The sequence below is a fragment of the Sipha flava genome, unplaced genomic scaffold (assembly GCF_003268045.1).
Source record: "Sipha flava isolate LNK unplaced genomic scaffold, YSA_version1 87_pilon_pilon, whole genome shotgun sequence".
NCBI classification, from domain to species: Eukaryota; Metazoa; Arthropoda; class Insecta; order Hemiptera; family Aphididae; genus Sipha; species Sipha flava.
The window spans coordinates 1,432,409-1,504,497 of NW_020273629.1; the positions used below are offsets into that span (position 1 = coordinate 1,432,409).

Consider the following 72,089-nt stretch of genomic DNA (forward strand, 5'->3'; position numbering starts at 1 on the left):
CCATAAAATATTACTATCAATCGGTTGTTTTATATTTATTAAAGATTTAAAACTGTAATAGACTATTTAAAAATCAAAACTGTACCATCATGTTAAATTATTGTGAATTAACATCGTTTATTATAATTAAGTATATATATTATATTTTATTCAACGCAGGTTTAGGGTTTCATCAAGTTTTTAGTTTCGTACACCTACTTATGTACATTTTCAAATCCGATGATCATTATACGCTTAACTTCGTGGTCATGTTATATTTTGCGAGTAAAAAAAAAAAAAAAAAACCATAGACAATATTATATTTCAAGATTTCCGAACAAGATGGTTTATACATAGGTATATCGTAAATTTGTTGAGATTAAATGTATATTATAGTGTGCTAAAACCAGAATATTTTGAAACACCAAAAAATTCAATTTTTATAGTTGATTAACGTGCTGGACCAGAAATACCAGTTTGAGTAATCAAAACTGTATACAGGTATAGATTCGTATAATAATACGTTACTTATAATTAGTTTTAAATTACTCCTACAGCCAATATACTATATATATATATGTATATAATCATACTGTACAAGTAACCGTATTATTATGATTGTGTTACACGAAAGTAATATCAATTATAAAAAGTTATCTTTGAACTTGACGCTCCATGTCCATGAACGTCAAACGGTCAATGTAAACGTTAGCGCTTTCGTTAAAAATTGTCTAACGAAGTACAGTTTTTCGAAAAACAAAACGATCGGGGGGAATAATAATTTTGAAGAAAAAACCTACACATTATTTAATAATACGATAACGAACGAGGCGATCACATAGCTTTAGTACACTAAGAACAAATTACACAGCGAGCTTACACGAATTCCGGACGCGTAGCAGGTGTTGGTTTTCACTTGGAACGCAGTCACGAAAACAGCGACTGAAAGATAAAACGTTCGGGAAACATCGACGTGTTTAGTAGGCACTATAGATGTAATATGTGCGTGCAATAACGTATACAAGGGGAAGAGTGAGGTGGTGTCGACAAATTTTGTTTGTTTCATTTCCCCCCCGTGATTTTATTACTAAATATTAATAGAAAAAATAAAAATAATCGATGTTAAGTTTTTTTTTACTTATTTATTGAATTATATTTGCATACATTACAATGGTTTACAAAAATATCAGATTCCCATTAACTTTCGTCTCGACCACCAGTACCCCGACACCAATCCGTTTTTACGGAACGAAAAAAAAAAAAAAAGAAAAAAATCGACTACTAACGGACTACCGACGTACCCACCGCACGCGAAAATCGAAAACCGTGTACATCCCGTTGGTAGATCGATATTTTTACAACTCGTCTTGCGAATTATTTCGAATTGAAACGGTTAGTCGCATCGCTTATGCGTCGTTTCCGTGCAACCCGCGTGCCAACATGCACGTTGTCCAGGTGGTTTTTTCCTTCTTCGCTTCTCCCCTCCCCCCGTCCCACCGATGTTCGAAAACCATGTCCGAGCCACTGTGCACGTACCTGCAATGGTCGTGTCAATAATATTGTTTGCGCCGAGTGCGAGTCGCGTCCGGCCGACCGATTGCCGTATTCGGAGTCGTGTACGAGTTGTGCGCGGACGACGGTAAGTGTATAGAAACTTCGCGCGCGGCAGCCCAAAGCGCCGTTTCCGTAGGCACGTAAATCGTGTCGATCAAAAGGATCGGAATGAAAAAAAAAAAAAAAAAAAGGAAAAATTTAAAGGAAAAAACAAACGGGTTCCGAGACCAAAGCCGTTCGATTCGGTCGACGGATTTGTTAGTCGCGTCCGCGCGCAGAAAACTCGTCGGTGTTTTTTTTCTTTATCCGCTCGGTCGCCGCTGTCCGACCGACCGAATCTTAATTCGTCCGCGTTTTGACTACTATGATTTTTTTTTATTTCATTTTTTTTTTTTTTTTATCTCCGTTTTCTTTTTCCGAACGCACGCGCGCGCCAACGGGTAGATCGTAATGCCACCGTAAACGGTATCGGATTACGGCCGGCGTTTTCGCTGCACGTGTATCGTTCTCGTCGAATGTCCGAAAGCGTATTTCGATCGCGCCGATAACCACCGACGGTACGACGCCCGGCTACCGAAAAATGTCAACTCGACGCCGGCGGCACAACGTTATACATGTGCAACTGCAATAAATTAGAAACGCATTTCAAACGCATGTGCATGCACGCACCGTACTGTGGTTAGGTACCACTACTTGGCCGGTTGACGGATTCACTACTTGACGCGTGCAAATGGTCCGCGTTACTTTCCGGTGTTTTAATGTCGTATCGGTAATTTTTGGAATTAGATCGCTTTCAACGATACGTTCCGTTTACCGGAGTTATTATTGTGCGTCTATTAAGTCATTCGAGATCGGTTTTTGCCATTACTGTTGTCGGTACCTGGTAAAATACTTTCTCCTGGAAACACGACGGAACCTCAATGAATATTCGATTACTATCGCATCGTCAACGATATTACAAAGATTACAATATTATTACTATAATATTTCAACGCATTATATTATAGGATTCTTTGGGAACGATAAACACCGTTAAGAAAATATCATCTAAAGCTTACGATTTTCACGGACAATCTATATTCATCGTATGCACCTCTGTAGGTCAGGTTTATCCTGCAGGTTACGTGTGTATATTAAGTGGACATTAGGGACACACGGCTCGTTCACGAAAGCTCGATTGCGAAAACGGTTTATTTGCATTTTTCTGTCGTTATGAAATCGTTTTTCTCGGTCTGTATTCAAATTTTAACGGCACTCGCGGATTACCCGCGCAGAGCAGCTGCTCGTGGTTTAGATACGCTTTGCCAATGGATCCGAAATATCTGAAATCCTCGGTCGTCCACTGCGGTTAAAAAGCGTTTTACACGATGATGGTACGCGGCGACCATGTGTACTTCTAACGGCCGTCGACAATGGATGGCATATGGTCAACGGTTTAAGCAACAAAACCAACGGGCTACAAAAATTACTTGCTTCGTTCATTTTTATAGTCCCGTTAAAGATGGATCTTATTCAGGGGCATAATTTTTTTTTTTTTTGGGGGGGGGGCAGACTATGGCAAGTTCCCTACTCTAAGAAATTTTATAAAGTCGGCTATACTTTGTCCGATGATCAAATGCTAAAATCGGTAAATAGTAAATTTTTATTTACTATTTTGTACTCAGAAATCATATAATATTCTCTTTTAAATACACGTTCACGGTAAAACCGTTAAAATCATTCCTATTCACTCCAAACTACGGTACATTATATTTGAGATACAATTTTATGTTTTTATAAATAAGTTCTGTAAAGTATTATACAAATGATAAAATTATAAGTATTTATTTTATTAGATTTATATTATTATTCCATTAAACCTATTGATAGGTAACTTATAGCCACTCTTTCTCCTAGTAGATATCTGTAGATATCTCTTTTTTTCATTCCTATCCACTTTGGGTTATCTCATTCCCGATTCAAATCTTATCCTTAGCTCTTGTTCTACCCATGTCATCAACTCCATCATTAATTTTATCATTTCTGCTGGCTTCTTAAGTTGATTTGTATGTTTTTTATAAATTTGAATCTTTTCATCACATGATTGTATTGCTATGATGTCCCCAACAATAGAAAATTAAAAAAAAAAAGAAAAAAAGTAACTTATAGCCTATAGAATAAGTAAATAAATTAATGTTTTGTTATCTTTAATGTTATTATTTAAATGGGTAAATAGAAAGTTTCATGTTCTTTGTTTATCATCATGGCATTATTATTCATTACTAATCCTTACATGTTTTGTCCCGAAAAAATATTTTATTGATAGTATATCGTCTAAAAAATATTTAATTTTTAAATATATAGGTAACCATAATTTTTTAAATATTATGAAGTCGTTAAATTTATTCAGTTGCCCCATTCTTTCAAAAATTGAAATCAGATCAGGGGATCTTATTGATTTTTTGCAAGTGAAAAATTTTAAATTTAACCATAGCCGCACTCCGCACAACCATTTTATTACGTTTGCGACAGTTCACTGAGAGACCGTGGTTCGAACAAAAAAAAAAAAATCGTATGAACAACAATCGAAACTGCATAATACGTATTATAATTTTATCTATTCTGCGACAAATACTATTGATTAGTCTTATTATAAGGCAAGGTTTATAGATACTAATATAGGTTGTCTCAAATACGTGTAAACAAAATATTCCCCTCGAACCATTCTTTATCTACTGACATCGTCTGACGTACAAATTCCACGGCAGTGCGTTGCTACTCCATGGTTTCGTATTCTATTATTCTTATTTCTTACACTAATATTAAACTAATAACTAGGTACTAGTTAATCATCTTGTAATTGGAGTATGTTTGAATATTTAACGACACTACTACCTAAATAATGGATTTAATAGTTATTAATTGTTATGACTTTTGAATGATTGGGCTATTTTTTTTTCTTATAAACAAATCAAATTAACTTTTTTTGATCATATAAAATTCTGTGACTGACTCACTATTTATTGTGTTTCTCATTTAATTACATAATGTTCACTTTTTAACTAAAACATAATTTCTAACTTTTTGAAAGTTGAATTGTAATTATATTTTTTATTTAAAACATAATTACAATTTAACTAAAAATTCAACTTAAAATTCAATAACTATTAATTTTTTATTTAAAACTCAAATACTTCAAGACAATATATTTTTAAACTATTTTTGTATCTCATACGATTAAGCAATCATACTAAAAGATTACAATCTAAATATTAGGCGATAATGATAATTGATCTGTTCATTAATTATATTTTTATAACACCAACAACCAAAAATAATAGATTTACAATGTCGAAAAAAAAATTCATTGTTGATCATTTTTTTTTTTTACATTTTAACACAATTCGTGAAATTTATATAGTTTAACGCTATTAAAATGAAATGTATATTTTTATTGCAAGTTATTTTTTTTTAAATTTAATTAATATGTAATATAATATATTTACAAATATACTAACATTACATTTAAATTGTACTTTACATTATATTATATCATATTATAGTATAAAACAATAAATTGTGACATATATTTGATACATAAACGTAAAAATATTTAATTACTCTCTCGGCTCCACTAGCATTATGTAAACAAGTGGCTACAACGCAGGTCAGGCCTCCTTTGGATTTATTATATTCAGAACTCATGCCTAAATAATTTATTGCATACATGTATGATTAATAAATAAAAAAGCCTATTCAAAAGTATTAATCACCGAATAACGCGTTATGTTATTAACTTAATACGTATTAATTTAAACGATGAACCGTTTGTTATGCATTGACACATGTACAGTAAGAAATATTTTTGTGTATCAGACGACGTCATTGCGTAATATTTCCTCACTCCCAATTTTCCATAATTCCTACAAGGGGTAATCTTAATTATTTATAAACCTTGACTATAGGGTGTATTCATTGATTGATAAATGTTACGAAATCGTACGATATTCACTTATTGAAAATCTACACAGAAATTCAATTGAAAAACACCTAGAGATGTAGTAAATAAGCAATGTGACAAACGGACCACTGCAGATGGCTCACACAGGAATTACACACATGTATATACGTGAATGTCCTGCACACGTGTCCTACGCGGCCGTAACGCACGCTTGAGTGTACGAAATACGTGTGTGAGAGTTAATTAACCCGTTCGTGTAATGTTTATACGGTTTCAATCGATTTGCGTGGCTTACGCGTACCACCGTCTTAGCGTCCATTGCTCCGGTCGAACTGTTTTCGCAATATTTCACCTTCCCCCCCCCCCTCTCGACCCAGTTCACAAATTCCTCGTCCTGTTTTTCGCAGTGTCGATCCGGGACCCGTGAAAAAAACCAAACACATTTCGTTCGGACGGAACGTAATCGAATTATAATCTATGTATGTAATCCGGATACCACTCACTCGTTGACTGATCAGCGTACAGTCTAAACTATTCATTTCAAGTTTCGAGGGAATGCACTAATTACTTAGTAGGTACAAGGGCACTAAGAAAATATTTTTCGAAAATCGAAACAGTATCAGGCTCCGAGCTGAATGTATAATTTTTTTCGCTCTTCGCATATCTAGGAAACGTTTTATTCTCTTTAATATGTTGATTTTGATAAATATATTTTAAGGTATAAATGTAAATAAATGTAGTATAGACATATAAAAACCTGTACACTTTTTTCAATCGAAAATATTATTTCACATCTAAATAGTAATCGGTTTACACTGAAATAGTAAAACATTTCTCGGGCGAGGCCGGATAATTTAACTAGTAATTCATAATATTGAATGTGTGCGTGCAACGCAGCTATGATCTATCAGTGCTCCTTAGTAAAAGTAACGTCGGTAATTCGCTTTACTCTCACGTATCACGAGAAATATTAATCATCATTAAAACGCAGTGTTAAATAATGTTGAAATCAATGAATGAGAAGAGACACGCGTAGCATTTCGCCAACGGTCCGCGGGGTGAAGGTGAAGAATGGATTATCGATATCATCAAAATATTGATACGGGATGTATAATTTGATATTTTTCATCGAATATTAATGTCCATATTTTGATAATAAATGTTCAAAATATAAGAACATTTTCAATTGTAAACTTTATTGTTGAATTATTATCTATAATTATAGCCAGTATTAAAATAATATAATGGTCGAAATCAACAACCGACCCCTAATAAACAAAACCGTTCAACGAAATTCGGTAAACAATGTAAACATGAAACGAAAATAGATGGGTAATAAAAGGTACCTACTTAATGGTCGACCAATGACCAATATATATTTTAACTAGCACATATTTTCTGCTTATTTAATTTTTCGAAGCAGTTATTCATTGCTATCAGTTGTGAAGTTTTCGTAAACTGATCTGCATTAAATATCTATTATTTATAATTTTATTAATAACCTTCGAAGTACTCAAGATATTTTAAAAAAATTAGATGCAAACATAGGCGCAACTAGAGTTCAATTTCTGGGTGGACTAAATTTTAATGATCCAGCGACCCGCGGGGGGCTTCGTCTCCACACCACCAATATTGATTGTCAACACTAACATTTATATTTATATTAATTAGAAATCCTTAAGACCTTACCTATAGTCGTAAATAGTTAATTTCGAAGTAAAATGTTCTTACTTAGTTACTTACTACTTACAGACTAGCTACCTAAATAAACACGAATAAGAAGGATATACATATATAATCAATAAAATATACAGTTCATAGCTATAAAATGATTATTATAAAGCCTAAAATATTAACAAATTTTTTTATTTTTTTCAGCAAATTTATTTACAATTTCATTTTCGACTAATTTTTTGGTTACATCTCTCTCTATATTTAAAATAGATAAATTTGTAAATCGATCTTGGGTCATGGAAGATTTAAGCCAATGTTTTATTCGTCTCATTGGAGAAAATGACCTTTCACAGGTGGCTGAACTTATAGGAATAGATAAAGTCACTTGTAAAAGTTTAGAAAAGTATGGAAATATTTGTTTTTCGACTTCTTTGACATCATTTATATTAAAATCTTTTTTTTTTACTATTAAAAGGATAAATGCCACTCTAATTTCTGCTTTTAAACTACTCTTTGAAATATGTAATAATTTCAATAATTATAATTATTATAATTAACTAATTAGTTATCATTAAACTCTTATACAATTAAAATGTATTTATATACATTTTACCAAATTACTTTATAGTGATCAATAAATTTCATTGAATCAATTGTATCTAATTTACAAAATGAACTACAACCAAACTGGCCATAGCCAAGCTTTCATGAAACCATATATTTAAGATTGAAAATAACACTGTCCATAATAACAAAATATGTCGAAATTTTCCAATCATTTTCTACATAATTTGCTAATGACGAATATGAATAATACAGTCATGAAGGCTAGTTGACTCTCTTCTGCGATGCTTTGATCCTATATTTTTTATATATTATTTAGGTTAAACAACATAAAACAAATTATCAAAATCACAAAATATATACACTAGTTAATGGAGTTGGTAACCATATGTCATTTTCTTCAGCAAATATTTTTATTTGTTCCTGTATTTTCTTCATATTCATCTTCAGATATTAGAGTTTAAAATGTTTTAATTTTTAGAAAAACCAAGAGTTGATGTTTTATTCTGTAGTGAAACTGAATGGGCTACGGACAAAACTGGGTGGGCAAAGCCCACCCAAGCCTCCCCCTCCCTAGTTGTGCCTATAGATGCAAGTAACAAGACGATGTAATATATAATTTCAAAATATAAAAGGGACGATTACTTCAAATATAAAGTCGCATGTTCGGAAGTGACACATAGATATTTTTAAAAATATTGAAAGAGAAGCTACAAGAGTTGGAATTTGTAAGTACATAATATTAAAACATTAAATGCTGTTTTATATTCAAATAAATATGATGTTCGAATAAATATATACAATCTTCATTATTTTCTGAAACATGGTTCTTAAGACATTTTAAATTAAATCGATATTTTTTCATTTCGGTCTACCCCTAAGAGAAAGCAATAAGATTGATTTACCCTTCCCAAAACCCACCTCTTGCACGGCCGGGGGACCTGAAATACACAATCGGTACGGCTTCCAGTACGGATTAATATTTCTCCGACACACCGAACGCGGACACGCAACACACACGAACAAAATTCTCGAGGACGAATTGGATCGCGAAAAAACGATGCCCACCTGGCCGCTGATTCGGATGCTTATGCACTCGAATCCGCCAATGTTGGTCATAAGCCGGCCGTAACCTCGACTCGATCCGACTGCAATACGACCGCCGCCGTTCGCATTAAAACGTAAACGGTACACCGTAACAATATTATACGGTCGGACCGGCTAGATGCGTTTCATTTCTTATTATTATTGTTATTATTTTTTTCCCTTTCCGTCCCTGTTATTATTGTCGCGCGCGCGCGTTGTGCACTTTGGCGCGCGGACGGTCGAACCGCCGCGTATTTAAATTTAAAATCGCGTTACTCGCACACGCCCGTCCGCAGACCGCGACGACCTGAAAAACAACACCTTCGGAACGAGTTCCGTCGAAAACCGTTGACCGTTGGCGAGTTCACTTGCGGTCTTCGGGACTGTGTTTTTTTCGTACCCCCTTCTCCGGCTGCACACGCGTCGAACGGTTAAAAATCACACACACACACACACACACACACACTTGCAGTGTACTTCACGTGCAGGAATGCGCACGACTGACTTATTTCCATCACTGTTCGCTGGGCATTGCGGGCGCGCGTGTGCTTATATATACTTGTAGAGCGGATAAGGACGAGGAAATATTTCGATTTCGAAATGCTCGAGAGCCTAATCCGAGTGCACGCGCGACGTACCTGTGTATCCAACAGCGTGCGCAACACAGCATGCATATCCAGGGCCGTAGCAAGGGGGAGGGGAGCCTACGCCCGGGAACGATTCCCGGGAGGGCGCAGAAAAAAATGAAAAAATTTCAATTTAATTTTTACTTACAAGTAAAAATAATATTATATATTTGTACATTTACCCGTATAATCAATAAATATTATTACGCTGTGTCTACTGAATCTACTTATAATTATTATGTTTATTTATATTTTAATAAATTATTGATTTAAACATAATCAACAAACGCTTACGTAATTATAAGGAAAATATATTGTTTATATTGCGTTTATGGTAAAATATTCAGTTTTTTGCGAGTTTTTTTATATAGATGAAAAAATACTTAAGACCGCGTTTTGAAGTTTCGCCCCGAGCGCAATATTCGGTCGCTACGGCCCTGCGCGTATCGTACTATATTCGTGTGAGTGTGTGCGAGGGTGAGAAGGAGAGCAAACAAATCCGTTCGGTTGTCATACGCGTGCACGTGCCCGTTCAAAGTCCGAGGACTCGGGTCGAGCGAATAAATATTGCCGTAATGTTATTGTCCGAGCAGAACATTGTTTTCGTCGATTATCTACTAATATAACTAATTACGCCGCGCCTACGTGGTCGTTGAACATTATTTTACGTGGACGAGCTCGCGTATTCGGAATATTTCGTATTTCGTATTACGGAATAATTACAACGATATCGTCGCACATGCACGACGAGATTCTCTCATCTTTGCCCACACACATTACACTACACAGCCGTTACACACACGTACACTCGTATACGTATAAATATTACGTTTTTACATGCTCTCTGCGCGGCTACAAGGTTTTTTTTTATCGTTCTGTACAAATATATGATTTCGCGTTAGTCGTTTGCGTGCGTGCGTGCGTGCGTGCGTATTACGTGAACCTTGTGCGTACACTTTCGATAATACGCGTATTATATTCTGCCCACGTCCGTTAAAAATACACTGTCGATTAACATAATCAATTATTTATTCAAACAAAATTAAAATCTGGCAAGTCGGTGTTATTTACGCGGAATCCGGTAAATTATATTGCGGAGGAAGGACGCCGCGCGCGAGAATTAAAACCGTAAACGAATACGTAAATAATAAACGCTCCCCGCGTGTGTGTGTGACGGCGGCCAATCGATGTCGTGTGTTATAATATAATATTATACGCACGTGCGAATCTTTCGAGTTATTAAACTATAATAACGAGACACCGTGAACGCGAACTAAGTGACTTACCGATGGAATTTTTTTTGTCTTATTTTTTCTTTCCCCCTTGTGAACGAACCTGTGACGAAATAATGTTTATTATTAAAATGTCAGGCTGAGATTTTTTTTCAATATTAAGCCATGCATATACTTGTGTATGTATGTGTGTGTGTGATTATATCCGTACGAAACAACTAAAACCACAATGCACTGTGTTAAAGTTTAAACAAAATGTACTCGTTTGTTTATACAAACAGATGACTATTTTTGTTGTAAATACGAGTAAAACAACATTTTATAATACATCGAAACTCGAGTAAATATTGACGTAAGCAATAGGAATTTTAAATATTTTAAACTTAATAATATCTTATTGTATCTCGTTGTAGAGCTTTTTCTTGACTTGTCTCGTATTGATCTGCTTCTTCTTGAGTTCCGTCTGGTTTATTTCCATAATTTTATTTTCAGCTTCATCGACCATATCAACCGAATATTCAGGCTAACTGTTATCATTAGAACGCATTTTACGATTTTTTTTTAAAATATTAATCACTACTTTAAACTATTCGTAAAATGTAGTTGGCTAAATGTCATTATCCTAAAGATTAGTACAATATTGTAACATAATTGTATTTATAGGTAACGATTATAATTGCATAAAACGTATTTTATGTTATCAACATTGTAAAAGGTGATGAGCGATAAAAGTAGGAACCCAGTTTATATAGTGTATGGTTTATCCCTCGCTGAACACAAATTTCATTAAAAACGCTTCTGCAAACATTTATAAATTTAATATTATATTATTACTCAAACGAACAATATCGTTTATGCGACTGAATGTTATAACGGTCGATATATTAAATGCAAATAAAAAATGATAACCCGAACAATATGCATTATTATACTAAACATATTTTAAACTCCGCTCGAACATTAGGAATAACTATGAAAATTTCGTAAACGCGTACATAATGTAAACATGGCATTATTTTCATCCTCCTTTATGGGTCTCCCTCTTGCCGATTTTCTACAGTTGAACGAAATAATGAGTATATACGATTTAATATAAAATCGTAATATTATGAGCAACTTTAATTAAGTTAATCGTTACAAGACATTTAGTTGTTATTACTTTTTATGAAAAATTATAATTACATTGTCATTAAATTTTAGATAAACATAAATACAAAGTTCAAAATATTCTAAAATAATATGATTGTACTTGTAAAAATATAACTCATTAGAGATAAAATGTTTAATTTAAAAAAGATAAAAAAAAAGACGAATTCCTGATTAAATAAAAAGCGAAATTTCATAAATTGCTTTAAAGTTTGACTGAAACTTTTTAACTAGTTTATGTTGAGTTTTGTAATTTAACGAAACGAAGTTGTTTAACCGATAACTGTAGACTTTTTTGGTAGATTTAGAGTTTTTTGTTCACCTACTTCTTGTCCGGTTATCAACGTAAAACAAAGACCCGATTAAAGTCGTTAACTAGTGTTATGAGTTCTCTACGTTAATTATGATTTACATGAAGATTAAGCTTTTAATATATTAAATCAAACCGAATTCTTAAAAACACGCCCATGCTTGTCAACTAGACCATTGACGAAGAGAAACGATGCATTGCTGCGTTGACGAAATAGCGCGCCTCTCTTTCTCCCGTCGTGTTTCGTTGAAGTGTAAGATCGAAAACTCCAAGAAAAAAATAAACCAGAAACGATTAAATATAGATTTTGTATTTTCTTCAAGGATAGTTAGTACTATATTTCATGTCTTGAATCCCACGGGAATGCTTTTAGTAAAAGAAAAAAAATTGTCAAATAAAGTCATTATGTTTCTAAATTAAAAATGCAAAGGAGTAATCTTTGTTTCTTGTTTAACATTAATAGAACTTAAGCCTTCACAACACGAGAAAGTATTGAATTTGTTGGGGTAAAAAACATAATTTTATATTTTTATATGGAAATTAAGTATTAATTTAGAATAACAAAATATAAAATAATTTGAATAATATTTTAAGATAATTAATTTATAAAAAACGTAAACTATAATATTAAACAATTGTACGTCATAAAAATGTAATTTAAAATATAACATTTAAAATATTCAAATTAAATTATAAATCTAAGTCAATGCAAATTCGTCTCTTTAATAAGTCGTGCCATGAATAATTTCTTTAGAGGGCTACTTTTTGACAAAATGTGTTTGCATAAAACTGTGGAAAAAAGAGACGACTCCGAGTCAAGGGATTACAGAGATTTTATTTTGTTTTTTTTTTTTTCATCAACCTAATGCGATTCAATTTTTTAATTTGATAAAATAAACCACACTCATGCACAATCCATGTATATTATCCTTACACGACTTATAGTGTTACTTATTCGCATTCAATATATATATACACTGTTCAACTTCACAGCTATAATGCGTCCTCATCTCCCGTTGTTTTATTCCTGTAAATTAATTAATTTTTGTCCATTTACCAAATCCTTCTAATACCACGTTCAAATAGCTCTTTCGTGCTGTAATATTTTAATCCTATCAATTCGTCCGTTGGTAGTTCATATTACTTATCCCGCCGAGTAATCCTACTATACTACGGTCGTACCAGAACCCTTTTTTGTGAAAGCGCGAAAGACGTATCAAAAAGTCGACACATCGAGAGAATATACATCCGAGAGCGAATGATTGATTAACATTTCGTTCGCTCTTTTTCGTACAGACGCATGCGTGCGTGTCTGACATCTATCGTGTTTCACGTGGTTGTGTCGATTGTTAGTAATGTGTTAAAGTAAATTTAGAGGCCGTTGTACGTTACATATATATAAGCTTGTTTAGAATTATTATTTTCGTCGGGTAAACATTTCGTAGAGAATATTAAAAAAAAAAAAAAACACACGTAAACATTGTATTATAAACGTAAAATGTTTTCAATCCAAACTCGATTTTCGACTTAAAAAGTACCTATTCATGATTTTGGTTAAACAGACGCTTTTTATTTTTTTCAATGTTATTTTAAACTATTTATCTAACCTTTTACGTGGCCTTTGCTTATATGACGGTTAAAATATTCTTCCTCTCGTGTTTTCGAAACAATAAACACGGTGAAATTATTTTATCGACTTGCAAATACAAAATGAACTTAGTCTAACTTGCATACACAAAGACTAAAAAATGTTCGTAATACACCGTAATGTTCTTAACTGGTTAAGAGTTTGGATTGTGTGCAGATTTTACATTCATACTGTTAACAGTTTTGGATTGCATTGATTTTACTTCAATCGGTAGTCACTACGCATTTACATTTTCAATACACGTATAACGCATTTCACGAATTTAAATGAATATACCGTAAATGCATACGGAGTTAAAATATGATCTCGCGGCTCAAACCGTATGGCAAAACGAAACTATCAATTAAGTCCGTTTCCCCAACGTTCCAAGATGGATGTAGTTCAATATTGTTCGTTGATATTTATCTGATAACTTAAAATCGCAATAAATTGTCGACATTTATATCTAAAAATGGATTCTTAATAAAGCATGCACTTTATTTGTTAGAATACCGCTTCCGCGTGGTGTGTTAAAAAATACTATTGGGAGCGCTTGATCGCTCGCTGTACGGCAGCGATAACATATAATTGTTAAAAATATAGCAATTTTTTGTAGGAAAATAAAAAACTGAATTTTAAGCTTTAAAACCTCTAAAATTTCTAAAATACGGTTAAATTGTTACGATCGTACGTCAAATGGTATCTATGCTTTTGCAGCGTGACCCGCTTATCGACCAATCGCCTCTGAATTACAATTATGAGCTTTCAATTGAAACGTTTAACGGCATAAACGCTATCTCACCGTTTGACACCTGCAGCGGTTCGTGTAATAGCTACGTATTTACGTTTCCGGTTATACACTATACTGAAAAGGAAATCCGTCGACTGCGCACAGATAATATTCGTAAACGGTTGTGAAATTCGACTCGGCCGCTGCCGTCAGCGCTATTATCGAAAACTTCACGAGGTTCGAATATTTCAATGTCAAGCTCTGTAAATAATGAATTGTGCACAAACAAAGCGCACCTAAATTCAACGTGGGATCCACGGTGTTTAAATATGTATACGTCTTAACCCTAGATTATCAAGTTACGACAAAGTAGTAGCGCGCTGCACTGTAGTAAACTCGTAATATTTTATTTTACATCTATTTCGTTTTGTTTTACAAAACATAGAATGTATGTATAAAAAGCATCGAGGATTGGGATTTATACGTCTTTAATATATGTATACATATAAAGTAATTATAGTTCTCTTTCTTCAAAAACTTAAGTTCAATGCATCTTATTGTACGAGCTTTATAACATTTTTTCTGAATAAAATAACAACAACAACAAATAAATATAATATTTGAACATCTGCCCATCAGAAACGCATATTTTGTAGCTGAAGACATTTGGGAATAAAATCCGCTTGGCTCCCTTCCACATTGCTAACAATCCACCCGGAAGTTTTCCGCTGTATAGTGGTGATATCATTCATTTCACCCAGTCCCTTTGACGAGATTGGAATTCTATAGACGTGTATAGTTAATATGCGTCAACATTTCATATGATAAATCACATATTAAAATCGCTTTGTACATAAATCGCACTTTTAACTGTTCAAATATACTGAAGTTTTACTTAAAACTACAGAAAAAACCGTTTTTCTACAGTTCTAATAACTTCCCCCGTCTCCCACAATTCGTTCGCTTGTTTAACTAACTTGACGATTCACTTGATTCATCACATACGTACTATGTTATTGCCATTGTATTGATAACTTGTGATTTAATTAATATAACTGAGTTGTATCCTCACCTTCACGTTTAATTAATTTTATTTTCAAACACTAGAGAAGGGAATTAAACTACATTCAAACTAGAGAAGGGAATTAAACTACATTCAAACAAAATTATGTAAGATGAATGTAGGAGAATATTTCATTAGATAAAATTTTGTTTTAAACAAGTTGCGTAGATCATATGTTTACATATGAGTGTATTCATATTAAGCTTTTTAGTTTTTTTTTTTTTTTATACGAATTCTAGCATTTTATTTAAATGAATTATAGGACTTGAGGAACGTACATAAAATTGTAATGCATTATAAACTTTATATAAATAGTGAACAAGCGGGAAAAGCAGCATTTATTGGATTTGGTTATTTTGTATATGGAATAAGCTGTAAAATCATTTACTATGTAAAGTTCATAAGCAAAACCTTATTAAATGCAATTAATAGTTCATAAGATTCATCGAGTGTCTCACTCTTGAAAATAACATAGTTTTTAGAAATGTTATTACGTTCTTATCTATTTCTTATTCGTTGTTTTGTCATATTTCCAACACTTTTATTTCAGATTCATTGATATATTCATACATAGTCATTTTCATGACTTAAATGTCGTTAATAATATAGTTTGTGCTTTTTTTACACAAATGAAATGCCTATAAAGTGTATGACATCGTCTTGTAACGATTAATATAGTATTAATAATACTAATTTTACTAGTTTACCACTATTTTTCGTACAATTATATAATAAATAATTTAAACATCACAGTGTCACAAATTGTAGATGTAAAATGATGGAAGTTTGTGTTTTCGATTAAAACATATTAATATAATGAAGGAGTTCAATTTCAAAATACATAACTTTGTTTCATTTTATTTAAATGCGTTTCACAACGTGTATTTCAAATCGGGTTCTTGAATGTTGTAATAGGAAAACAATCGATACCTAACCAAAAACATTGATGTACTCGAGAGGCAAGATTAATTTCGTCTTAAGGACTTTGATTGAGTGCTAATGGATTCAGTTCTCTCTGCTATAATTAGGTACGAAATTCTTATCACTTCTATTAAAAAACCATATCAAACCGTGTTACGTAAATCGTTCACTTAACTGTACGAAAATCACGAACTTTATCGTTATCAATACCTAATTGTATGAATATTAACAACTAAACACGTGACCGATAAACATAACTTTGGACGTGTTTGTTGATCTAGCTCAGTGGTCACCAATTAATATTTTTGAAGGGCCACATTAGGAATCTGAAAATTTTTCGCGGGCCATTAAAATTCTAAGTACATATTTTCGACATATAATAGGACAATAGGTATTATTTTAAAAATAGATGTAATAAGAACATTATTTATTTTATTTATTATTTGCTATTTTTTATAAACATTAAGAACATAATTAATATTAAAAATATTATAAACATAGAATGTTGTCGTAATATGTGTTTTTATTTTTTGTCTGCGGGCCGGATAAAATTTGTTCGCGGGCCATATACGGGCTAGATTCTAGCCTGTCGACGTTCTGCATTAGAACCAATGGAAACGTACTCGTTTGTTCAATTACAGCGATAGCAGCGTTATTACAACGCAGTATTCTCCTTAGCAATTATGGTAATGTACAAGCGTTATCTGACCGTTTTCTCCGTCAAATATGTCCGCAGTAAGCGAAATACGTGTGTATTATTCGTATAGAATCGATCGGATTAACAGACCATAGGTGTACGATACGTTTTATTCAATTGCATTTCGTCTCGACCGTCGCCCGGGGTGGGGATGTGTAAAAAATAAAAATTAAAATCCAAGTCGGCGACAAAAACGTTTCCTGATCCTTCTACCTCCGTGCGCTACCGATAGCCATATAGTTCGCTTCCCGTTTCTACGACGAACGAAACCCCCCGGGACGTGCGGACAATGCGATGCTGCGCTTTTCGCGCATCTATTTTTACGTCGCGACCGTGGACGGATCGTTCGGGCGATACGCGTACACCGATATCGGTCAGCGTTGCGGCTAAGAATAGAAAGACAGAAAACGTTTTCGAATAATTTACGAGCACCGTCAAAGGCCGTTTCGGTGTGGTCCGAAATCCGTCCGTGCGTTTTGTCCACGGGCCGTTCGCGCGCACGTTCGAAAATAGACAGAAGGTTAGGCGGAAGTCCGCGGAAGGCACTCGCACGATCTCCACGCGGATCACACACGCGCTCGATAATATTATTGCACGTACTACGTCGCAGCGTACGTCCGCGAAAGTGTGTGTCTCTGCAAATAGGGTTCGATCATCGATCGTCGTCCGAGAGCAACGGGTGGGCACCGCGGGCTCGGGCGAGCGAATAAAACGCGTGTTGATGTGACCGACGAGCGTGATCGGAATGTCTCGAAACAGGTTACGTACGAAAGCCGGCGCGTCACATTATGTAAACTAACGCGCGTGTGTGTTCCATTAGAAAACATTTACCGTAGTTTATAGTTTTGTTTTCCTCGTCTTAAAAATAAACGAAACGTTTCGCGTCGTTCGGTGGCCGCGGCGATATACGCGTGGCGCCGACCGTCGGTGGCGAGTTGTTGATATGAGATTTTTCGGTTGTTCGTCCTGCCGTTCGTTTGTGTTACCGATTCGCTTTTCCGGTCGAAGTTGCCGTTGTACACTCGATTCTCGTACGTCGCACCGAGAAAACTATGCGATTCCACGACGGGATGCACTCGAATCACACGGCGTTCGTTTGGAACATTGTTGTGCAAGATTGTTTTCGATTCGCCTCCCCCGGCCACATAACGTCCGGAAATCGAAAACGAACGCGACGACGTTTTGCGCCGTTCCGTTTTCCCAGCAGTCACTGTGTACACCTCTTACGGGTTCCCTTCGGGCAGTTATTACGTTATCGATTCGGTAAGTCGACAAGCCCTTTGTACGGGGCTTAGAGCGCACAGTACGACGAAATTCGACGCGTTAATAAAGCGCGTCCTACAGCGTTCGTCGCGTGAGCCGAGTCCGCGGTTAATCGCTCGAGCACGTTTAACCTTCGCTCGTCGTTTGCGTGCGAAATTTTATGCAAATCCGACGGAGTGCGCGAGCGAACACGTAGCGCACGAGCGTATCTTTCCCACGTACTTTTCCGGTGTATTATTATTATTATTTTTTTATTTACAGAAGATTTAACGTGTATTCGTTTAGCGTACGTACGCACACGCGTATCCGATGCAGCTGTTCTGTTCCTCCTCCAAAGCGCCAAAGTATTACAGGCGCGCGCGCACGCGTCACCATGACAACGGTATCGTATTAAATACTCCAAGGCCTTGTATTTTTTTCGTAAACCAGTCAAATTAATATTATTTATGTGCCCGCCGTTTTATCTAACCGGATCTAGTTTCCGTGGCTACGAGTTCGGTAAAATTACACTTAACATATTCATTACGGCACAACGCGAGAAAGCCCCAAAAGAGTGTCACGTGTCAGTAGTGCACGCTGCGGCGCGCAAACGGGCCAACAAAATCCGCATCCCTCGAGGATTCGGCGCACAGATCGTGCCGTTAACATAATAATAATACACGCGTTCCTCCAGCGGTCGATCGTAATTTTTCGCCCGTTCGTAAACCGTAATACAATACGCTCCCTGCGGCCGTGCTGCCCTGTTGACGGTAACCCATCGGGTTCGTATCGAGATTACAGGAAATACCTACGCGAAAACGCGCTCATTACCCGAAAACAATCCTAATCCGTTTCAATCCCAAATGGTTGTTCGGGAATCGGTAAAATGTCGTATGATTATCAATTATGTACACACACACGTTCGCATACTAAAAGTATAAATCCTTTTTACCGGTGCACTCAAATCAATATTAGCAATCGCGGCCAGCAAACACGTTTTAACGATTTTATAATATATTTATACGGCAAGTTCCGCCCTACGTGCATTACATATGACGTATATATATGTACACTTGTTTATATTTATACCTATGTACACTTGGTGCACGTTTGCATTGTCGTTCAAACTGTTTACCGGCGACGGATAGACTCGGTCGTTACTTTTCCAATCTGAAAGTTTTCTACGGTGATTCATTAATAAAAGTAGTCGTCTACCGTTGCTCCGATGTTTTTTTCTTTTCGCGAAGCAACCAACTTCCTTAAAAAGCGAAAGTGGTGTGGAGTCTAATTAGTTTTATTTTCCCCGTCGTTCGCGGGTTCGGAAATCTCAATGAAATATCGTATACACGGTAATAAATCGGAATTATAAAGAGCAGATGGGTAATAAAGATTTTTGGGCATATCTTCTGTATGGTGTGTACTCGGACGACGTGCCAAAGTTTCCGTAACCATAGTTACCAGGGGCAGCTTCTTGAATTTAAACAGGGGTAGGGTTGGGGCAATAATGTCAAAAACGATAATTAAAATTTAAAAAAAAAGACAAATATTTACACTACAAATTCAAAGCGTAAAAGTATACTATAATGTACATAAATGTTAATCCATCAACCCTTTTATTAACAGCAGTTTTGATACAACTGCTTCCATCTTTAATACCCTCTCTGTAAACTCGTGTTCTTCATTAGTCCACTGATTTCACTCATAAATTCTGTTTAATATCTCTTCATTTTTACTATAATTATCTCTATACTCTCTATAATCTTCGCACTGTCGCTGTCTACAAGTATATTGTATCATTATTTCTTTTGTATTTCTGTAATTGTTGAGCTCAATTGTTTTAAGCAAAAGACGAAAAAATTAAATAAACATGTGTACATAAATGCCGAAAACAATGGGCCATGTGTTTTCCGTAAATATAGAAATTAATAATTATCACACGAATATTTTTTTCTTCTGAATATTAATTAGCAAATTGTTTTCGGAAAACTTCAGTTCTAGGGTGAGTGGCATGGCCCTAATTCCCCTCCCCCGATCAACGTCCCCAGCGGACAGGTTCGCGCGATGAAGGTCGGTAACAACGCGCAGTAGTGCACTGTATGGTTTTCGAAAAACTGTTGAAACTGGACCGTAAATAATTAATTTCACGTATATTATTGTGACAGTTTGCGCGGACAATGACGTCTGCTCGTGCCGCTGTTGGAACGCCCCGACAAAGTTAAACACTAACGAATTCAACCAACCCTCGTGACCTTCCTTTTGAAGAAAATCAATATAGGCCGTGGAATTATTTTCGTACGCACGCACCTATATGCGTGTATTACTGGTCTCCGTGATCATATATATATATATACACGTAATAATATAAATACTGGGCTGTATCTACTACCGACGTCATAATCATGAGCTCCTTACGTTTTCCACGCGGAAACGTTTGTCCGATCATTAGACGCACGTAGGTGTGTATGTATTGTGTGCACAATAATACGGAAATACACCTTTAGGCAGTCGTAGTAGTAGTAGTCTTCGGTAACTCGTGCCGGGTAAATCGAGTTTGCGTGATAACGCGTTTACGTCACCAACGCCGCCCGTGCCCGTCTCGAGGAGGTATTATTGCGTACGTATTCTTCTCTCTCTCTCTCTCTCTCTCTCTCAAGAGAGAGAGAGAGAGATATTTCGTATTCTATAACGTACACGGCAATTTCACGAGCGAAAAGTTCATACGTCCCGCGAGACGTTTTGTATGTAAATAATAAAACGAGGTCGCGGTCCGTTTCGTTTCCGTCGACGAGTGACGTTTTCCGAGCGATCCGACCGCGTCCGGGCACTCTGAAATGATGTCTCTCGAAGGGTCGAATAGAAAAACTAAAACACCCTACGCAATGTATAACCGTAGCGGGGACGATGGCTGGCAATAACGATGACAAATTTGCCATCGAGTCTGTACCAATTTAAATATTCGCGAATAGTAAACCGTCCGTTATCTATAACAGCTATACGTATAAGCAAGCCTATATGCGTACGGCGAAAACACGAAATCTGATTTACGAACAATATCCGACTAGTAGACTTGAACGAGCCACGGGATATCCTTCGAAACGAGCGGAAATAGCGCGATCATACCTTCAATCCAAAACGTACGGAAATGTTTCTTAACCGACCAGTCATTAATTGCGGCAACTACAACATTCTGCACTATCTCACCGGCGTAGTAGTTATGTATACCGTACTCTGTAATATTGTTTTATGGTAAACATTACTCGAACGCGTACACCCGAAACCCACGTGATCCGTTGCGCACCATAATTGTGTTTGTTCGACGACTTCGTCTAATTAAGTATTCCACACTCGACATCATCGAAGGTAATGCCTATGACGATGATAATCACACAGGTGGTGTCCGTATAAATAATTTCGTTACCATGCGTGACCATTAATGGTTACTATACATCCAGGATTCATGTCCGTTTCTCAGCCACACAATGTATATTTCATGAGTGTTTCTCGTTTTCGGTAACACACACGCATACACCGACTATGCATGGACAATACATATTACGCTCTATTAAGTTCGAACATCTAAAACTTGGTGAAATTATATGTTTATGCACTTAGAATCAACAAAGTTTGGTTTTACGCTAACTCATCAGCAACTCGTTCGTATACGTTATATAGGTACTATACAATTTCGTCGGTGTATATAATCGTATATATATATATATATATATATATATATATATATAAAATATACATCTATTATGTACAGATCGAATTCTGTTGGCATTTTAGAGCGAATAGTACAAGTGCGATTATTCGTTCGCCACGAATATATTTAACCGTTCGAGTGCGTATGTAAATGTATACACCGAAATCAATAAACTAACACACGCACGCTCACACTCACGCTCACGTATGTACGATAATTATTACTACAAGGCTGCTGTTCGATGAAATATCCCATTTGATTAGATTTATATAAATATATTATTAAGTTGTTTTTAATTATTAAATGAACGAAATATTAAAAACTCAATAATTAAGTCGACTGTACATGTATTATGCACTAGCAAAAAAACATTAAAATTTCCCGTAGGCCAATTGACAGAAATGTATGTACAGAAGAGTTTTGTCAGCACCGGTATAAATTATTGCAAAATAAAAACGAAAATAATATGAACAGTAATAGGTGGGTGGGTGATTATCATGCGGCGGGTCGTCGTTTTCGGTCGGATAAAAGCCACAGGTAAGAAAGATATTTTATTTCTATAAGACCCGAACTGTAGAAATATATAGAAATATATACAATTTCCCGAGTCGTCTTATGTATATCATATTCTAAATAAAAACTGCACTCGTTAGCGGCAGCTGTGCTATTGTGTCTACTCGCACAAGCGTGAATCGTCTACGGTGGCGGCGAAAAGAGAATCTGAGGTAGTTGCATACACCGAGATCTCGGTAAACGACTTGCTATTTTCATCCTGGAACTGTGCCGTCCTGGCTATAGCCGCTACACCACAAACGCGCCCGGGATCGAATTTGTGTCGAAAGGCTCCCATTTTTAAAAATTAATAAATTCTCATAATAATCAATGTAACTGATATTTTTTTATAGTTTTAATTATTAACGACCTCAAGTATTCTGAAAAAATCGTTATATACTTATTGACTCCCCATACCTGAACAAGAAAAAAATAATATACTAAGTGAGTGCGGAGTTAGGAAACTAATAGCTATTAGTACTATAGTATACGAATTGAGTCTGAGGATTATTTTGAGTAAAATATAATATCAATCATCCAGAGTTATTGATGTGGGCCTCTTTTACATATTCATTGGCGAGGACCCCCAATAGTTATGAATCCTTTCATTTGAAAATCAACGCTATGTTTCATTCAGCTCGTTCAAATATTTACCAAATTATAAAAATGATGTTAAATGTACAATGCGTAAGATTTATAAAACTTAGAAGTGATCATATTATTTACACAAGAAATTATATAAAAGAAATAGAAAAAGAAATCGGAGATTAAATTCAGCTGTTGCAATCAAACACAATAACTGGATTTGAATATACACAATGCTTACATACATACATTTTTACCGATATAAAAAATGTCATTTTATCACTACCTATAGTTATTGAATTATACACAAATTATTTATATTATATTATACCCCTACATTATTAGATTATAAAATATTAAAATTGAATAAACATTTATAACCATACCTGTAGAATTTGTTACAGACAGTCCGAAATTTCTAAAAATGTTTTTTTTTTTAATTTGACGAGACTTAGTACTAAAACTTTGACTCAATTAGATTATTATTAATATTATATTATTAGTGTTATTATTAGGGGACTCAATGGGTTATAAAATGTTTTATTAGGGCTCAATTCGTATGCAGCCAAAAAAATTACTATTATAAAAAAAAATCAATTGTACAAATCGTATATCATTGAAAAATATATAAAGTTGTATATTAAAGGTAAGGTATTATTCATATAATATTTTAGTATTATAAATAATTAAGCTAACTATGTTAACTTTATTGTTTGTACATTTTAAATTAGGCACCATTAAAAATTATAACATTTTGCGCTATTTATATACACTTTTTTGTCATTCTATGAGATGACATTATTGAAGGTTTTTCTCTAGAAATTCATCCGGGACCCTTTAAGTACCAGGCTGACACCGCCCTCGATTAACGATGGAGCCAGAAGTAAAACACAAAACTTATAGAACATAACGTACCAATATCTTACGTATTTTCGCTGTGATTTATATTTATAAAGACTCGTGTGTCTAACATCTTCATTCTCAGAGTACGTATATATATATATATATATATATAATCTCACATAGAAGTCTAAAAATTGTTTCGTAAAAAAGTTCTAATTTCTCCCCCAGGACTCTATACGTCACGTCATCCTGGTTCACGTGATTGATTCTCTAACAGACGTTGTTAAAAAAAAAAAACATCCGGAAATGCACTTGGAGAATTCAATTTATCGTAAGAAATCTTTGTTTGGCATTTGTTCAAAATTTCTTAATTACTCTAACGCCTTATATGAAACTTTAAATCCAATCACTATGGTATAATAGTATATTTATATTTGAATTGCTCAAGTCGTTTCTAGTTTTGATATAAATTAATCGTTTGTTTAAAGTTGAATGCACTAATACAGTATACACACGTGTAAGCATGTCTACAGTTCAGTGTGTAGTCTTTTATACGAAAATAGCAGTGTTATTACACAAAAGAAAATAAAGGGAGAGAGAGAGAGAGAGAAATAACTTCTTAGTTTTATATAATCTAGTTAAATCAGAGTGATTGAATCATATTTTAAAGATTAAAACATAAAGTCATAACGAACTTTGAATTTAAATAATATAACTTTACAATGAATAACTATGATTGAGAACGATTAATAACACAATGGCTATCCGAGAAAATACATCAAAAACTATTTTTAATTAAATGCTATTTAAACAATCACTTAAAATAGTTTATGTTGCGCTTAATTAAAACAACCAAGATTATGAAAATAAAACTGGGAATATAAAATATCAAAAACATCCAACAATTAGATTAGTTTGGTATATTTTCATCATTAATAAAAGTTCTCAAATATCTTTTAAAAGTTTGTGACGCTTCTGAGTACACTAAGTGGAATACTTTGAAAGCTTCCGCCGAAAGTTTGAGTTTTCAAGCATTAGAAATAGTATTTAACTTGTCAAAAACTACTATTGTAGTGAGACTTTAGATATATTACTACTTTAGGGTTTTGTAAAATTAAAATTCAGCAATAGCAATTTCGAAGCAGGCAGCAGACTTCTCGCGTGAAGAATATAGATCATATTAAACCTAATTTCTAAATTGAACGAACCAAGACAAGTAAATTAATTATGCGTTAAACTAAGGAATGCACTTCCAGGTGGAGGATTAGAGGCTTAATAATTCTCACCCACTTATAGTGTATGTATTGGTTCACAGTGTATGCATTAGAAAAAAATGTTATCTCGAAAACGAAAAATTGAAGAAAAAAAAATGTTAATTATATAGGTTTTCTTTGCAATTACGTTGCTTTAATTTTTTAGACAAATATGGGAGTAAAAGAGATACAAGTGTTTGGAAATTGTGTGTAAGGTAGAACGACTTCCAGCCGCTCCGAAAAAATGATCTACTGTACTCGCTAAACGGAATTTAAACGATTGTTCAATACATCTGTCTCGCGTATTATTCATGACCGGCGTGTTGTGTATCGTCTTAAAATATAAATTAAAAATCCGTTGAGGGTTGGTGCCAGTTCACATCATATTTTATTGATTTTGACGAATTCCATGCCGTCCGCTGGGACGTTGTTGGAGGGTTTGATGGCAAATCCAAAAGGTTGCTAAAAACAGAAAGGGGGAAAAATCATTGAAAAAATAAAATGCGTGTGTCTGTATAAAAAACCATAAACTGTGCTGCCATTAAAAAGGTTCTCTAGAGGCATCTCTGAATACAAACACACGAGCGTAGTACGACGCACAAAAAGGGAGCATTACTTATGAATTAATCAGGCGGTAAACCCAAGGTCCCCCTAGTGCATTATTATTCTTATATACCGTTGCGGGGCTTGTGTGCGAATGCTCGTGAACGTGCGTGTGTGGTCGCGTATCTGAGTAAAAATAATGGGGGTAGGTTTGTACGTACGTTTATTTTAGGTGTTTTTCGAAATCCTTCCGAAGAGAATCTACCTATCCAATTATTATTAGGTTTCATATACTGTTTTATGCACCGCAGTTTAAAGGTTAGGTTACATCGTCCACTGGCAGCACTATTATTTCCAAGTAATTATTACCACGAGGGGAGGATGGATAAACGAAAAGTTTCGGTTCAAGGAAGAAGTGAACGTTGTATATGGACTTCGCATGGTCGAACCCGATTGCTCGTTATCGCACGAGCTGCATTTTAACAGCCAATGACACTTATTCTTTTACGTAAACAAATTTTAAGGCCGACGTTCACGTATACAATGTATAGACTTTACGACGACTATACGCGATAATATTATCTCCCGTAACTGCGTATACCAATATAAGAGTGGAGTATAATATAATACAATTCAAGTGTCTGTTAACAGTGCTCGCTATTCGAGTTTAGCAGCGTGCCAGTCTAAAAATGATTACTTTATTTATTGCACGTCGTCTTCGAGCGATTTTATTTTACGTACTCGAGTCGGAGAGGTATGTACAATGTCATTCGTTTTAAACGTTTACTGCGTTAACAAACACGAAATGCACCGTAGAAGGTATATAATATAGAAGCACTCTCTTAATGGGACAACGAAATTAATTTACATCCCAACAATTTTCAACAATCCAGTCTGTTTCAGATACAGGGTGGAAATGTATGAAATTCCACTGTGTACCGACGTAAATTTACGTTTACTCTTGGTAACTTTAATTAAACGTTACGCCAAGGGTTTGATGTTTTCTTTTTTCATCGATGTTCTAGTTTCGAAACGATATCTAGCTTTTAAAGTTTTTAATAAGTGTTATATAATAAATTGTAGTTCAATAATTGTGTTTCAAAGTTTTGATTTATCGCGAATTTGCTCTATTCTACAGTAGCCTCCTAAGAAACACGACCAGATGCATTTCAATAACTTTCTAACTAATTAAATTATATGCATATTTCAATATTCTTATAGCAGTCTTATAAAACAACTTAACTGGAAATCTATGTAGATAATAGAATCGGTCGTTTGTTGTTATCAAATCAGTGTTAAGACCCGTTAAGTTGTAAATACGTGTATTTTCTACTAATTTAAAATTATTATCTGTAGGTACGCTGTTGTTGTAATTTTCTCTGACTATGAAACAAGCTCACGTACCGATGATCGCAAATGTAATAATAACTTTTTATCACGGTAAAATTGGCTTTTAATTAAAATAATTATTTTATTGTTTTAATATATTACTTATTTTTTTTGTGACATTTAACAGAATAATAACGTATTTATATGAATATAAATATATCTATACGTATGTATAGCATATATGTACATAAAAAAATTAAGAATATTCAATAGAAAAATGTATTACATTTGTTAAATACTCCAATTACTCCTTTTATATACTTGAGTACATATATGAGTATTATATTTAATTTTTTATAATCAGAAGTGTGTGGTATGAATTTTATACAGATATATTAAAATTCTGTATACTACATACATTTATTTCAAATTATTAATTATTATTTACGGGTTATTTGTTATATTATGCGAGTATATTACAAGGATTCGATTTCAATTACATATCTACAAAAATATAACTGTGTTTTAAACGAATCAGTTATTTTCTCGTTATTCGTTAAACCATATATATATACTTGTTATACGAATGAATTAATAAATATATGTTCACAACACGTGTTTAGTAAATAGTATAATATACTTTCTACTAACATATTATGTTACTAAAATATCTATAAATATTTGTTTGAATTAATTGAAATTCGTTATTTTATATTTCGTTAAAAATTATTTATTTTATTTTTTATTAAAATACAATTCATCTTTATTACAAATTCACAAATGAAAATACTATGTAATATAATAAAATAGGAATCATTAAAATAATTATATTACACACAATTTAACTTTTTTGCATACATATAATTATATAAGTATGTATATTACTAGTATATGGGACTTATTTTTTTATTTTTAAAACTCTATTTATTGTTGCTCTCAAATGTTACTTAAAATAAATACACTTATTTTATCAATACAAAAACTTAATGGATTTCGTAACAAATTTAAATTATTTTTAATTTCATTTTCCATCGGAAATAATATGCAAATAGTCAGCGAACGAGCAAGTTGTCATAATTCGATCGCATAGAAATTCAATGAGCTGTACAAGTAAACGAATAAATATATTTTAATTATGCAAGTTGAATTTTCGTGGGGCTAAAACAATTAAACACTATAATGGACGGTCTTAACGTGAATACGGCCTACACGGTGCACCGGTCTGCGACCGCACAACACCGCTTTTGGTTACATAATGTTATTATTTAATATGAAACAGCGCCACGGACGCACATAATGAAATGTAACCAGGCGCTTAGTATAGGCATTTTTCGTACATTTCAGAATATTATACAGCTGTAAAAGTATCATCGAAACGTCTCGGATGAATCATCCATGAATCGTATCTATATTATAACAGCAATGTTTTATAGTAAATAAACAATAATAATCAGTTATAAATAAAAATAAATAATAATAAGGATGATCATAATATTTTAATAAACACTCGCAAGTGCATCGGTAGCAAGTCGAAAAAAATTGAACGAGTGTTAACACCAATTTAAAATAAAAGGTTCACTACACAGTAGGATTTTAATCGAATTTTTTGTTTATTAACCCGATTGTAATTAGAAGAAACTTACAAATTAAGTTACAATAGACAATTCCAAAAATGTTTAGTTAGAACTGGTTTTCCACGAATTTTCTTTTCCTATTCTAAATTAATTTAAATACTTGGATATAAACGATGACGAAAGAAATTTGGCAACGAAAGCAACACGACGAATGTAAACGACAATCGACTACTGAACTCTGAAATCAAAACATTTGTATTTATCACGCCAATATACCATGACGGTCAAATAATATTATTTACCGAGAAATTAGTGATGAAATGATAAACATGAACTCAATTACACTTATTTTTTTCCCCAAAATCTATTTCTATTTTTAGCGTTTAAATAGTTTTGTTAACCCTGTAATGATGCCGCGGACAGCGACGAACCTTGCGACAACGTAGATAAGATAAGAATTATTTTTAGTTTTAATTCTATAAAAAAATACTTTGTAGGAAATAACCATAAAAAGTAGAAAATTTGGTCGAAAAGCAATTGGTCAAAAATAATCAGAAAAGCAGGAAATAAATATTTTTTAAAAAATCGCTGTAAAAAGGCAAAAAAAGCACTTTCAAATTTCATAATTGAACGTATTTTAACATGACATACACTTCCATAGCACTCTGCTACATTTTAAGTCAATCCATGAAAATAAGCAAATGCTTTAAGACCCGAGCCCTGGTTATCACTATTATCAATTTTTCAGTTAAATTATATTATAGTTTAATTAAAATAATTTCTCTGGTGTTATTCCGTTATTTATTTTATGTTTACAGTGTTAAAATATGACGGAAAATATCGACAGTGAAATTTTAATTTCATTAGTACACATGAGTACACAGTACTATAGGACAAAATTTTAGATATTTACAAAGATAGAAACGCTACCAAAAATGCATAGGACGAGGTGTGCAGTGATTTAAATAAGGAGCATGAAGAGATGGAGAACAAAAAAAAAAACAAGAATTTGGTGGGTTTTTATTATATTTTTTTATTAATATAATTAATATAATATAGTATTATTTATTTATCTTAATATATATTTAATAATTTCAAAATTATTATAAAAAAAATATCTTTTATTGGTCGACTGCATAACTTCTATTTTAGACATTTGCCATGGAATAGCTATAACAATGAACATAATAACATTTGTTCAAAAATATTGACCGATTATGTTTTTAACACTATTGCTCTTAGGCCACCTCGTACGGAGACTTCTCTTGTTAAATCGTCTAGTCCGATTATTGTTGTAATATCCTCAGCCATAACCCATTTCTGTCACGGTCAAAGTTATGAAAAACAACACAAGCTTTTATAATGTCGACAGCAAAAATATGGTCTACGTTAATAGGTCGATGGAAAATACACCATTTTTTACTGAGAACACCAAAAGCACACTCAATGTAACGACGCACTTTGCTTAATCGATAACTAAATATATTCTTCATCAGTGTTAGGTGTGTTCTCCCATTTGGTCGTAACAAATGTTCATGTAGTCTGAACGCTTCGTCTCCAATAAAAGAATACAGTATTTTAGGGATTTCCATACCTGAAAGACATTTCTCATCTGGTAGTTGAAGTGTGTTTGATTCAAATCATTTCCATAAACTTAAAATTAAAGTATCCCATTCTTTGCCAAAGCTCCCGACATTGACATACGTAAACTGGTATTTGGAGTCTGCGGCTGTCATTAATACTACCGAATAATATTCCTTGTAATTATAATACATCGAGCCACATTTCGCTGGACAATTTATACGATTAGGTTGGCCATGGACTACACCCAAGCAATGTGGAAAATTTGCATATTTTTCATCAAATCAGAAGTAATAGATTCCCAATTTTCCTTTGAAAATGCAGGTATACATTTTTTTAACCAGATGCTTTGAAATACTTCTTTTACTATTTTTCCTACTGTAGTGATGCCAATTCTGAATAAATAACGTAGATCAGTAAATATGCTCCTACATGGTAACCACACGTGTGTTATATTCATTTTGGTGACTGAATGTGACGAAGTAAAAGTGAAAATGAAAAACCTTCACCTGTAAAAAATTGTTCGATATGCAAGGAACGCTTCACGATAAAATATCGTACGATATTTTGTAGTACGGTAAAAATCGACGAGTAAGCCCTACTCAGTGCTTGGAAGGAACGCGTTCAAAGGAATTCATTCTTTTGATTTCGTTCCATTTTTAGGAACTTATCGGGAACGTAGTTCTTTTTTTATGTTTAGGAATGTATTGAAATTTCGTTCACTTTTTAGAGGAACATAAACGATTTCTTTCGTTCCTTTATTTTTAAATAAAAGTAACTAAATCATTTTTAGAATTATAAAAAGAAAAAAATGTTTAAAACATAAGAAATTTAGCAAACATAAAGAGCTAAAAATAAACATTTTTTTTTTATAGGAAATTATTGATAATGTTTTAAAAATATCCATTCTGTTCAGGCCCGTAGCCACGGGGGGGCAAAGGGGGCGTTGCCTTCCCTACACCTGATTGCTGCCCCCCCCCCCCCAACAAAAGTTAATAATGTCATGAAATTTAGTAGTTAGCATGAATGTAGATAGTAGGTTCTTACTATCTACAGCCGTGGTAGTTAAATATAATATAATTTATTGCTTGATAATAATTTCATCGGCAGTAGAAGCACTGTTTAATATAAGAAATTATTTTTAGCAATATTGTATAGCATTTGCACTGGAAAATACGATGGCATCTGATTATGTCTGACGACAACACCGAACAATAAATATAACATATCGAACCAACCGATAACATTCACAATTTCATTAGATCCTAAAATTCTAAATTTGGATATATTATTAATGGATTCAACAAGCAAAAAGATAGAAAATTACAACTGTTTTAGTTTAAAAAAAACTGGTAAATTCAAAAAATAATATAAAAATATTCAAAATGTAATTATGTTCACTTTATTCTAATTCTTATTATTTTAATTTAAAGTACCTATTATAAAAATTACAGTATTAATAAATTAAAAATAGCATTAATATTGATTTTTTTCTAATGCCTCCCTACAATTTTGTTTGCCCCACCTGAAGATTCGGCCTGGCTACGGGCCTGATTCTGTTGCAGCGGCCTTATCGGTGAGATATAGGTTAATGGTTGGAAAAACCGTTTGACAATACGAATTTCGTTTTGAAGAACGAACAAATGTTCCTTGTTTATGAACGAGGAAAAGAACTTTCCAAGCACTGGCCCTACTCTAACAGTCTATGCGTAGGCGCAACTAGGGGGCGTAATAGGGTTTTTGATAACCAATGAATGAAAATGAAAATTGAAACGTCGGTTAGTGCTCGTCTGCGTCTCCTAATCACTTCAGTAGACGTGGAGAGAAATTTTTCCAAGTTTAAATATTTATAAACAGATAATCGTCATTAATTTACTTTTGATAACATCAAATACGCTCTAATCACACAATGCAATGATTTTGATTTTTGAATAATTTGTAAGCTTTGATAAATTTATAAAACAAATATTTATCATTTTTTTGTTTCATATTTTAAGGACATTTGTAAGTTTTGATAAATTTATATAGAATGTTATAGTAAAATAGAATTAAATATTTAAAAAAACTATATTTTCATTAGTTTAAAACAAATATTTGTAATTATTTAATTCATCTTCTAGGTACATTTTTTTGTCATTTTTTTTTTTTATGTCATACTTGCATATTTTTATAGGTAATTTTTTAATGTTTTTAAGGTCATCAACTTCCGAGCCCTGGTGATTACAGTGAAACACTTGTTTTCAGCAATTTCAGCACCCCCAACTTCGATGGAAAACGTAGTCGTACGAGATTCCGCCGGGCAGCGCTGCCGTAATGAAAACGATGGTAATATTAACGCGGCGGCGGCGGCGGCGGCCGAGGCGCTGGTCGTGGCGACGTTCGGTGTCGCGCGTCGGGCGAGCGGGGAAGGGGTCCGTCGGTGGCGGAGACTGCCGAGGCCGGTGTCAGAGCCCGTCGGCCGCCGCCGTCAGTACGCCACGCTCGCTCGCACGCACCGGTTCGGCGTCACCGTCCCGCACGTACCTCTCCCGCCCGCGCATCTACTGTTCGTGTACCGCGCGTGCGCGTGCGTGTTCCCTACGAGTACGGTCGAACGTGCCGCCGCCCGCGTCCCGTGTTCGCGCGCCAGTCAGTCGTTCGCAGTCTCGCCGTCGTGCACGACATGCGATCATCGTCGTCACGTTCACCGCAGCCGACCGAGGGCAGCAGCACAATCGTTGTCGACCACCACCACCACCACCACCACCACCACCACCGCCGCCATCATCGCCACCAGCAGCAGCGCACCGCGACCACTGCACTACCGGTGAAGTGTTTGTTGTTGTTTTCATCGCTCGCCCGAGACTCGCGTTCAGTGTGTGATCGCGCGCGTTGACCGACGGTGGTCTTGTACTCTCTCCGGTGTCTCGTCGTACATTGCGTCCTCGTGCGAATGTGAACGCGATACCATTTTCATTAACAATAATATATCGTTACGATATTTTACAATACACTTGTACTGTGTTGACCGAAACGAACTTAATATTATTATTATTATTTTTTTTTTCGACCCGAGTTATCGCGCGCGCACTCAGTGAAAAATAATTAAAAAACATTTTTTTATTTTTTTTTTTTTTTTTTTTTAGTTCTGTTTTTCTTTACCCCGACGATGTTTCGACGGTAACTTTTTTTATTTTTTGTTCATCCCGAATAAAAATAATAAATTTTTTTTTCCTCGAGACTTGTGTCGACTGAAATTTTTTTCCGTCCGACTACTCGTGCGGCACGTGGTGATCACCGAAAACGCCGCGCGAACCAGTCCGACTATAAATATTTTATAGTCGTACATTTTTTTTTTTTCGTCGTCCGATAAAATTAAAATTTAACAATCATGGTGCCTAAGCAAGAGAATCTCGGCCAAGCCGACTCGTCGGATATCAAGTCTGAATCGCCGCAATTCGGTTCACAGATGGTCGACGAAAACTCGACGACGCCGTACACGGACGCAACACAGGTGTGTGCCAATTTATTTTACGGTTTTAATATTTTTTTCCACAATTTTTTAAAAAAGTGATCAACAAAAATAGATTTTGTGAGTGTGATGTGTTTCTCGGCGGCGGGGCTTAATTTGTTTTAAAGGTGTTAAATTATATATTTTTACTGTCGAAATAACATAAAGTTCAAATTTTTAATTTTTTTTTTTTTGCCTAATTTTCTCCAAATTGAATTATTTACAGATTAAAAAACATTTTTAATCTTCAAATTTCACGAGTCTTCTCGCATAAAAAAAAATTCCTCTATGATTTGACCCAATTATTTCGTTTTTGTTTAACTTTGAAATTCACACAATCGTTATCTGCGAATCGTGTTATCTAAAAATACTGTTCCCCCGATGCTTAAATTTTTTTTTTTTTAATAAATAAAAAATCATATTTTTACCTGCAATATTTTTATTTATTAATGCGTAACTACAAATGAATAAATTCACAAACTTCTTCTATATTCATTTTTGTTTTATAATAATTCTCTATTAAATGTAAAACTACCTACTTATCTATATTTTTTAATGTTAGTGTGTAATTCATAAATAATTTAATAATATTTATATAAAAGGTAGATCATATTTCAATATTTTCAGTTTGGAATGATTCTTTGGAATTTCGGTACTAACACACATAATTAAAAAAAAACCATAAATAATAATACTTCTAAATTTTAAAAGTGAACATAAATGCATACTTAAATTTTAAAAATATTTTAATCTAATAATATTTATTTCGATGTGTAAACATTAACCCGGAAGTTACTTCTTGAATGTGATCTATAATCTTTTCCGTGAGTGTTAGAAATTTGTAGCTAGACCCAAGGTCTTTATCGTACATAGCAGTATAGTACCCAACCCCTTTGCCTGGCATAAAAAAAATTTAGAGATAGAAAAGTTTCATTTTAAAATCTAATAATAAATATCAAGTGGATTTATTTAAATAGTTAATAAAACTTATATTTTTTTTAAATTTTTAATTTTTATTTTGTTATTTTATCATTCTGAAGCACATTTAACTCGAAATGGTTGACGCAAAATCGCGCAAAAAACCAATTAAAAATAATTTTACTATTCTAATAAAGTATAAATGTTAAAATATACATAAATAAAATTTATTATTTCCGGCCAATAGTATTTATAATTTATTTGGCAAAACACCGCTCGAGGTTAAGGATAAAATCGTGTTTTTATTTTTCTGTTATTAATTTTCGGTATCGAGTACGTTGATCACGTACATCAGTGGTACTGAGCGAGTATGTTTGTACCAGTAGTCGAATTGCTTACGATATCGTGAAATTTATTTTTCATTCTCGCTGGAAGATCAAAATAACGTATCTTTTTGAAATTTCAGTCGGGCGTCGTCGTGCCCTTCCTCGACCGCGACGCTTTAAAAACTTCTATTGCCTCTTAAAATTCGTCTATATACATTTATCGCGTGATTTCTCCGATTTTCGGAGAACCAAACCGTGTGCAATCGGTACTATTTATATTCTTATCGTTCGTACGTTTCAATATTTCAAATAATACATTTGAAACGTTCGACCAATTTTGTTTTCTTCGGTTCAGTTTATGCGTTTAGAATCTTAACACCATAATCGGTTTTTATCGATCGCTTCTAATATTAATTCGATCTAGTTGTTCGGAGCGCGCTTAGAGAGTGTAATCTTTTTCCGATGATTCGATTGTTTTTCTTTCCGACTTTCCCGTCCGCGTGAAGACGACGGATGAGACGATCCGTCGTTAATATTTCAGAGTGCTGCGGTGACGGAATGGTGGGGGGGGATGTCGCGACGCGCGTACCGATAGACAGGTGGTTGCCCCATCCGAAGGTTGCTGCGTGCGTGTGTGTGCGCGTACGCAATGAGTCATTCGCCTTTTCCGCGTGCCCGCCCGCGTTCGCTCGATGGTCGGAGGGGTGGGTGGGGGGAAAACGCGCGAGAGGTTGTCGCCGACGTATTGGCGGGCGGACTTGCGCGTGTGTACGAGCCTCGTTAATGACCTTGAGTTACACAACGCCACCGCCACCCCGCCGTCGACCCCAGCACCGTGCGCGCGACGCCTTGACAGTGAAAGTAACCGCCGCCGCCGCCGCCGCCCAGGTACTATAATTACTACTACTACTACTACGACTACTACTACACGTACACTCACACGCACACACTCGTATGTTGCATTGGCAATATTATTATTATTACTGTATTGCCACCTTATGAATCGCGTACGAATACATCGTATGGTGTATTTATAGCGTTTCTTTTTTGTTTTAACATTGTTTTAATTTTTTATTTTATGTTCTTTCTCCAATATCACGCGTTTTGCCAACGAATATTATTATTATTATTGCCGATTGACGTGCGCACATTTGTTACTATATACCTATTACGTATATAATGTATATGATTATTTAATGTTGTTGAAAAAAATTACTCCGCACCAAAAACCGTGCGTCGTATTACTATTGTTTTACTTTCTTAGCCGCGGCGTGTTTGAGTAAAATGATGTACGACCCATATGTGTTTTACTTATCACGTGCGTTTTCTGTTTTGTTTTTTCCGTAGACGAAAAAGAACAATCCGAATCACATTAAACGGCCGATGAACGCGTTCATGGTATGGTCGCAGATGGAGAGACGCAAGATATGCAAAAAGTACCCGGACATGCACAACGCGGAGATCTCGAAAAGATTGGGCGCGCTCTGGAAGCTGCTGAACCTGACCGAGCGCAAACCGTTCGTGGACGAGGCGGAACGGCTCAGGGTGTACCACATGAAGCAGTACCCGAACTACAAGTACAGGCCGCGCAAGAGGACGCCCAAGAACGGCGGATCGGCCATCACCAAGGCCACGTCCGCGGCCGCGAACCAGTCCAAGCTGCGCAAGAACGTCAGCAAGAAGTACGGCGGCACCGGGGCCGGGGCCGGTCGACTCGCGTCCACGCTCACTTCCGGCACGGTGCACGTGGTCGAGAACATCGGCGGCAGGGCCAGCGTGGTGTCCTCGTCGACGTCTTCGCCTCGCTCCCCGTCGCTGTCCGTCGTGTCTTCGACGTCGTCGTCGTGCTCGGCTTCGTCGTCGTCCGCCACCGCTTCGGACTCGAAATCTTTCGTCCGCCGCAACGGCATCATACAGGTGAACCGACTGAGCCCGGTGAACACGGACCGACTCAAATACCACTTCACCATCGACTCGACCAAGGGCGGCGCCGGTGCCGCGGCGACAAAGGGCGTCGTCACTGCCGCCGCGGACGTGCGCATGATGCCCGCGTCCGTTCACGCCAAGGTGCCGACCAGCCCGACGTGCGACTTGCCCAACTCGCCGGAGAGCGCGACTTTCTACGACGAGTCGTCCGCGTGCTTCGACGTCAAGCCGCTGAAATTCAAACTGCTGAACTCGCTGAACTCGTCGGCCACGATCACGGTACTGCCGCCCGGCGCCGGTCTCTGCCCCGTGCCCGCCGACCACCTGATGGACGACGAAGACGACGACGACTGCGACGGCCGCGGCGCCGGCATGTTGCTCAGCCCCGGGTCGGCCGTGTCGCTCATGTCCGACCACCAGATGGACCAGCAGCTGGACCAGCATTCCTCGTCCACCGTCGACCTGATCGCGCGCAGCCTCATGAAAGACGACCATCTGCTGGTCAAGGCCGAGCCGCTCTCGTCCGGCGCGTCCCCGTCGTACTTCGTGAAACGCGAGCCCATGGACTGCTGCGAGTCGTCCGAGACGGCCGCGCTCGGCGGCCGCGAAGGTGCCGACCCGTCGACCCTGCTGGACGACATCGACCACTTGGTCAACCTGATCGAGATCGACCAGTTGAAGATGATGGACATCGAATCGCTGTCCACCGATCTGGACAACGTGAACATTCGGCAGAGCTCGCACCTCGAGTTCTCGTGCCCGTCCGACATGACCGACATACTGTCCAACATGGGCGTGGCCGCCGACTGGGGCGAAGACGGTCCGCTCAGCCGGTTCAACAACAATTAAGCGAAGCGAGCCGACAGCAGCAGCCGCACCGAGAAGAGAAGTTTTTACGAGGACATTGCAGCCGCCGCTTCCGCTGGAAACATCTTCTCCAGCGCCGCCCCACGTCGTGTCGTCCTTCGCCTGCGTCGTCTCCATATATATACACGCATACACATAAACACATACACACTCACAAACATTATGAAAAAGCAGGTACTCTGTGATTGGTTATTATTATTATTATTATTATTATTATTATTAATATTATTATAACTATTATTATTATTATTATTATTATTAATAATTATATTATTATCATTATTATTATTATTACTATTATTATTTTCTTTTTTCTAAAAGTTAATTTATTTATATACATATTACGTTTTCTTTTTCTTTCGCCGTAGTCCACAAGTAAATATATCGCGTACAAAAAATAATTTTTAATAAACTTCATTTATAATAAAAAAAAAATCGCGTTTGTGGAGTAATATAAATCACCACTCGGTTAGTTTTCACGTCCGTTTGGTATGCGTCTTGTACTACCACTACACTACTACTGTGACTGCCACTTTAATATGACCACTGTTACAAATGTGGACAGTGAAAATTTATTCTTTTTTTTTCTGTGTAAAAATCTAACGTGTTTGTATATATACATATATATATATATATATATATATATATGCAGTATAAAAACATATTGCCTTTTAAAAAATTCGCTTTTATAAACATTGAAAATTCAACAAAATTTAGCGATTTCTCGATGTTTATTATTTTCAAGTCGTATTCATGCAAGTACATATTACTTGAATTGCTTTCTGAATTCGAATCGCAATTATTAACAACGTTTACGAAACATTGTTTCGTAGTAACATCTGTCGTTGAAATTTTAATAATATTCACTTTGCAATTTCTTTGAACGCTGTTTTTTATTTTTACTCTCGAGTGTGAACATTTTTTAAGCATTTTATATATATTCATCATTATCACATTGTACCATAATAATAATTATACTGTTGCTGAAGTGTTATTAAGTATAGGCTGCTTCCATTTAAATTCATTGTGAAAAAAGGCAAGAAAAAAAAATTGATAATCTATATGTACATACAATGTATATATATATATTGAAAATCATGTGTCCGAATTAGAAAGAGAAATTTTTTTTAATGTCTTATTTTTTTTATGCTTTGGCTAGATACTTACACATAATAAGCGTAATTAAATTTATCTGTATTTTATTAAAGTGCATAGAAAAAAAAAATACTAGTAAGTTCAATTTTACCTAATATGATAATAACAAATCGTGTACAAAAAGAAAATACCATGTACATAAACGAAAAAAAAGTTAGGGCGCGCGGATACGGTGGTGTTTGTATCATTTTTACCATATGAATCCCCCAAGTCATTTTGTACTGTATAAAAACCACCATGATTATATATGATCTCAAAGAAAAAAAAAATTATTTTTTTTTTTTTATATAACTTCCGCAACTTTCTGAATGTTATTAATACACAATATGTCTTGTTCGATAAAGCATTTATATAGATTGTTTTATAATAATGACTTGGTTTTTTTTTCCTAATATTAGCCCTTAAATGATATCCAAGTGCAAAGATTATAGTCATGTTTATTCATTTTTTTATTATTACAAGTGTAAAATACATATATACTTATACAAAGATATATATTATACATATTCTGTGTATATTTATATGTATTAAGATAATTAAGAAATTAATAAAAAAAAATTAAAAAAAAAAAACAGAAAAAAATACAAGGTCTTTATATATTATTCGCTTTATAATTATTATATTGTTTTCTATATTATATGTAATAGCGTTACAACTATATGATTAAATATCCCCCCCTGTACTTTCATACCGCTATTTTATATACTTATTATTAGTTGGTTTATTATATATTATTATTATTATTATTATGTACATATTAATGTACCATAAAGTGTTGTATATAGATTTACTCATTTTACATTATTATAGGTAGACTTACGTACTGTACCTATTGTTTGAAGTAAATCAGTATAATGATGTTAAGAAGTTAAATCCTTTTTTTATTTGTGCATCGCGTTTAAGTAATAAATACATTATACATATATAAATATTTATATATATATATATATATTGAAAAAAATAAAACATTCGCGTGTATGTACAAAACGATAAAATATTACATTATATAAAAGTGTAATCTTTTTTTTATATCTTAAAATTATATTTATATAATTGTTAATGGATTGTTTTTTTTCTCTCTTTACTTTCCTATTTATATTATTATTATTACCACTGTTTCTATTGTTCCGTTGGATGTTCATTTCTCGTACAACCGGCGACGCAACCAGATGTGCTGCGAACCGTCCGCGATGGTCAATTGGTCGATGACCACCGCGCATGGGTTGTATAGATAATATTCGGTCTGATCTCGCGACGGAGTAGACGAGGAAAATAATTGTTTTACCAGAAAAGCATTGTACAATAAAAAATGTTAACATCAGCAGTGTGGTGAAATAAAAAAAAACGACCGAACGCGGTAACGATGTGACAACTATTTAGGCGTTGAGTCATCATACGTAAGTAAACGTTTTAAAAAAAAAAAAAAAAATTCTAGCCGCATTGTTTTACAATCGTAATGATATTGGTAAAGAACATCTCATCGCGGTGGCATCGGTGCATAGGTCGCGCGACCGATCGCACCGTTTTGACGCGGAACACGTGAGTTCGAATAATTGTATTTAATCGTCGGTGAAACGCCTCAAACATCGCTATTCGTTCATCGCTGACGAGAATAGGTTTAAACGTCAATGGACGCGGAATTGGTAGAAAAAATAAACGTCATTCGATTAAGTGTTACACGTAGGAGACTACATAGTTCCCAAAACGTTCTTCGTAGACAAGACGTTTATTTTCATTTTCTTTTCGAAACTACGTTGTTCGTTGACGCGCCTAATCCTGGGCGCCAAATCGAAACATTCTTTTTTTTTCTATTGCACGTAATGCGTAGTTTTACGGTACCGCGTGCAACACACACGGTAATTAGACGTTTACGCGTTGCACTCCCTTCTAAAAATATTTATTTATCGGATCTACGAACGAATAGATTACGCGTGGCGCGCACCCTTTTTTTTTACCGTCGACCACGTCAGCGCGTACAATTGAATTTGTCATTGCGGTGTTGCGGGGTCGTCTCCTTGTTGCGGCAGATCACACGGAGCACACTCGCATTCCGCGTGTATTCTTTGATCGTGCCAAAAAAAAACGAAGATCAAAAATAAATATTTCAAAATGATAACGCGCATGGAATGGCGTGTGCGTATATTAAACGCGCGATCGGTTTATTCGCAGCGCGCGTCGTTTTCTCGACAATATTTTTTTTCTCTCGTAATTACGCCCGAGCGTAGCGAGTATGTTGCGACCGATCGTTTGACGGGGTCCAAGATGATCCGCGACAGGAACCGACCGGGACTGCAGGACGAACGATGCATTTAATTCGTCGGCCGAGTGAAATCGCCGTGACGGGTTTTCCTCCTTCCACCGTGTGATGTTCAACGCGAATAGTAAATACTATACGAGGCGCGGCCGCGCGTTACGGTACAGCAAAGTCGTAGGGCAGGATCCGTGCATCATACCCTGTCCACCGGCTCTCGTCCTGTTACAGCCGATTTGAATCGCGAAAATGCGTTTACTACCACATAACATCGGTACACTTTCATAACAATAGCTTGGAGTGCGGGGTAGCCGAGTCGTGGAGCTGGCGCCCGTCCGTCCGTTACGAAGAAAGAAAAAAATCGTTCGCGCCGTAAAAAAAAAAAAAAAACTGAAAATTTGTCCGTAATCTTCGCGCAACACGTGCAAGGCGTGTACACGACGGTATAATCGTTTTTCGCGTGCTGTGACGACGATCGCGCACGCTATACTTGAATATTTTCACGGCCTTCCTGCGCTCCTTTCGGTCTCTGACCCTTTCGCCGCGACCGGCGGTAACACGCGACGCGTGATCGTTTTCGATACGTATTAACGACACATCGGACCAATTGTTGTTGCGCAGTTGCGCTTGGGCTTGTACGCGAGAACGAGCGAAAACCGAACGCGTTCCTCCGTAACGTTGTGCCGTTATTATTATCAATTATTCTTTTTCGCCCGTTCCAAAGACGACCGGGCGCAGCAGCTGCGCTGGACGCATAAATGTTTTTACACTACGCACCTCTTGTGCTGCGCCCTAAACTCTGCAGCGTGTTGATGCGCGCAGCGTTTAGTGCCGGGCCCCGACGAACATCGGACTCCGTGCCCTTAGCAGATCGATTTCACTTATCGTCACTCCCTTCCTCTGTCCCTCGAAACCGTGTCTAAACCGCCTATTTGTTTTTTATTCGAATACGAATTTTTTTTCCCTCTATTCCAGCAATGAATACCGATAGCTAAATATCGACTCCGCGGGGCTGTATTATATAATATACTGTTGCACACCTCCGGGAAAACGTAAACACTGCTATCCGTCGATTACGAAGCGTACGATGAAATGGTTTTCCGTTGAAATTGCCCCTGAGTGCAATGGAATCATCGCTCAACTTACAATGCGCCTCGTCCCTCAAGCGAAGTATACTTTTACGCTCCTATCCAATCATATATATATATATATACATTTTACGGGTAATGTTAACATATGGATAATGTCGACGTTATCCGGCTAAAGTCAACATTAGCCAACTGTTATTATTACCCGCCGTGAATATTGTTAAATGTTAACATTAACCGGATAATATGATATTAGCCAAGAACTTATTGATATGAATTTATTTTTTGTTTTTAATAATCTAACCTATTAATGATACAATGTTGAATTTTTATTTTATATTATAAATTATTTCTTAAAATATTATTTTATGTACCTATAGAATTAAAATGCTAATGTTTTAACCTTTATTATTTATTACATGGCATGCTTCCGTGACATTTTGAATTGCTCAAAATGCTAGACGATTTGCATTTTTACATCGATACATCGATATATTGTTCACCTTATCGGTAAGATAACCGACTGACTCGGTTACTAGTCAATATAAGATATTATACACTGGAAGTCCGACGCTTTGTTATTGTTTAGAAAGCTAATAAAAACTCTATAGTCTATTTAATATATAATTTTTAACATTGTCCAATATTGACCGATTAAGGTTAACATTATCCGGATAATGTTAATTTTTCCTGCTTATAAACGAAAAGTTACACATTGGCCATAACAGATGGCTAATGTTGACATTATTCAAATGTTAACATTACCCGTAACATATATATATATATATATATATATATGTAGAGTCTCTTGCGTTCTGATATATTCGTAATACGAGTATAGTACGCGTATCGAGTGACTATTTAATTGGTATTCTAAATTTTTCTTTTTCGATTATTATCTCTTTGTGAAATGCAGGATTACGTTTTGTTGTGAATCACCGACGCTAGTATAATACGCTATAGCGCGTGACGAAAGAGGCGACCGTCCATCGGTTTTTTGAACTGGTGGTGGGTGGGTAATGATTTCGTTTCATAATTATGGAATGTGAAAAAAATATATATACTTCAATATCGATATAAGCGGAAGCCAGTGTCCACCAGCCAGTTACTAGCTGATAATAACAAGCCAACAAATACGAGCTGTAACACATACGGTGTTTATCAGTGTGTCCTCGTGTGTTGTTGGTTATTAGGTAATAGATTTGTTACTACTAAATTTTAGGCGCATCGTTGTAATTTTTATACACAGTTATCGTATTCAGTAGAGTGTGCCGTAGGTGAGTGGTCGGGTATCGAAAAATATATTTGCCTTTGAAAACATCCGAGTTCGGCCCAGCCGTTAGCGTGTTACATTTATAATATGCTCTGATATCGTTTCAACTGTGCATCGCAATCGTTACCGAGTAATGTCCGTCCTAACGAGACGCCGCATTACCACCGAGTGTTGACGATTTATTAATTATAGGTGATCGTCCCTTATCTGAAATGGAGTCGGTGTAGAAGCGTTCCGGAACCGTCGACGTATTGATACGCCGAATTACGATTATCGAGTTAACAATAAATAAATTGCGTCGTGGCAATTTGTCGAGAAGTTTATTTGTTTTCGCACTGCTGAGAATCGTCTGTAAACACTATAAAATGCGATAATATTGTACCATGTACATTTCCGAGCGTCTGGAAAGTTAGGAAACCCGCTCCGTTTGAGAGTTATAGTCAGAGGCGGCGATTGCCTCGAGAGGCAAATGTTTCGGTGCGGAATTATTCCGATCGAAGTGAAACAAATATCAATAAATCATCTTGTTTTCATCTCGCTGGGTATCGTGTACGAATCATATTTAAGCAAATCCCTATGATTTACAAACGTGCGGAGGATAGTCGTTTGTCTTGTTTCGAGATTTGTTTGTTAAGTTTAAAATACAGGTATTTATACTTTTCGATGGATAACAATTTGACGTACCACCCCGAATTCCATCTCTGTCCAACGTGTTTTCATGACGTGAAGCGCGATAGCGATTGCAATTTTCAGATTAGAATCTCGGTGTAGAGGAGCGCTTATAAATAATCTTGTCCCGGTGAAAAGTATACATATGTTCTCGTCGGCACTACATACGAAATAACACAATTTCATTGGCACATTTTACAATACTTTATTGTTACCTATATTTTGATGACAAAGTAACTGAATTATATTTTAAACAAAATTTTTAATTATTTAAATAAACTATTTAGTTAATTTATTAAAATAAACTAATACACTTTAGTTGAACTAATAACTTAAATATTTTATTAGTTCATATTTAATCGTTCCTGTGCTTGACAACAGAAATAAAGTAAATCCTTTTTATAGGCTTTATTTTTAGCTACTTTAACCCAAATTTACGTCAGTAAAAAAAATTTTTTTTATTGATTTTATGTAAAAAATTGTATTCCTGCTATAAACGATTTATTTTTACATAGTTTTTACTGTATTTCTGCTGTTAAGCTCAAGATGTTAAATGTCAACTAATAAAATATTTAAGTCATTGGTTCCGTTGAAGTGTTTTATTTAATTCTAATTACTTATACATCACATTTTAATTAATTTGACGAAATAGTTTATTTTAAATAATTTTAAATTTTGTATAAAGTATGATTTGATAATAAACATTTTGTTCTTAGAATATCGGCGGCAGTAAAACACGATAAAATGTTCCATAGACCAATGAAATTGTGTTATTTATATGTAGTGCCGAGTACACCCAATACATTTTTTTAATAAGCGACCTACCACTTGATAATATTACGATATGAATATATACGCATGTATACCGTCGGAGTAGTATATTATTTACCTGGTACATTCTATGTGCGTAATACAATGATATGCCATGGATAAATACCCGATGAGTAAGTATTTTAGATATTTACCGGGTAGAAACCTTGAAGTTTTTTTATCGACCCAAAATTTGGATAAATATTTTTTTTATGTTGCCACAGTTCTTCTATTTATTATTATATTTGTTACTTTGCCCGAAGAATATTATGATTCTATTTTTTCCAAAGCAAGTATAAAAATTGTAAAAAAATTTTATATTTTTTTGTACCTACGTTATGATGAATAAAATAGTAATTTCAAGGGTATAAAATGTGGATTATCATTCATCTGCTGGACGTCTAAATATTTGATGTTTGAGCACTAAGAATTTATGCTGGATTGACGGTTATTAAATGTTATCGTTTTATATTATGTTTTTTTTGCAAATATTTGATAGGTACTTCATTAAGCACGTACTAATAATTAATAACTATAGGAATTCAAAATACCAACTATTGAACAGTATGGATGTATATTTTTATATTATCTGTATTTTAATATTTTATATCTATAATTGATATAAATATAGTTTCATGAAAAAAATGTGACCGGAAACAAAATACGATAATTGCATACTACAGAAAAAAACGTAAGTACATTTATATCCTAAATGTAGATCTCGAAGACTAAGAACTATTTAGTTGAATAAAAAAAATGTCACCAATAATTTAATTGGCTGGGAGATCTAGTCATAACTCTAGGTGTGCATGATTATGTCGAGGAATTGTTCACACACACGCACATTTCGTTTTTAAAGTGTTATCGCGTTCATTGTTCTCGATATTACATACTTGATCGTCGCGTTTTATCATGATAAAATGAATATATTAATATGTGTAATGTTTGTCAAAAAGAAACGATTGACTTGTATAGTGAACAGTGGATTGTTAATTTATTGATCAATTTGTATTTCAACAAACCGACATCGTTTCGTTTATGAAGGGCTTTGGATCAGTCGCTTTACCGGTGTATACGTTTCGGTCGGGACCCGTGCTGTATATTTGGAGGTGCTAGAGACTCGCTCGTTTATCTTGACTTTCCAAACCGCGCGGATCCTCCTCTGATCCAGCGCCCAGTCACAATCGACCGTTAAAATAAAACTATTCGTCGGCATGACGAGGGTATTCGTGTTTCGCATTCGAAGCGCATTGGAACGAAATCGCACGCGTACAACAACCCTCTTCCTATCACGAGATCTTTCACCCCCTATGATCACAACTTTGACGCGTTCAATACGCATTTGTCGCAATGATTTTTAATATTCGAAATTTGTACAATCGATTGCGATGTGTGTCGCGTACACGTTATTCCGACGTTAATCCGTTGGCACGCGGCACCCCGCGCGTGTGTATTGTGTAATAATTTCGATTGGGTTTTTTTTTTTCTTTATTTGGCGCAAACGACGTCTGTGTCCGTCCGTGTATTATCTCGACGACCACCGTCGCGTGGCAACCGCGCCGGACACCTGATCGACGTCGCGTCCCTCGCCTTGACGTGTTACGAGACGTAAGCATTTCGCAAGTCCTCTACCGATATCCACAACCGAAATTATCCCAGGGGCCGAACACGTTTTACGAAATCGAGTAGCCGCGTCGTGGTCGCGGAACGGAAACAGACTTTTTTGACGTATATTTCGTGCACCGATACGGTAAGGTGCGCATGTGCATTTACGGATCGGAAATCATTCGACAAGCAAAGAACGCGTACACGCGGTTCATCCACGCGGAAGTGTTTTCGTTTTTGGATGGTCGAATCGTTGCACAACAAGAGGGTATTATACGCTCCCGTAACGGTTTAACGATCGGTGGCGATGAGTGTGTACCTCCATTGCATATATTGTTATACACAGTGCCCGATTTGATTCGAAACGAATGTGCAAAGTAACAAGCGGAAAAACTGTGTGCAGCAAGTCTGCAGCGGCGGTAGTGAAGTCGTCCGACCTTATCTCCTGAGACCGTGCCCTAACGCCCCTAACCTGCAGGTATGTCTGTGAACGGCGTGCGTGTTGTATTATGCTGAGATTCTATTATTCGTAAAAAAAAAAAAAAAACGCTTCACGCGTTCTTAGCTATCGTTTGCAACGCGTATCGTATCCCAACGAAAAATCAGACTCGTACGACCTTTTTTGACCGCTGTTTCACGCGCTACAGCTTATGATATGAATACAATTATCCTTAAATTCGCGAGCACACGAATAAAGTAGTATACGGTTCACCTTTCCGTTCAACGTCATACGGTATATTGTAATTCATAACTCAGCGTATACCAGAGGCACAGAACTAGAGGAACAGGGAGAGGGGAAATCGTACCCTTATATTTTTAGGTGGTTGGGCAATTGATCGATGGTCAATTTTCCGACATAACATCAATACACTTATACCACGTATAGTTATATATTATGCGAGCACAGCGACCAATTTTTTTTTTTTTTTTTTTATAGATAGGCATTGAATAACTTTCTTTTGTCCTCCTCCCGCCTCCCATAGTTCCAAATGGTTTGCGCCACTGCCGTATACTATTATTGCACATTGTGTTTACGCGCTGCACGTGCAACAAGCGCTCTGGCATTGAGAAATCGTCATGCGGCATGAGTCATATCGGTACGAATTGATAAAACGACGATTGCGTGATAATAATGTGCGTGAAACGTAAAATCTCATCATGTCCAATGTGTATACGCACGTCGACCGATGATCGTACAAAATGTTAATTCTTCGGCATACTTGTAAAAGGTAGTGCAACAGTAGTCTGTAGATATCCGATTTTTTCGTTCTACCGAAACGTGTCGAGTAGAATTATTAACTTTGAGACAACGTTTGTTGTATAATACTTCACCGAAACGGTTAACAAATGCGAACGAATGGTTCCGAACGATTGCACCACCTACCTTATATTGAAACCTATTTATGTTTATTTGATTAGACGCCCTTTATACCTAATTGATCATCAGAAGTAAACATGTTCAAATGCCGTAATCTAAACGGGACTTTGTAAATATATCACCAATAAAGATGATTGTACATAGGTAGGTTCGAATGACAGTCGAGAATTCAGCGAAAAATAAAATCTTTAAAATATGAATAACGAAACAGTTTTTTAATCTACCCTCGGAGTTAAAAAAATATTACTTCATTGTAGGTTTAGAGAACACTTTCGATACTAGCAACTTAATTTTTTTTTTAATTTTTACTTTCTCGTAGAAGTATTACAAATTACATTTTATAATATTTTGAAAACCATCACTATTGTTTTGTTATTAAATAATTTGGAAAACAATAATACTATATATATATATATATATGTATAAAAAAAAACATAATGTAGCTACGTCCGTGTATTATAATGCGGGCCGACGGTTGTCGTTTTTATATTTTTGTAACGATTGTGCCCGCAGGCGCAGCTGCATAATAATTATTTCTCTTCTGCATTTTAACGAACATCTTCCTTTGCTACCCCAATGGAAAATGTAAATGTCGAGAGGATTCAACTCGCCCCTATAACACATCCAACATTTACAGATTCTATAATTGCATCACTGCAACAGCTTCACGGTCACGTTTCCGAGCTGATGGTAAATTACCTTTTCGTTTCGGATTTCCAGGATTTAGGTATTAGCGGTGTTAACTGTAAGACTAATGCAAGACAACGGTAGATCAATAGGATCTTTTTAAAACGAAAGTTCATAGCGCTACTCGGACCATATTCAGTTAATGAAGTGTCATATTGTTAACAATATCTAAAAAAACGCTAACGCCCACGTCTTGCCCTATTATTAATTTATTTCCATAATTGTATCGTCAGCAGCTGTGCATAACCGCGTATCTGACGAACGGTATAACTATAGCCTAACACTGAGCACACTCCGAAGAGTTTAAAACCACAATTGGACTAAAGCAGGACATGCATGATCTTTCCTATGCTTTTTAACAACGCCCCCTGGCGGTGGTAGCTCGAAGTGTATATAGTAAATATGTATAAAGAAATTGATGTCGGAAAATCTGAGTCAATCTTAGCGTATGCTGATGATATCGCAGTACTCGGAGAAACTGAAGACGACATGAAATTAGCAACAGAGGTATTAATATTAAGTGCCATGACAATAGAATCTAAAATAAATGAAAACAAGACCAAATATATGTGTATAACAAGAGAACGACCACAAACACATCAGACAATGAATAAAGAGTACAAATTTGAAAAAGTAAATACTTATAAATATCTTGGTACAGAAATAAACAGCCAAAACAGCAATCACGAATAGATTAAGAAACGTGTTATAGCAGGTAATAGATGTTTACATGCACTATCTAAGTACCTGCGATCAAAGAAATCGAAAATGAGACTATACAGAGTAAATAGCAAGACCTATCATAACGTATCAGAATCATGGTCAACAACGTTATAGGACGAGAAAAAATTGGCTAGTAGAAATAAAGTTTCCTAGGAAGATATGGGGACCTAAAATAAAAATAATGTAACACAAAGATATGAAATAAGATCAATTAAAGAAGTGCCTTTGGAGCACTAAATATATTTGGGGTTATTAGAGCCAAAATACCAAGTGGGCCAGGCCATATACTAAGATCTAACATGACTGCAAGAGAGGTCGTAAGTTGGAAGCCTCGAGAAAAGAGACCCTTAGGCAGACTTAAGCAACGATGGTTTGGTAAAGGATTTAACAACGTTAGGAGTTGAAAACCGCAGAGAGGTAGCGATGGATAGAGAAAGATGGATGGAAGTGTGAATCGTAGCAATGGGCCTGAATGGCATTTGAAACTGAACAAAAAAACCTTTCGCATTTCGAGCCCGACGGATTTATACGCGTCTTATGGTGGCAGAGATGGTATCCGCATAGAGTACGACGTGCAACGGTAGCCTTTGTGACTTTTCTTAAGAAAATTGTAGTCCTCGAGAACTTCGGTGAACATTTTTTCTAAAACATGGGTTTTCGCGCAGCGATAACTTCCCAAGACGGCTTGGAAATGCGCTGTAATAGGCACGTTTTCGCGTACGGAATGTTTACACGTGGCGATCGGTGATCAAAGACTAATCCGATTTTTCATCTCGCACAGGCATGTGCTATCGCACTGGATTACGACGGATATTGTTTGTACAAGGTTCGTTTTCTTACATCAGCGGTTTCACTGCAGGCGTATTGACATCTAAGTCTAAGCATGTTATACCGTGTGCATACCATCAAGACCGTATGTAGAAATTTTTTCGGAAGGGATCCAAAACACGTATATTGTAATTTCATTGAGTTTAGATTTTAACTTTTGATATTTGGTTAAAAATAAGACAGAAAAAGATTTAATCTTCTTTATCTTTTTTTTTATTTGTATTAATATTTTTTATAAAACTAAATCAGTCAATGATTATTTGGAGCTTAAGTCATTTTTGACTGAAAATATTATGTTGGTATTAAAAATAAATAATTATTTTAAACATTCGTAAAATATTGAAGACATTTCGGAATGGGGGGGGGGGGTCCAGACACCCTGGACCCCCCAGATACGGCCTTGTATACGATCACGGGATGCTGTTATTGTTCCATCCCAAGTCACCGCGTGACGGTGAACTGCTATGTTGCCGCGCGCGATGTCGTAGTGATTTTTTTTATGAAAAACAAATTAGGTTTAAGGAATACGGACCAGAATAATATTACCGCGATGAAGTTCATTGCATATTTATATATACATATTCTTCTTCTTCTCCTCCTCCGCCTTTCTTCCAACTATTTGGGGTCGGCCACCCTTGTCTCCTATACCTCCATTCGTCTCGACTTTTTATATCCCATTCGCACACACACGCACATATACATTTATGGTTTCCACAGATATATTGAAACTTAGGTTTTTCTTTTAATTTTTTCGCCTTCCACTATTAACTTTGTGTGTCACAATGTATATGAACACACGGAACATCGTACATACAAATTCCAAACCACAACAGACACCGAGTGCCCTACTGAAGGTAACCGCTGAACTCTAGTCCTTATTCTTTCTTCGTCCGGCTCGGTCCTGTTTTACGTACGCTCGTACGAACGTATAATACCTATAGTTACGTTTTACGCTGCAGTAGTATCTCGATTCTTTGGATTCCGAACCATAAGCGTGGTCGAGTTTTCTATACCGCACGAACGGTGCCGTGCGTACGTTTTTCGAACTGACTTGATATTTTTCGAGATTTATCGTACACCATTATACCTATGTATGTACGCTGCAATGCCCAATTCCGACAATGCACTTTAATTAGACGCACACTCATGCAGCTGCACTAGCACCGTATATGCGCCATTGTTGAGTATACATATATTTATACCTGTAAAAACAATAATAATACGCGCGTACATTGACGGAAAGGGTCAGTAGCGGACGTGCGTAGACTAATACTCGATGGGCAGGGACGGAATTCGGGAAAGGAAGATGGGGGGTTCACCCCGGGAGTAAAATTTAAGAGTGTGATATTTTTGTAGAATTCAATCTATTATTTACAACTAGTTTGATGTTTTTAACTTTGTTACTGATAATGTGTTTAGAACTCAATAAGCATGATGTTATGCTAATCATTAAAAAAAAAAAGGGTGATAGATTCTTGGGCTACGATAGAACGTAATTTTAGCATTTTTCGTGTAAATATTTCTAGTTCCGCATCTGTCGAATGGCAAACCTAAATGTATTCGACCGGGGAAGGTGCACCGTCCGTTTCTATTATATCTCCTCGGCCCGGCGGTGGTTGTCGCCAGGATACAGTTAATACAAGAGGAGTGCGCTTTCGTCCGCCAAGGGAGTTGCTGCAGGTACTACATTAATAATACCGCGAGAAGCAGAGAGACAGAGAGAGACTATCACGTGAAAAAAAAACCTACCCGCACGTATATCGGTATACATATACATGAAGATATGTGTGTGTAAATGCATAAAATATGTATAAAACGCCAGCAATTTCACACGCCCTCGTGAGTGGGTTCCGTCCCCAGTGGGTCGGAAGCGATCGTCACAGGGTCGACCGAATAGTCGAAAACAATTTACGACGGTATACATAAGCCAAAAGTGACAGTTCAGGGGGTACTTTCATACCGCCTTCGACACAGCACGTTCGTCTCCTGCGGCTTTAACACACACGCACGCACACACATAAATAATGTTGTCTTCGAACGGCTACTGTGTATGTTTATATACGATCACGTTATTAACTTATTATAAGGTGCATTTATTATACATAGATAAACAGTCCGTTCGCCTACAACTGTCCGTATCATAAGGACGTGCAACGCAATGGGGTTGATCTGAAATTCGTATTAAACGGTAGGGATCCGTAAGAACCGTACACGTTATCTGCGCCGTTCTGACCTTTAGTTATATATAATTTAAAATGTACCAACAAACTGCTGCTGCGGCCTTGGAATATTTTCTAAACATATCGTTTTCGTACGTTCTGGATTCGCTGATCGCTCAAACTCGAAAATTAGTCTTGAACTTGTGCCGTTCGACTGTAGATTTTCTGATCAGCGCTTTGTCGATGTCATCATTGGACGAATCCGAAAGTACAAAAATATGACAAAACCTACACATACACTTATTTTATTGGCGTAGCGATCGAATAACACCCGAAGATTTTCCAACGTGTAGTTTCACTATGTTATCCGATTCGACACGAAATTCTTCAACGAAGAGTTTTTTCGATCAATGTAAGTACGACAGTTTTGAAAATAGCATCATGCGCAACTGTAAACAAGTAAGTGTTAATTATCAACAATTTATAAAAGGTTTTGAACAATTTTCAGCAAATTCTCACTCTAATAAGGTTACCCTACCGTTCAGAATTCTCGTAGGACTTAAGAAAATCTGTAATTATATTCGTATATGTATGAAGTAACAATGAGTTTACAAACATTTGAAGATGAAGTATTTTCTTTCGCTTTCGGTAACCCAATATCATATCTGTGGTGTTTGTCTCGTGCACGACTTGCTAAAACGGTCTGGGCCCGCCTGTGTACAGTAGTGCCGGTACGGGGAAGAAATTCCGTTTCCGGCGGAAAGTGTGCTGTGCGGCGAAAACTTGCGCGCGTATAAGAAAATTATAAAACCAATGTCTTTAAACACGGTCGTGCATAATTAATAAACCACTGGGAATCGCTTTGTGCACACGCGGTTTTCGTGTTAATAAGTATCAACACGATGTAATAACCTACATATAAATGTACACGCGGCGATATGCTGTGACATATTATGTTCAATGAATACAACAATGAATATTATTCATGGTCGGTAATACACGCAAATCGGCTGCTATTATATCGGTGCACGACTCGAAACATTATGCATCATTATGTAAATTCTTCTCTTTCCGTCTAGTTTTTTAAATTTCTCATCCCGCGGCCGCTACGTGGGTACGCAAATTTTCCTCCTAGAACACCGTGCCGAACGGTACATTCCACTCGTAACTATGCAATTGTAAACAAAATGTTTCATCACGTAGACGTCATCGGAGGTTCGCGGGAAAATCGCTGCAAGTTTGTACAACGCGCAATGTCCAACTTGGTTTATGTATGGATAAATACTAATTGTGATGTGCGGTGTTCAGTCACCGCATCGCGTAAAAAACGCCGAGACAGTTTTTTAACGAGCAAATCCGTTTTGGCTCTTGTCTCTCTTTCTCTCGAAAATAAAACAAACCATCGTACGTTGATTAGCATTATTCCGTGGCTGAAAAACAACTACTTATCCACCGACGTGATTCTGTATCGAGAGGAAAAAATACAATGTTCGTTCATGTAGATCAGTGGTTTTCAACCTGGGGATCGCGAAAGATAATTCGGAAGTCCCCCACAAACGATGAAAAATTGTTATTCATATCAAAACGTATTAATTGAATCTAATTATTACAAATGTTTAATAATATATCGAATAAAATAGCGTGTAGCATAATCTTATCTGGCGACGAATTATTGACTACGAGCGATTGTGGTCACCTATCTTAATTGGACTGGCATTTAATATCTGGTTATTTTTATACTCGTACCGTACGCGTGTATTTCGATAATTTTAAGTGGCCAAATGCACGGTCAATAATATTGATCAATATTTGATACTGACAATAATATTGATAGTTTGTGGGTTGTATTGAAGACCTGTTCAACATATTGAAACAATCAAAATTATTTTGATATTTATTGATCGATGGCTAATATTATTTGTGTCATTGGGGGGCAGTTATCAATACTATTGACAGTATTCCTTGCAGTATAATTTCTAAACACGTTACCAATAGTTAGTGCGTGTCTTCGAATTAACCGGTTAAATCGTATGTTAAAATTAATTTTTCCGATAGAAACGAGGAACGAAATTTTAGAATGCATTGAAGTTTACCGAGATGATCATGCATCATGGGAAGTAAAATGCGATGAACCCATAGATTCACAATCACGCATATGATGTTTTATTGAAAAAAAATCAACTAAACCGCATTAAAAAATAAAAATAAAATAAAAAAAATTTGGGGTTTTTCGATTCGAAAAAAGTTGAAAATCACTGACGCGTATGTACGTCACGTATCGCGACCGATACCAATTCTTATGCGACTTCCGTACGTACCGCGCATGCGGTAGCGTTATCACGATTCGTTACTGATAATACATTTATATTAAAACGAATGCGCTCTCGGTTGCATTTCGGTACACGTACTAATGGACACCATCCGACGGACGTTCGTTTTAAGATGTATGATTCTTTTTACTATTGGACTCTTACAGGGGCACGTAACGCGGCTCGTGTTTCGGAATAGGAAAAAATTGTTAAAAACATTATTTTTTTTTCTCTACTTCTCCGAGAGTTTTCACATGATTTCCGGAAGGTCCCTGTATCATAATCAATATTTTCTTGACGTCCGACGGTACACGTTTTCGTCGCTTGTTCCTCGATGTCACGCGCTTTCCAAACGGTTACATACGAAGCTCGTTCGGTACACGCACACGTTTGCTCGTGATAATGATAATACGTTTATCGCGCGCGCATATTACACTTGCGACCGCCCGGGCGCATGCAAGTACAGCGTAAAATACTAAAATGTGATGTAAACATCACGCCACGTGCATGTATATTGTGCACCGTCAACGGCCTTGACTGCAACCGGGATGCACGTTATAAATATGTACACGTAAACACGAATATTGAATAATGTGCGCGTAAAAAAAAAAAATAATAATAATAATAATAAAATAATACGGTTTATCTACGTACGGAGTGTGATGTTTATCAAACGACGCCGGTCTGCAACGCGAAAAATGTCAATAAAATTGTGCGCGCACGTCTCGAAATGAACTTAATCGAAACGCGCGCGTCGCTGTCCGCTGCTGCTGCGTGGCTCGCGCGAACGGATACGTATAGACAGCGCCGGATTAAAAATTTGTGGGCCCCTGGGCAATCGAAACGTTGGGTCCAACAAAATTATTTGTTACGTACATCTTCAACATTACTATCCAACAATTGAAATCAACAGCTTTAAAAGTGACCGACCGTTGTTAATAAACAAAATTTGCAAGAGAAATGAATTAATTATTATTTATTATTTCTAATTTATTCGAAATAATCAATTAATCATTATTACTGCATGTAACACATATTTCATAATGACTTTTGTCCGGCGAACTCGTAAACAGAATTCAGGTATCATTGAATAGAAAAAAAAAATATAGTTTTCCGTTTTCCACGGGGCTCCTTAATTGAGTGAGGCCTAAGCCGGGCGCCTCCTCCGCTTAATGGGTGATCCGGCATTGCGTATAGGCGTGTACGCCATAATGTACGCTTATTACTACGCGCAATCGTTTTCGAATGGGTTTTACGTCGAGATTTGTTGTCGTTTGCATCGCGCGGTTTTTGTTTTTCGTCTAACGATTTTTCCCCCTCGAACGCACCGCACAAAAATAATCATTGCGATGCCGAACGACGACGATTCGTTCTCGTGGCTCGACCGTACTGCGCACATACAGATTATGCGCTTATTGCCCGCGCACGAACGACACGCGGCAACAGTGTATCGTCGCCAGCAACATTATTATCACGTGGACGTTTTGCGATGTGCGAACGAAAATCAAAAAAAAAAAAAATCGCTACGTATATGCTTCTCCACGGTTGGACTTAACGTTGAAATCGGTCAAAACAAAATAGGAAACGGCGTACGCAAAATTAAAACGAATTACTTTGAATCTGTACACGTACAGTACCTATACGGAGTCGTCCCTGAATCGCGCTCTTGGTTCGGGTCAACGCCCCCCGATGGTCTTGAACCCATGTCGAAATAAATATTATGTATACGCGCATTCGCACATCTTACATAATAGTTTTATGTTGCTGCACACGAATAAAACGCACAATACACATCGTACTGGCGACCCGGGTAATGCGATAATGATAGACGGAGGATTATAAAATATCTCATGTGACATATCGCGGCGTGCGCGTGTTGTACTGAATTCGATCTTGTTTCCCGTAAAGTTTACCGCTACGACGGGAAAATAACAATAACATTAACTATGATTTCAATAGTAACGAGGAAATGAAATGACGATTCGTAATGATCTAATTATACGCATATGTGGCTGCATCGTGAAACCGCGTACTATCGGAGTCGTCTACACGCGCGGAACAACTCGTCGTATGCCGCGTGTGTGTACTGTGTGTAACACATACGTATAGTATGTGTTATGCATGACCTTTACACGAATATTAAAATACTATACAAATATTATCGCGTCTGATATTATGTATTTTACATATATGGCGGTCTCGTGTTCGAATAATCACGCTCGCGTTCAAACGTAAACAAAAATTATCAACAGGTTATCGAATTAAATAGCTATACAAAAATGTACACTATTCCGTCGTTGGTTAACCTAATTATTTTATTTTTTTTTTTTAATTTTTTTAGTACAGAGCGCACAACGTGCCATCGCGATTCAGAATCAAAACACAGCATTAATAGATTTCCGCGAGCAAACTTTTTTTCTGGTCCGCGATTCAAAGTTCGGGAATCGATTGCGACGACGACGACGACGACGACGGTTGGGCGCGTATCGTCCGCGGCAACTGTCCACGGTCGCCCGATCCAACATCCGGTGTATAGAAATATGTTTATTACCGAGATTTTCTTCGTATGGACATTTCGGACGCACGCTGTAGTTAGAGTGCTTATTGCCAGTACAATGAATTGCGTCGTTTCTTTTCTTGTAGATTCTTTATCGAATATAAAGTAGGTATTGTGAATTCTACGCGTACACGACGATTTCATTCGTGCAAAGATGACTCGGTCCGACTTTTCTAAAAACCTTTTTTCGTGTACACATAAAAAGTTCACCGCCGTAATCGGCTTTAAAGAACGGCTCCACGTTTGTTTTCAGTACCCGTCCCTACAAATTTGTCTTATCGTTTCGTACGTATTACATTATTACACATGCGCGGCGTACCCATCGGTACCTATTTCTTCGAAGAACCAAAGCAATATCTGAAAATAATAAACGTAATACGGTGACATTTTGCTATAGCATATAATATATCCCCTAGGTATTTTTCAAAAGTTAAAATCGTATTTCATTTATTCCATTCCACATTTTCGATGTTCTACAGGATTTCGTTTACCTAGTCCGGGTACCTACGCATTGAATCTTCCGCTCGCGTATTTATGATAAATACATTTTGCTCGTTTGTGTACATTGTTTATGTTGTTATAAACTGCTATAATATTATTTTCGTTTAAACAAAACCGAAAATCAGTGGTGTGTGTTTAAATTGTTCACGTCCCGGGGTAGTTTTATTTTCACGCGCTTCTCTCGTACCTCTGCCCTCTCCGCGATCATCGTCATGCTGCCAAAACGATATATTATAATGTAGATTGTAGGGTACATAGGTACATCATCATTTGTTATAACCGGCGTCCCTCGAACATCTCCGCCCGGAGCGGTTACCCCCGCGCTCGCGTACCCGCCCCGCGTGAAATCGCCGCTGCGCAAAACGAACGTTTTATTCCATATCAATTCATACGGGGTACATTTATAAAAATGCCAGCGGGTCGGAGAATAAATTTATTGATGCTATAAAGTCGTGTTCGACATTTTTTCCAACGTGTTTGGTGTTTGGACGCGTATACGAATAACGTTATTGCCGCGGCTTGTCGTTCGTAAACACCTGGATTTTTTTATCATTGCTCCGCGTATTAAATACCTATTGCCGAGCTTTTCGTATTTTTCACATTTCACGGCACTATCGTGAAACATAAATTATATATATATTCTAAACTATTATTTAGTATTTCGGTTTTGAACACGGTAGCGTTATAACGTTATCCCGTCACAAGGTGGACCAGGGCCTTTGATCGTTTGAAAACGCTTATCTGCAACGGAGAACAACCAGTATCGGGTATAGCATGCGGCACTGTTTAAAAAAAAAAAAAAAAATTAAAAAAAGTACACCTATCGTTTGTGAACACACGCATTTTGAATTGTTTACATTTAATTTATATACACGCGCGCACACATAGCAGCGTATACGTATTTATGTGTTCTATGTATACGTACGGTGCGAATAGTGCGTTTTTTTTACACGTTTTTCTTTTACTTTCGCATTACGAGTTGAAATAAACGCGTTTTAAATTTGAGTACAATGTAAATGTAACTGAGAAAAAAAAAAATTAAATAAAAACGCAGGAAAAATGTATTTTAAAACAATCGTGCGTGCGCCAAACAGTCGGGATGTACGGACGGGTATTGTATACGTATGAGATACACATCATGCCTTTCGGTGTACAATAAACCACAGCGAAATGTCACTAAAACGACGTTATTATCCTCGCACGGATATCACCACTTTGCCATACGCACTATCATTAATCGTACGTACACACTCGACTTCTTACACCAGACTAAACCGAATATCTCCGTTATTTCCGCCAACAGTCTTGTTCCGATAAAATTTACGCCTGCAACGCATTTAATGCATTTAATTATAATACTAAAAAGCGGTAAAATTTGAAAAAACAGAGCGCCCCATGTTTTACGTAATTTTGTATGCGCGGCAGGAATTTCTTGTACGTTATACCTTGGTATTTATCTCGGTCCGCCTTTACGTTTTTGGAAAATGTAATCTGCCATCACTTTGATTTTATTCTTTACGATGTTTATGCAAAAACACAAGAAGTAAAAGTATTGTTCCCATTTTTTCTCTGTATTATCATTTTTATAGTTTTTTAGTATTTTTATATTTCTTTTACGGGAACGTTTATTTTCAATTCCATATTCTGTAGCGGAATATTATTCTGAACACACCGATGTAATAAAGTAAAGCGGATGTCGAAACAATTAGTTGTGTAAGCATCGCAAGTTTAGATGACCGGAACAGTTCACCAATGTTGTTTTGTCAAGGATCTCATGTCACCACTCGGTTTCGTTGAACTTATTACGCTTAATATGCTACCGTAAATATTTGTCCGTACACCGGTTTGGTTTTCGATTTCTATGACTCGACGTTTCCGGAAAAACATATTGCTTTTGCATATTATGAAATTCAACGTTTAGGTTTTGAAAATATTATGGCGATAATCGTAAGAAAAAAATGTCAGTCGTCCGTCGACTGTTGAGATCGTAAAGAAATAAAGCGATCACATTTTTCCGCCACACAAATCGACCGAGAAACGAGTAGGTGATAAAGGTAAATGTAGTAAAAATCGTCCTGCACACGTGCACGTTTCAACGAATATTGCGCGTACGATAAATTACGTACTACCGGGTCCTAAATTGAACTTGGCAACGATATCTCGTCCGCCGGCACGTGATTAATAGCCGCGACTGCATTGTGGTCCGAAACAGCGATCGGCTGCGGTGCATGCGACGAGTAAGATGTACGCACTTGACTTCGCGTACGGACAAATCTCGAAACGCAATACCCGATTCTCACACGGAAAGCACTCGCGGTGATATATTATAATGCGTATACCTTATACTTCAGTGACGTGTACAGAAAATATTTTCGGGAGGGGCTGCTGTGGACAGAGTTAAACTACCACTGCTATCTAAGAATTACTAACGAGAGACAGTAGGTGCTTGTCTACATTGCGTTTACGGAACGTCCCAAAACGATTTGACGTTGGACGCAAATTTTAAATAAGCGTAAAGCACCGTTAAAATATAACATCGGTTTAAAATAATTTTTAAGTTTCTTAAAACATGGGGGGGGGGGCTGTAGCCCACTATCCCCCCCCCCTATATACGCCACCGTTACACGCGAACCGCCGCGGTACGTGTCGGTGGTACTGCGAGCGCTGAGCAACGACCGCAGCAGCCGTTTCGTAACCGCAAACCGAGTTTTTATTCCTTCTGTTTCATACAATGTATCGTACACGTGTAAAGCATAAACACCGGTATACACGTATTATTTGCGGAGTCCGGAGGAACGAAAAACGTTTAAACGCAGAAACGAAAGACACGCGTGCGGGGACGACAGGTGCACTACGTATCGTATTTAATATTAATATTAATTTACGTGTACGCATTATAAACAGACGAAATCGTGAGTTCGAAGTGTAACGGCCCTCCCCCGTACGCACACTGCACTCCTCGACACGACTGAACGTGTACGCAAACGTGTAAATGCCATTCGATCGTTGTATCGCGCGCGCGCGCGCGCGTGTGTGTTGGCGGAGGCCAATGAGTCAACAATCTCCGTCATCACTCCCATTAGCCCGAGGTCGACCTTTACGTGTCGTATTTTTTTTTTTTAGGAAACGTTCACCGAAGTGTCGTTCGGTTCGGAGACACCGCGACCTATTGCACACGTCGTCGTCGTCGTCGTTTTTTTACCGCTGTCGATTGTCTCGCGGCCAACACACCCCCAACCCTTAGGTGCACACGTGGCACACGTGTACGACTCCACAACGTACGGTGGCAACCGGTCTAGGTGCGATACGATTGCTGCGCGGACAAGACGTGATTTATGAACGGTGCACATTTTTTAAAACAATCACGACGATATAATTAACATAACAGTCGGCGGAGACGCGAAAATACCCTCTCGGACGAAGCGACGTGTGAAAAAAGAAATCCGGCGAAACACCTAGTATTGTCACGTCGCAAGTTTGAAGTATGTAGCGGTTGTGGGCGTGGAAAATAAACGCGTCTTAGAACTTAAACGGACGTATGGCACGTCGACCAACTAACAGCGCAGCTATTGCAAAGTTGTTACAGATCGTACACGCGATCTGGATACATTCACATGAACATAATAAATGATATTGAAATCGGTCACCTCGTTGCCGCCGTGATTGTCACGTAATTTCGTCCGCGCGTGGTATTGTACACCCGTAAACTGTGTCGGATCGCAAAAATAATATTACGATTTCCGTCAGCAGCACCCACACTGCCGCCACTAGTACTGTTATTATTTTTTTTTTCTCCCCATTGTTTGTACATTTTAAACGTTTCGTTCGAGAAACGCGTATTTTCGCTCTCAGGCCACGGAATCGTTTATTTTTAAATCGAATCCTGTACACCGAGAACACACGCACAGACGCGCACAAGACGTCAGATTTTCGGTTTTTGTACGTACATTTTTTCCATCGTCTACGCTAAGTACGGATGGTGGACATTTTTTTTTCGCAAACCTTTCTCGCGGTGAGTTTCATTGAAATCATCCACCGTATGCCAATCGAAAAAAAAACCTTTGTGGTTTTTAACATTAAAAAAAAAAAAAAAGCGTTTCGCTTACACGTGGCCTAGAAGTGATATTATGGAAAGTCTCCGCTCGGACCAAAAAGCTTGTGCCCAGCAACCTTATTAATATGTATTATTTACAAAACATATTATTATACCGATGTTCAAGCCACTATACGTACATAAATTATTAGTATCATTCGTATTTATATGATTTGACGACTGTACTTGTAAGCATAGCTGGTCGCAAATATTTAAATACTTTTAAGCCAGTAATATATAATATTCGTGTGCAAACGCGTGCGTACCTATACCGTATCAGTTTGCATTGTTCAATAATTATTGACGTGTAAATATAAAAAAATGGGTTCAATAATTGTAGTTGTTATCGATTCTCGTTTCATTTTTCTTGTTTTATGGGAAATTTTAATCAAATTTTCATTTTAATAATTATCTAACGACGGCTAGCCTTTAAGGCTATGAACATATTTTATTATTATCAGTATTGTTTGTGACCGATTTAATATTATTATTAATATTTTTTATTATTTAATTTAATGTTGACACACGTGATATCTATTTGTATTATACACAAACACAATACACACACACATATACTCATGTGTACATAAAACGCGCGTGTTTTATAAACTATTCACCGTTTTAATACTATTTAATACTGTGATTCTTATACTTCAGTCTCTCATTATAGTCTATAATCACTATGCACAAAACACAATGAATATATTATAAAACTTAAAATTGAAAATCATAATTTTTGAGCTCTAATATATTTTTTTAAATTCGTGTCCTGAATTTTTAATATCGTAGTATCGATTAAATTCGAAACGCACACTAACAAACTGAAACTTTGTCCTTAACCCATTGCTCAGCTGAGTTGCTGATATATGCATACACTTTATTTTGATAATTCGTCGGGAATCGACCCACACGCGTTTTCGCAACAAAAAATGGGAAATAAATATTATAAACGCCTTATCGGTTAATTCGCTGTGATTGAACGTTACAATAACATTCAAGCATATCACATACATTATGAAACGTATCGACATTTAAACGCAATATATCGCATTATATTATAATTGTACGTACATAATTATACTAATGCGCTGCACGTGCTAATGAATACCCGTCCGTCACCTCGTACGTGATGTCATTGATTTTAGTTATCACAAAATGATAATGAACTGTACTTGTTAGTCCGTTACCGTTATCCGTACAAAGGCTTTATTTGAATTTTTTTTTTTTATCACATCGACCGGCTAGTTGAAATAACCCCGAGGCACAAGGTCACATACAAATTTTGGTATGAAACTATATGCTGTATATGTAACGAAAAAATGTGAGTTGCAAACTAACCCGTACCATTCCAATAAAACCGCTCCAAATTGTACTTGTTTAACTCGGATTAAAATTAATTTTTACTGAAACTTTGCCATTAAAATAACTCTCTAATCTTCAGAAGGCCATGGTAACTATATTCCCCACATATGATACTTAAGTTCAGATATTTCGTGAAGAACTGACGATCCTCAAAGGAGAATACACTGCATAGAAGAAAAGTAAGCAAACATTGTTGGATTTCTAGGATCCAGTGTCACGTGATTTTAATAGACAAATTTAAATCGTACCGAGATGGAGAAAAGCATACGTAAAACTATGTAGCACAAATGATGGATGTTCGATTTTCCATTTCGTGAACGTGCCACAGACCACATTGACGAAGATCGTCTTAACGTTAGGTTCGAAGGTTCGGGACTGAAGTAACTGAATTAATAAAGGAACTCGAAGCGCGATTGTGATTTGTGAGAATGGAGTGTTGAGTGTTATAAGCTATAGTGTATACAAGTATATCTATACATCACATACAGGCAGCAACAATCAACACGACCCATTATATATATAAAAAAAAAAAAGGTTTGTAATAAAAGGTTTGTTGTTCTATCGATAAACCACTATGGACCGTCATTCTATTTTCAAACAAACAATTACATATAATTATTTTTATAAGAGGGACTCATGTTTGGGGTTGACCAAAGTGGGAGAGCTTGGCCTGAAAAATTTGAGTACCACTGGTCTAAGTATTAATGATCTTTGATTTTCGATCTAACTACGGCATGCCTAAAAAAAATTCCCTTTGAGAATAAAAAAAAAAAGCATAAGATTTCTCCTCTCACGGCTTTCGACGTTATTAAATTTTCATAAGATTTCTCCCTCATACTATATATATATGAAAAATCCCGTTTTATCGATTTAATCCATTTTTCAAAACTAAATGTTTAATAGTATACTTTTTGAATTTAATTAATTTAATTAAAAATTGTTTGGTTTTCCATAGTTATTACGTTTGAAATTGTATTAATAAATGAAAATAAGAGAATATGTATACATTATTATTATATATATATGTATATAAGAATACTGAATATTATAAATATAAGGAATTCATTTTAAGTTTAAGAAGAAAGGAATTATACAGCTAGTTTTTAAACAAACAATTATTTCAGACGTTTTCGGTATTAAAGAATACATTGTTAAAATATTATTTATATAATTTAAGGATTAATTTCTACCGATTCTCCGAAATTTCTATTGGTGCTTGAAAACAAAACTTGGTTACTTTTTCAAAATATCCCTAGAAATTATTTAAATTGGTATTATCGTTTTCGAATAAAAGCCAATTATTTGCGTAAAACCGCAAGCGTTGTATTAAATAAGAAATTTTAAATATCTCTTTCGAACAGACAACAGAGCAGCTTATTGCACGAATCAAGCCGCACATTCTGAGCAACAGTTGTATACAAGAAACCAAGCCGGACAATTAATTGAAACGTACTCGTTAGGAATTTCCAAAAATTATTGTCACCGTAAAATGATTCGACTTGACGTACAAGTCGATGCATGCATTTTATTACTGATATCGAAACATAATCACATAATACAACCAAATTAAAATTGTTTACAGGGACGTTTTTATTGATTGTTTCGTACATTATTTATTTAATTTATATTGTTACGTATGTCGTCATATTATTTATCGGCGCGCGGTATAAAACGTCATGGCCGAATATTAATTTGTCAACATAAATGACAACTAATGAATACTTTATTACACGAGGATAATGCCGAGAGGTGCGATTATTGCTGTCCACGAACGTATGGGGGAATAAATGCACGAGCGGACCGTTGGTAAACAGTTTTCACCTACATCTGCGTACGGGAAACACCCAAACCTTTCCACGCGAACTGGATGGACGATGTAAAGAAGGGTGTTTTCGAATCGAAAGCTGTTGATCCGGCGATCTCCGGTAGAAATCGATATTACCAAATTAATAAAAAAAACCTGTGCCACTGACGTATGCGTATTACCCGTAAACTCCCGCGATGCATCCCATAACCTGACCAATGGTTCTCAACCGTCGTGCGCAAGTGACTCGGATGTTCGTCAAATCTTTATCGCGTTCTTCTTGAAAACGATACGAGCAAATTGGAGAGCTACATCCCTCCCCTCGCACCAATAGTTATTACCGTAACAACACACAGGTATTTTTATCATACATAGTTACAGTGGCGCCGATCCGATTAAATAGCCACCTAGTTTACAACTTACAACCCATCCCGTCCAATGACATACTTTTTTTTGGGGGGGGGGGGGGGGGGGAACCCCCCCCCCCCAAAAATGTTTAACCTTTTTTTTTTTTTTTTAGCATTTAGGTACTTGAACGTCTTTAACAGTAATTATTAAACGGACAGTATTATCATTTATGGTTAATTGGATTAATTCACTCATTGCTCTTCCACGGAACCGCCCAGCATTCTATATCTGGTGATGACCCCGAGTTCGGCTCCGATGTATAAGTAGGTACGTTTAGAATAATTGATACATATACAGAATATTTTCTCCGTGTTGGTGTACCTTACGGGGTTCACATTCGATAGTCGATACCGAGAATTGCGCGGTTATAATTTTCTCGTCAACAACTTGTCAAATTTAATGGTTTCCATGAATGTCTAGCGATAAAGTCTATTTATAGATTTAAACGACCGAAATGCTGATTATTTATAATAGTTTGTCAAGGAAAATGTTTTGATAATTTTTTTTTTTTAATTCGTATGGGTAATATGAAATACAATCTGAAATAAAAATATCTCGTCGACTTGTACATTTTTCGATGACCCGTTCAAAATTGTACTCGCGACCATTCGGTCGAGAAACGCTGGCCTGTGCACCATAATTTATTGTATTCCGGAGATAATAATAAAAAAAAAAAAAAATTAATCTGAACGATTCTGCAAGTATCGTACAATAATAATGCGAGAGTACGCGCGTCCGCGCAATAACCGAATTCAATAAACGTCGGTTTCGTTTTCACTGTAACGGCGTTTAAAATCGATTTTCGCCTTCCGAGGATCATGTCGTGCGCGCCGGCGATTGTAAAACTACGCCCGAGGCACAGGTGAACACAAAAACGCTACATGTAAACTGCGCCCGGGTAAAATTTAAAAAGTGAATAACTATATTTTTACAAAATTAAACAAAATTACAATCTGTAATTTCTAACTAACTCGTTGCAGTCGTATAATATAATAATGAATAGAATAACATTTTAAATTAAATACATATATTATATTAAGTCAAGTAATAACATACTGTTGGCACATGTTCATCAATTGGAGTTTGACCTCTATTATATTTATCAATTCAATTTTGTAACATTTCATGTTTTTTGGTTTTTTTGGTTATTTTTGGTATTTAAAGGGTTCATTAAATGAGTAATATGAATTAATACACGTTTCTATTTGAATTAATATTAATTTTTCTATAATCATGAAAACATTTGAATGAGTATTATAAAAGCTAGAATTAGAAGCTAGGTTTTGATCACTTTAACGATTGGTGATTTATGGTTATGGTATAAATTTTGTTCAGCAATTCTGTCTTCATCAGCTATCGTTTTTAAAAATGTTATGAAAGTTTTGACTGTACATCGCCACTAAACGTCACCCGATCTTGAAAATTAATTAACTAATTAATTCATTAATCTTACGAAATTTAAAATAATTTTCAAGCATTTTTTTACGCTGCGACACGAATTGCTCAACCATCGTGGCTTCCTACTACAAAGCAGACCCACGCTTGATCTAGTGATAACCTATAACAGTTAGCGATAGTTATTCGATAATGAATTTTTACGAATACACTGTACGAATATTATGTTTTTGGACAAAAATAAAATTCTTGTGATATAATTGAAAAAATACACAAACATTGTGACTTTAATAAGTTAAAAGTTTTGTATATTTTACGAACGCGACACGGCTTAAGTTATACCTTTTTAAAACGAATAAAAAAATTGAACACAATTTATAATACACCTTTTTTGTATAGTTAACAATTCGGGCATAGTTTACACCATACATTTTCAACATAGATAATATTTCGAGCACTGTTTAAAAAAAAAAAGTCATTTGGGCACAGTTTACGTATGCGCCCTCGCATGCCTTTATAAAACGACCGCGTGGCGTTTCTACATAAACATCTATACACACACATATGCACGCGTGTATCATTGTTTTTATATTTTTATATTAGATATTATATTGGGCGGCGACGACCGTTTCGACAATATCGTCGTGGCTATATAGAGACGAAATCGCAATCGCAACGATATCCGCTCGCGCGTAATAATGCAGCAGCGCGTTTATAGGTGTTTAGCTTGGACGAGAAACAATAATGTATTATTACTGCGACGATAAAAACCGACCCACACCTTTACTTACTTACACATGGATAGTACACACGCGGAGGCGAATCCTGGTCCTACCGGATAGTGTACGTGTGAAATCGTAGTCGATCGAGGAGGTTTTCGGGTTCGAATCTCCGAAAGTATTATGGTAACCACCAAAGTATTGTACTTATGGCCAGGCGGCAAATGTAATTTCGGGTCACTTCAGATTTTGGACGTTCGCGGCTATAGACACGAACCCATCGCATCGTAGACGATGGTAATCTTACAAGACCGCGTTTAATCTGAAGATTTTAATCGTATTAAAATTATACCTAAGCGTAATAACACGAGCGTACGAAATGAAATGATTTCGATTTAAGGGAATTTAATTTCCGATAAAAATGGTACAACAGTGTACTCGATACGTAATAACAGCGCAAGATTATACGCGATGTAGGTAAGTAGGCTTTTTTGGATGTTTTTACTTTTTCTTAAAACGTTTAAACATGTTGATTTCCTTAACACCCCCTCCCCCTTCACGTGTAAGAAAATATTTCTGGATACGTGTGCGGAACGACGTGTCGCCTGACGGTACGAGCGCGAGGGGTAACCGTAAAAAATTCCAACGGACGACCGGCGGGTCCGGTCCGGTGGTGACTTTTACTGTTGCGGCTCATACACATCGTCGCCGTCGTCCTTGGAGTATTTTTTTATCGCGCACCCTCCCGTCCCGTGTGTACGCTGTGCTAATGTATTTGTCGTCCGATGCGTGGCCGGATCGTTAAAAAATACGCACCGTTAAACGACGGTGGAAGGAAAAACCCCGAGATTCAACGCGTAGGCAGAAGATCCGATAACTTCCGCAGCGCACGGTCGCCACGGGGTAAAGACGTACGTTATTATTATCGTTATAATCGCACAATGCTTCGTATAGTGACCGTCGACGATTTATTACTTAAATGTTTCCCCATCCCTCTGCGCGGCGTCGCGATAAATAATATTCTAAACAACGCGCCCGAGGTCGGTTAACCCATTTTACCGCGTGTGTGTGTGTGTGTGTGTGTGTCGGTAAATTAAAAATTTCATTTATTGACAATCGCGCGCTTGTGTGTGTGTGTGTGCATGTGTACGTTGTGTTAACGCTTCGAATGACTCATACACGCACGCACGCAGTCAATATACGCGATTGGCAGACGGAGGAGACGATGACCTCTGCAAATGACGGATTTTTTTTTTTTGGGAGAAACGTCCGTCGTTATTACAAACGACATGTCGAATAATAGAGTACGCAGGTGATGCATAAATAGATTATTAAGTTATGGCGTGCGCGTGAACCCGTACTTGTAATACATAGTACGTATCATAATAAAATAACGTATGAAACGTAAATACAATTTAGTGTGTCGTAAAACCGTATCGGTAGTACGACGAATCGATGTTATTATTCCGTTAGAACTTAACTATCCGTTATTCAATCCTACTAATTCTATCATTGATGGTAATATTATTGCGATATCTAAAACGGTCGTAAATACGTCGACGGCACTTGACGGGCGGATATATCGATACATTTTTCATTACCATGAAGGTGTACGGTGTCAGGGATTTGAAGTTCAAAATGAAACGCTAACGCGCGCGTATTTATTATGAAATTAATGTTAATTCTAGTGCACGTTACTATTAATATATTTATATATTTGTAGTTGATTTGTAATTCAATTAGAAACGTTTAGACCACGTGGCGGTACACTCGTTATACTAACTGTACGATAGATATTTAAATCGTGTTTTTATATATTTCACGCATAAGAATATATTATGAGATTGATCGTAATATCTATTTAAACTGTAGAGTTGTCAAAAAATGAAAAATAAATTAAATTTATTGCTGATAACAATATATTTTTCCTATCGCCTCAGGAAAATTATAACACGTGCACATAAAATGAGCCATGAGATAACAGTGTAGCAAAAAAAAAAAAAAAAATCAATAAAATATTATTATAATTAACCGTCGTGATTTCATAGATTTTCTATGGACATGTTTATTTTACGTGTTCATTTTTTCGAACACACGCGGCAACAATTGAATATTTTTCGAGTAAAAATAAATTATCTCAAATTTGCATCAATGCAAATCTCATAAACATAACATATGTTTCAAACCGGTCGAAAACTTCGAAGTCTTCTCTTTGAATACACATAACTACTATTTTGCTTACATAATATGCAAGCATTAAAAACACTATTTTATAATATACATTTATTGTAATCCAAAGTCAGACGTCTGTATAATGTTAACGATTTAGGTCAATATTACGTCATTGGATTGCTGCATATTAGCTAGACACATCGGACAGTAAATAAAATGACTACACAATATCGAAAAAAAAAAAATTATAACAAAAACTGATTAATTACTAATTAATTATGCACTATAAAAACCAGCAGAGAAACTTACTAATATCATTACGGGCGACATATAACGATGTTATTTGGTATTATAACGGAAAAATATAAGAACTATAGTCGTTATAATATTCCCATCTGAAACAATCAATGTCCTTGACCCTTGTAAATACAATCAAACACCATTGAGCCCTATAACACGACCTGTTGTGATTTCAATAGGAAGAAATAAAACAATTAAAACATTCTCGAACGTCCTGTTTATAAAAGCGTTGATACCTAATTTGAATGTTTCGAAACAGATATATTATTATTATTATATACTTTTTTTTACGTCAGTCTTGTTCGTTTGAATGTTTCGCAAACGGTCAGTCAGATTTTGTCTCGTCGATTTCTGAGAGACCTTGTCGTGTTTGCATTTTCCCTTTGTATCGCCATGTAGAAATTATTGCTGTGCATTGTATTTCAGAATGATCGCGAAAGAGCCATCGAGGGATCGTTTTCGTCTGTCACGGCGGTGCACCGGGGTCAAAGTAACGTTGGAAAATCGAGAATGAAATTAAATTATCTATTCAATGTTAATGTGGATTGTTGAAAATTATTATGAAATTCGTATGTGAAATATATACGTGTACAAGTTATGGCGCAATATCGCATTGTTTGGAGATAATTTATTGGATGATTTAGTTTTTTTTTTTTTGTAATTTTTCGGAAGTTTCAAAGCGAGCGAGTCCATAGCCGGTGATTATTATTCGTCGAACTTCATGAACAAGGTAAAATATGATTCTATATTATACGTACATTCACAATGGAATTTTAATTGAATCTCCTCAATCATAATTCATAAAATTATAATGACGTTTAATAATTGACAGTAGTGTTGTGACAGCCAAGTCGAACAGGAATATTATAAAAATCAATTTTCATTAAGTATACGGTAGAATATTTTATTATTCTCTCTTTCTCTCTCTTAGTTTTCAATATTGATGGTTATGCATTTGCTAATTATTTACCAGCATAAATACATACAGTGGTAGTATATATAGTATATATTTTACATACAGTGGTAGTATATATGCAGTGTACAGTATATTTTTAACGCATTCACACGCTTTTCTTATATCGTCAGTATATCATCTTCGCAATATTATAATATAAAAAATAATGAAAAACAGCTTCGCCTGTTCGATTTTTGAGCGACTGTAAACGATTAGTGATTACTGATAAGTTGTGTAACAATATTCGGATAGGTACTAAGGTATCATACTCATTATACATTTATGTAGTATACTTTATATTATTATGAATTATTATAATTATTTATATCACTTAATTGACAGATGTCGTATTGTCGTCAGCAATAATCATTATCATTGATAATTTTTAGGTGATTTATACAATATTATAGTCAACAATGAAGAAAGTAATAGACAAATCTGAGGCCCCTAAATAAATACCAAATATCGAGACCCGGGGGCCCTTAATCCGAGCTAGTAGTCAAAATTTGTTTGAAATTTTGGAATTTGTAATTTTTTGGTACACGCACTACATTTTCCTTATTACTTGCATTTAAATGTTTCGATTTAATTATATTAATTACATTGCAAACGAGTGTCGAAGAAACAGTGTGTAACAAACACGAGTCCTTAACTAGTCTATACTATAACTAGTCCAAAACGTATACAACACACGTTTATAAACTTTAACGTAATTCGTCAAGCCGGGGATATTATTCTTATAAAAGACAAAAAAAAGGAACAAAGAAAAGAAAATGTGGTCGTTTAAAACATACATAACATGTGTATCGTAAAAAGCTTTCATTTAGACACCGACGACTCGTAATGTACCGAAATAATAACGTTCGTTTTAATAAAGTCTCTTCTCCATCGGGCCGTCAATTCACCACCAAGTACCGACGAAAGCGACACATAGCGCTTTACGCGCCTAAGAATTTATATAACATTCACGCTGTACTCGTCATGCGCGTATCGTTTATCGAAAACAT

General features: G+C 36.1%; 1 protein-coding gene across 1 annotated transcript; it reads left to right on the forward strand.

Moving 5' to 3' along the window:
* The first annotated feature begins 32,827 nt into the window (after positions 1 to 32,827).
* LOC112693439 lies at positions 32,828 to 38,103 on the forward strand. The gene is made up of 2 exons (XM_025568506.1): positions 32,828 to 33,847; positions 36,436 to 38,103. The coding sequence occupies exons 1-2, from the start codon at positions 33,725 to 33,727 to the stop codon at positions 37,861 to 37,863; spliced, it is 1,551 nt and encodes a 516-aa protein (XP_025424291.1). The 5' UTR covers positions 32,828 to 33,724; the 3' UTR covers positions 37,864 to 38,103.
* The last annotated feature ends 33,986 nt before the right edge of the window (positions 38,104 to 72,089 follow it).

What these genes read in the sequence shown, in the direction of transcription:
- LOC112693439 (XM_025568506.1), top strand. Translation starts at nt 33,725, where the DNA reads ATGGTGCCTAAGCAAGAGAATCTCGGCCAAGCCGACTCGTCGGATATC. An exon ending in CGTACACGGACGCAACACAG is followed by an intron (nt 33,848 to 36,435) that starts GTGTGTGCCAAT and finishes TTTTTTCCGTAG; the next exon opens with ACGAAAAAGAACAATCCGAA.